Below are 72,089 nucleotides of genomic sequence, written 5' to 3' on the forward strand. Positions count from 1 at the left end.
ATGTAAAAAAAAAAAAAACCCAAAAAACAAACAAAAAAATAAAACAATGAACCTATGACTGATTGGAGTACCTGAAAGAGATGAGGAGAGCGGAACCAAGTTAGAAAACACACTTCAGGATATTACCTGGGAGAACTTCCCCAACCTAGCAAGACAGGCCAACATTCAAACTCAGAAACTAGAGAGAACCCCACTAAGATAATCCACGAGAAGATCAACCCGAAGACACATACTCAGCAGTTTCTCCAAGGCTGAAATGAAGGAAAAATTGTTAAGGACAGCCACAGAGAATGGCCAGATAACCTACAAAGGGAAGCCCATCAGACTAACAGCACATCTCTCAGCAGAAACCCTACAAGCCAGAAGAGAGTGGGAGCCAATATTCAACATTCTTAAAGAAAAGAATTTTTAACCCGGAATTTCATATCCGGCCAAAATAAGCTTCCTAACCTAAGGAGAAATAAAATCCTTTCCAGAAAAGCAAATGCTGAGGGAATTCATCACCACCAAGCCTGCCTTGAAAAAGCTCCTGAAGGAAGCACTGAATATGGAAAGACAAAACCGGGACCAGCCACTGCAAAACACACGAAAATGTGAACACCAATGACACTATGAAGAAACGGCATCAACTAGTGTGCAAAGTAACCAGCTAGCATCATTATGACAGGATCAAATTCACACATAACAATATTAACCTTAAATGTAAATGGGCTAAATTCCCCATTTAAAAGACACAGACTGGCAAAGTGAATAAAGAGTCAAGACACATCAGTGTGCTGTATTTAGGTGACCTATCTTCCGTGCAAAGACACATAGGTTCAAAATAAAGGGATGGAGGAAAATTTGCCAAGCAAATGGAAAGCAGAAGAAAGCAGGGGTTGCAATCCTAGTCTCTGATAAAACAGACTTTAAACTAACAAAGATCAAAAAAGACAAAGAAGGGTATTACATAATGGCAGGTAAAGGGATCAGTGCAACAAGAAGAGCAAACTACCCTAAATATATATGCACCTAATACAAGAGCACCCAGATTCACAAAACAAGTTCTTGGAGATCTACAAAGAGACTTAGTCTCCCATGCAATAAGAGTGTGAGACTTTAACACCCCACTGTCAGTATTAGACAGATGAATGAGAGAGAAAATTAACAAGCATATTCAGTACTTGAATTCAGCTCTGGATCAAGTGGACATAATAGATATCTACAAAACTCTCCACCATAAAACAACAGAATATACATTTTTCTCACTGCCACAAAACACTTACTCTAAAATCAACCACATAATTGGAAGTAAAGCATTCCTCAGCAAATGCAAAAGAACTGAAATCATAGCAGACAGTCTCTCAGACCACAGTGCAATCAAATTAGAACTCAGGATTAAAAAAACTTATTCAAAACAACACAACTATGTGGAAACTGAACAATCTGCTCCTGAATTACTCTTGGGTAAATAATGAAGTTAAGGTTTAAATCAAGAAGTTCTTTGAAACCAATAAGAACAAAGAGATAACATACCAGAATCCCTAGGATGCAGCTAATGCAGTGTTAAGAGGGAAATTTATAGCACTAAATGCCAACATCAGAAAGCTAGAAAGATCTCAAATTGATATGCTAACATCACAATTGAAAGAACTAGAGAAGCAAGAGCAAACAAATTCAAAAGGTAGCAGAAGACAAAAAATAACTAAGATAGAGTCATCAAAAACCCTTCAAACATCAATGAATCCAGGAGCTGTTTTGTGAAAAAATTAATAAAATCGGTAGACCACTACTCAACTAATAAAGAAAAAAGAAAGAAGAATCAAATAGACATAATTAAAAAATGATAAAGGGGATATCACCACAGACCTCTTCGAAATACAAACTACCATCAGAGAATACTGTAAACACCTCTACACAAATACACTAGAAAATCTAGAAGAAATGGATAAATTCCTTGACACATACACCCTCCCAAGACTAAACCAGGAAGAAGTTGAATCCCTGAATAGAATAATAACAAGTTCTGAAATTGAGGCAGGAATTAATAGCCTCCCAAGAAAAAAAACCCAGGACCTGATGGACTTACAGCCGAATTCTACTAGAGGTACAAAGAGGAGCTAGTACCATTCCTTGTGAAATTATTCTAAACAATAGAAAAGGAGAGACTCCTTCCTAACTCATTTTATGAGCCCAGCATCATCCTGATACCAAAACCTGGCAGAGACGCAACAAAAAAAGGAAACTTCAGACCAGTATCCCTAATGAACATCGATGCACAAATCCTCAATAAAATACTGGTAAATCAAATCCAGCAGCACATTGAAAAGCTTATCCAACATGATCGAGTTGGTTTCATCCCTGGGATGCAAGGCTGGTTCAACATATGCAAATCAATAAACGTAATCCATCACATAAACAGAACCAGTGACAAAAACCACATGATGATCTCAATAGATGCAGAAAAGGCCTTCACTAAAATTCAACATCCCTTCATGCTAAAAACTCTCAATAAACTGGGTACTGATGAAACATATCCTAAAAGGTATTTATGAGAAACCTACAGCCAATATTGTACTGAATGGGCAAAAGCTGGAAGCATTCCCTTTGAAAACCAGCACAAGACAAGGATGCATTCTCTCACCACACCTGTTCAACATAGTATTAAATGTTCTGGCTAGGACAATCAGGCATGAGAAAGAAATATAGTGTATGCAAATAGGAAGAGAGGAAGTCAAAGTGTCTCTGATTGCAGATGACATGATTCTTTATTTAGAAAATCCCATCATCTCGGCCCCCAAACTCCTTAAGCTGATAAGCAACTTCAGCAAAGTCTCAGGATACAAACCCATGTGCAAAAATCACAAGCATTCCTATACACAAACAATAGACAAGTAGAGAGCCAAATCGTGAATGAACTCCCATTCACAATTGCTACAAAGATAATAAAATACCTAGGAATACAGCTAACATGGGATGTGAAGGACCTCTTCAAGGAGAAATACAAACCACTGCTCAAGGAAATAAGAATACACAAATAAATGAAAAAAAATTTCATGGATAGGAAGAATCAGTGTTATTAAAATGGTCATACTGCAGAAATTAATTTATAGATTCAATGCTGTTCCATCAAACTACCATTGACATTCTTCACAGAATTAGAAAAAAAACTAAGTTAAAATTCATATGGAACCAAAAAAGAGCCCACATAGCCAAGAAAATCCTAAGCAAAAAGAGCAAAGCTGGAGGCATCAGACTACCTGACTTCTATTCTACAAGCCTACAATAACCAAAACAGCATGGTACTGGTACCAAAACAGACATATAGACCAATGGAACAAAACAGAGACCTCAGAAATAAGACCACACATCTACAAGGATCAGATCTTCAACAAACCTGACAAAAACAAGGACTAGGGAAATATCCCCTATTTAATAAATGGTGCTGTGAAAACTGGCTAGCCATAGGCAGAAAACTGAAACTGGACCCCTTCCTTACACCTCATACAAAATTAACTCAAGGTGGATTAAAAACTTAAATATAAAACCCAAAACCATAAAACCCTAGAAGAAAACCTAGGCAATACCACTCAAGACATAGGCATGTTCAAAGACTTCATGACAAAAAAATCCAAAAAACAGTTGCAACAAAAGCCAAATTTGATAAATGGGATCTAATTAAACTAAAGGGCTTCTGCACAGCAAAAGAAACTATTGTCAGAGTGAACAGGCAACCTACAGAATGGGAGAACATTTTTGCAATCTACCCATCTGACAAAGGTCTAATAGCCACAACTTACAAGGAACTAAAACAACTTTGCAAGAAAAAACAACCCCATCAAAAAGTGGGGAAAGTACATGAACATCCACTTCTCAAAAGAAGACGTTTATGTGGCCAATAAACACATGAAAAAAAGCTCAACATCACTGATCATCAGAGAAATGCAAATCAAAACCACAATGAGATACCATCTCACACCAATCAGAGTGGAGATTAAAACATCAAGAAACAAGAGATGCTGGAGAGGCTGTGGAGATATAGGAATGCTTTTACATTGTTGATGGGAATGTAAATTAGTTCAACCATTCCGGAAGACAGTGTGGCGATGCCTCAAAGTCCTAGAAGCAGAAATACCATTTGACCCAGCAATGGCATTACTGGGTATATACCAAAAGGAATATAAAACATTCACTTATAAAGATACATGTGCATGTATGTTTATTGCAGCACTATTTACAATAGCAAAGACATGGAACCTACCGAAATGCCCATCAATGATAGACTGGATAAAGAAAATGTGGTATATATACACCGTGGAATACTATGCAGCCACAAAAAGGAATGAGATTATGTTGTTTGCAGGGACATGGGTGAAGCTGGAAGCCATTAACCTCAGCAAACTAACACAGGAACAGAAAACCAAACACCATATGTTCTCTCTTATAAGAGAGAGTTAAACAATGAGAACACATGGACACAGGAAGGGGAACAACACACACCGGGGCCTGTCACATTGTGAGGTGAGGGGAGGGACTGCATCAAGACAAATAGCTAATACATGTGGGGCTTAAAACCTAGGTGATGGGTTGATAGGTGCAGCAAACCACCATGGCACATGTATACTTATGTAACAAACTTGCAGGTTCTGCACATGTATCCCAGAACTTACAGTAAAAAAATAAAAAATAAATTTAAAAAAGAATCAAAGACCTAAGTATAGGAATAAAATTATAAAACTCTCAAGAGAAATCATAGGGGTGAAATATTTTTGCCTTGGATTCATCAAAAGATTTTAAAATATGACACCAAACACGTAAGTGATAAAAGGAAAACAGATGAATTAGACTTTATCAAAAATAAAATCTTTTGTGCTTCAAAGGCGACCATCAAGAAAGTGAAAAGTCTTGTCAAGAATGTGGAGAAATTCTTGACAAGACTTTGAAAAAGCATAATACATTGCTAGTGGGAATGCAAAATTTTACACACAATTTGGAAAGCTCCTTATCTGTTGCTTGAATTATTGAACATAGAGTTGCCATGTGACCCAACAATTTCGCTCCTAAGTATGCACTGAAGATCATTGAAAACATTTGTCTACATAAAAACTTGTACTCAAATATTCATAGCAGCATTATTCATAAAAGTCAAGTGGTGGAAACTACTCAAATGTTCAATAACAGATAAATGGATAAACAAAAGTTGGTAAATTATTAAAGTAGAATATTATTCAGCCACAAAAAAATAATGAAGTACTGATAAACACTACAACATGAATAAACCTTGAACACATGATAATTGAAGAATGAAGAGTGATAAAGACCATGTTCTGTATAATTCCATTAGGGAAGTTCAAAATAAGGAAATCTATAGAGATAGAAAGATGATTAGTGGTTGCTTGGGGCTAGGAGGGACACAGAAAAAGGACAATAATAACTAAAAGACGTGAGGTTTCTTCCTGAAGTGATAAAAGGTTATAAAATTGAGTGTGGTGGCAGTTTCATATATCTGTAAATATACTAAAAAATCAAATTATACATATTAAATGGGAGAATGGTGTTCATTGTGTGAAATATATACTTTAATAAAGCTGTTTAATAAAACAAAACTTCTCACAAGAAAAACCCCAGGTATGTATGACTTCACTGATAAATTCTACCAAACATCTAAGGAAAAAATAATACCAATTCTAGACAAATACTTTTTGAAAAATTGATGATGAAGGAAACACCAAGCAACTCATTTCTGGAGGCCATGACATCTTTACTTGAAAACAAAACAAAACAAAAACCTAAAAGTCTATACAAGAAAAAAATTCTATACCAGTGTTTTCCATGAACATACATGCAAAAATATTTAACAACATTTTAGCAAATTTAATTCAACAATATGTAAATGCCACTGCACATACAACCAAATGGGGTTTGTCATGTGAATGCAAAGTTAGATTGACATTCAGAAATTAATCAATGCTAATGATTATTTTAATAGATGCATAAAAAGCATTTAATTTGGGTACTGGGTACCCTAAATGCCCTGACTTGAACACTGTGCAATCTGTGCATGTAACAAAGTTGCATGTGTACCTCATATATTTGCACAAATAAATAAAAATCTGTAAAATCAATTTGATATAACAAAATTATAATCATTCATAATTATAAAAAGGTATTAGCAAATTAGAAGTGGATGGGAACTCTGTCACTCTGAAACACTTAATCTTCACAAAACCTATAGGTAATATTTTACTGTAGGTGGTATTCAGTCTAATAAGGTGAGAAGAGTAAACCTCATACATTTTGGAAAGGAAGAAATAAAATGGTCTATATTTGTAAATGACATCATCATGTACGTAGAAAATAATAAGGAATCTACAAAATATCTAGAACCAATAAGCACATTTGGAAAAGTTGTAGGTTAAAAGACCAGTATATCAGCATTTTTATTACTTACCTATTACTGTTTAATAAATTATTTCAAAATATAACGGTTTAAACAATAAGCATTTTTTATCTAACCATACAGTGAATTAGGAATCTGGGTAGGGCTTCCTCACAGTCTCTTCACAAGGATGCAATCATTCTATTGACCTAGATTGTGGTCTCATCTGAAGGGGGTATTTGTTTTCAAACATTTACACGTCGTTGTTGAAATAATTCAAATCCTTTTGAGATGTTGTAATGAAGGCTTTTGTCTCTTGCTGGATGTTATTTGGAGGTTTCCTTTGTTTTTCTTATCAAGGGAATTTCTCCAAAGTGTAGCTCATAATGTGGCAACTGGTTTTCTGAGAGAGGATGAATAAAAGGGAAATCAAAGTCCTTTTGAAATATAATCGTGGAAGTGACATCTCACTAATTTTTCCACATTCTGTTTATTAAAATGTTTGACTATAACCAGGTGATACAATAGGTCATAAAAACTTGAAAGTCAAGATCACTTGGAGCCATTTTAGAGGCTGCCAATCACAAACAAAATAAATGTATTTTCTTTACTCAAACAGTAAACAACTGGAAATTGAAATTTTAAAAATACCATCAACAATAATATTAAAATTATAAAATACATAGGAAAAGTGTAATAAGTGATCTTTAAGATCTCTGCACTGAAATTTACTAAATATTGTGGAAAGAAATTAATTGAGACCCAAATAAACACAGAGATATACTATATTCATGGATTGAGAGACTTAATGTTGTTAAAAAGTGAATTTTTCATAAAGTGATATATAGATTAAAGACAATCTCAGGCAGAACTTCCACTGATTTTTTTTAGTAATTGGCAAGTTATCTTTAGTAACATGGAAATGCCAAAGAATTAGAATAAAAAAAACAGTTTTTTTAAAAAGTCGCAGAATTTATATTACCTAATTTCAAAACTGACTATAAAGCCACAAAAATCAAGGCAGTGTGGTATAAGTTTAAAGATAAAGTATAGATTAATGGTCTGGGAAAAGATCCTTACATTTATGGTCAATTTATTTTCAGTAACACTGCCTAGACAAGTCAATGAAGAAGGCACAATCTCTTCAACAAGTGTTGCTGAAATTATTAGATAGCCATATATAAAAAATTAATCTAAACTTTTACCTTATATTATATAAAAATAATAATTCAAAATGACTCAAACCAAAATGTTAGTGCCTTAACTATAAAACTTTTATAAAAAAATGTAGAAGAAAAAATTTTGATATTATATGAGGCCAGGATTTCTTAAATAGAACACAAAGATTATGAATATTAAAGGTGAAAAATCATAAATTGGACATTATCAAAATTAAAAGCTTTTGCTCTTCAAAGAACATTTGCTGATAAAATAATAAAAGCCACAGATTTGGAGAAAATATTTGCAAAACATATCAAGGAAATGACTTCACTTAGAGTATATACAACATTTAAAAAATAATAGAATAAGTCAAAACAAAAAAAATTGGACAATTCACTAAAGGAAATGTATAAAAGACAAGGGCATGAAAAACTGTTCAACAATTTTAACCATTAGGGAAATAAAAAGCAGAATCACAATAAGATACCATTACAAACCTACTAGAATGGTTAAAACTTAAAAAGAGTGAACTTACCGAGTATTGGCAAGGGTATGTTGGAACTGGATCGCTTACACGCCATTGGTGAAAATGTAAATGAATGCAGTTATTTTGTAATACATTTTGTCAGTTTCTTCAAAAGAAAATCATACACTTGTAATAAAACAGCTAATCCACTGGTAGATATTTATAAAATCATATATCTATATAAAAACATGTACAGAAACATTCATAACATCTTCAATAGCCATGAAATGAAAACAACTGAAATGTCAATAAACAAGATAACAGATAAACAAATTTTGGCATATCCATACAACTAAGTAATAGTTATCAAAAAAAGAACAAATTTTTGATCCATTTATCAACATAGGTGAATTTTAAAATAATTATATTGAGTGAAAGAAGGTAGGCAAAATACAGTATATACTGCTTTAAACACCACTGGATTATTGTATGTCAATTTCACCTCAACAAAGCTGTTTACAAAATGAGAGTACATATTGTATGATTCCATTTAATTAAAATTCTAAAATGTGTAAACAAATCTGTAGACACAGAAAGCAATTCAGTGATTTCCTCCAGATGGGAAGGAGTGGAATAAACGGATGAATAAGTGACAAAGGAATACTTGGAAACTTTTGAGGTTTTGAATCAGTTAATTATCTTGATTTTGGTAATGGTTTCACAGTTATATACATATGTCAAAAACTCAATAAACTGTAATCTTTCATATGTCTCTCATTTATTGTATGTCAATTATACTTCATTAAATGTATAAAAACAAACTATTCAAAATATTAAATTAAGTACTAGTAATTTTCTTCAGAGAGGTCCCCTGTATAACTCTTTTCACCATCCTACCCCCCGAGGTACCATAAGTATATAATAGAAATAATGTTTAATAGAAATAAAAATATGAGGTGTTGCTCTAGTTTAGACATCTCATGCCTTCATGAATATTTACTTACTGATTAAATTAATTTTATTTCAAAATAATTGAGGTAGCTGATGTTAAGAAACCTTAAAATATCATATTACCTAGGAGTATTAAAAAAGTTCTAAATTTAATAACACAACTAGGAAAATCCCAGAGACAAATTAAAGTATATATGATCGTAATTGAATAATTGTTTACATTTCATAATTTTGAGGGAACTGCCAATTTACATTTATATAAGGATGCAATGTTATCCAACAAGGAAAACACAGATCACCCAAATATAATTCTATTCTATCTTCACTCTACCCATCAATCTTTTTACTCTGATTTTCACTCTCCTTCCTTCCCTCCCTTCCTCCATCTCTGCCTCTCTCCCTCCCTCTCTCTTTCTCCCTCTCTGTCCCTCCCATTCTTCTTTCCTTCTTTTTTTCTCTCTTCTGATCTTCTGTATTTTTCAATCTCTTATCTACTTTAATGTAATATATAAATTACTTATTATATGGATTGTTTTCTATTCCTTCCAATGTGTGTTAGCTGTACGAGGACAAGCATTGTATATATTCTTTGCTTGCTTAGCTACCTTTGTGGGGACTAATACTTTCTTGACTTCCTCTAGCTGACTGCAACTGCAAATTCTACTCTGTAAGCAATATAAACTGTTTAAGGGAAAAAAAAGTGAGGGATGGGGTGGGATGGAGGTGTTATTGGAGAAGAAGTAGGTTCTTCCAGAACTGACACCTGTGACCAGATATGAATAACAGGCAGTAGCACAGTGAACTTGAGAGGGTAAGCTGTCAGAATTACAGTCAAGGCCACAGCTCAGCACTGCTACGATCTTATACTTCTTCATTCTGACTGTGATAAATCTGATCAGTTGAATCTTCCAACTTTGTGTCACTCAACCAAGATCCAGAATTCTGGGAGTGTGTGTCTGATCACCTATGCTTGTATTTCTTGCCCACCTCTGTTTTAATGTAGCCATAAGTAGGAGGCATCAAGGGGTGAGAAGACACTGGGATATAAGTTTCCCTTTCAACGAGACTACAAATAGTGAAGTACGGTAAATATAGGGTGACTGTATAATTTATTATTCAAACAAGTACACTTTTGAGTGTGAAAGGGACACTATTTATTGCAGGAACAACAGGATTAAACCTGAATGATCTCTGGGTAACAGGAATGTATGGTCAATCAACCAGAAAGGGGTATTAGAGTGCCAACCTGAAAAAAGGTGTGATTGGATGTCAGAGGGGCAAAAAAAAAAAAAAAAGCTCCTTGTATAATTACACGTTTTCTGAATCAGAAAGAGCACCTTGAGGGCCAAGCCACGTGGTTCATGCCTATAATCCCAGCACTTTGTGAGGCCGAGGCAGGCAGATCACTTGAGGTCAGGAGTTCAAGACCAGCCTGGCCAATATGGTGAAAACCTGTCTCTACTAAAATACAAAAATTAGCTGGACATGGTAGCACACGGCTATAGTCCTAGCTACTCGAGAGGCTGAGGCTGCGCCACTGCACTCCAGCCTGGGTGACAGAGCAAGACTCCATCTCCAAATAAAGAAAGAAAGAAAAGACAAAACACCTTGATGGGTTGATGGTCTGTCTCCAGGGTTCTTCCCATGGGAAGAATTGAGAGTCTTACACTATTTTCATCTGTTATGCCTCTTCTTATCCCCAAGATTCATCACAATTCACTCCCTGAGAATAGACAGAAGGAGAAGCCCTACAAGATCACACTGGAGTTTTCCCCAAGTTGAGTAAGTCTTTGATGGTTTCCTCCTTGAAGGCAGGAACTGGACTGTGCAATTTTTTGAGACTCTTACCAGCTCTCAATCCATGCCTCCATATAGTGAATCCCTCATGTTTTAGCTCATTAGCATCTCCAAACTCTTTATAGCACTGCATTTGGATCCCTCCAGTGAAAGTATTTCCTTATATGACCAAAGATAAAGGACTTTGGCTTTACTTTTTGGAATAGTTCATTGATCATTAGGTACCAATTTTTAGTGCTTCATTAAAAGTGAAAGTAATTTATTGTAATGGGATTATGTGGTTCCCAACACTGAGAGAACATTGAACTAATAAAGTGACACTAATCATAAAAATAAAATGCTCACTCTCATCTTCTTGACCAGTGGGAAATTGTCTAATATTTAAGAGCCGGAATGGATAATCTGTCCTCAGGTGGTCATTAGTCTCTTCATTGTAACTTAAAAAAAAAAAAAGAAGTCTTGTTAGAATCTCTCAGCTCTAATAGAGTTCATATGATAGCAATTTAAACTAATGGATAGCTTGACTTCTAAGCTTTATAATTAATTAATCTACTCATTTAAAATATGTGAACTATTGGTATGTAATTCGAGTCTCTGGTTTTAGAAGGTAAAACCAATATTTACCCCCTGTATGCCACCTGCCATAGGGCTACCAGAGACATTGGCTGCAGTCTCCCGGCTTTCAGCTTCGTGGTGAATGTTAGAATGTGAGGGTATATTTAATTTGAGTTAAATAATGCAGCCATGTGAAAATGGAAATGTATTCTTAATATTTTTATGTTTGTCTCTGTCTCTCCACTTCTGTGTGTGTGTGTCTCTCTCTCTTTAATGGGAGTGGGGTAGGTGGAATAATCTTTTTTGGTAAACCTTGTTTTAAGTTTTTATGTCATAAAATTTTACAATTTATTGACTACTATCTTTCAAGCCTCTATTAAATGTTTTACATGTATTATCTCTTTAAATTCTCACAAAAACCTTTTGTGTATCATATTTTTATTATTTCTATTTTAAAAATAAAAAGAATGAGGCTTAGAGAAGTTGAATAATCTGCCCAAATTTATGCTTCTAATAGAGAAGCTGTAGTTGAAGCAGCAATGTCTGTCCCTAGAGCCCTCACTTTAAAGTATGAAAGAAGCCAAAGGAGAGCTTGGCTTGCACATTCAAAAGATCATACGTAGCTTTCCTTAAACACATACTTCAAAACAATATTTGGCATTTATTATGTGTGTGTGTTGTCATCTGTGGACAAATATTTAATTTTCTCATAGTGCATTAGCCTAAGAGTATAAATGACTTCACAGTAAAGGTGATAGGTCATATGCCTATATCTGTATAAATTGACTTTAGTTACATGCCAGCTGCTGCTCAATTATTTTAGAAGTCCTTGATGAATGTCTCAGACGTACTCACCAACATGCCTGGGTGGTTTGGTTGTTCCATTTTTCCTCCTCTAGGCATTTCACTCCCTTCCTCTATACCACAAACATCTCCTTTCTGGCTCTTTCAACAGTTTTCCTATGCACCACCCTGGGCCCTTCCAATAACAAAGCCATAAGCTAATCTGCCATGATGTTGGGGAAGAAGAGAGGTTGTTAAGAGAATCGCTGTCCTGGCTTATGCTGTGGTTGGTAGAGAGTCTAAAAGCAATCTTTGTGTATCAACTTTTAGTGATACTCTTAGGCATGTTCCCTTAAATGTGTTGTGTCTGGAAGCCCACATGAACTTTAAAGCCTAACAGCCCCAATATGTTTTTAGGAAGATCCTGAAGATACGAACTTCAAAATGACTAAAATTTCATTGTACAAAAATTCTTTCTGGAAGCATAACAAATAATACCTAGATTTCACAAATTGTAGTATAAAACAAGTAATTTTTCTCAAGAGCTTATCAAATAAAGAATTTGTGATTGGTCCCTGATGCAAATGCTCCTGGAAGTTGACTTTTTAAAGAATACACTGTAGATAATAAGACAAACTATTTTAATGGTAGCCTGGACGATTATTCCACCCATGTATTATCTTATTTCACAGGCCAGATTTGCAATTATTTTTGGCTTTACTTGCATTTTTTTCTATGAGTACCTAATGAGGGTTTCAGTATGTTCCTGGGCTATGTCTGCTGACAGGGCCTTGGTATATCTTGTTTGTTGATGGTAAGGCTCATTTTTAGGGAACAATGAAGCAGACAGCCCAATATTCTAAGCCAAACAAGCCCAAATAACAAAGATGCAAAATATCATAATTATTCTCAATTAGACTCAAATAATGGAGGGTTTGCCTTTTTCATACAAAGGTATCTAACTGTCCTTTAATATAAAGCTTAGTAGACAAAGATTAATTTTACTAAGAAAAAATTTATTTGATATACCAAGTTGCTTTCCTCACTTTGTAAACTATTTCTCTCTGCCATTCTCTTTCTCACTCATGTGTAAAACCTCAGAATCAATTTTGACTTGCCTTCACGTTTCTTATCTATTATCACCTTTCTTTAAAAAGCCTCCATTCTTTTCCATCTCTAGCCTAAATGAAAAAGCTCCTCATTTAACCATAAATCCTTGAAGCAACCTCTTAATCTGTTACTGCTCTCTTTTTTACTCACTTTAGCAGATTTTTTTTTCTAAATCACCAGTCTTGTCAAGTCACTCCTTCAATCAAGAATTACCTATACTTTCCCACTGCATACAAGTTAATGCGTTGCCTAGGCCTGACATTTAAGAACCTACTTAATTTTCCCTTCTCTTTCCTTTATGTATAAATTTCCTCTGAATCCTTGTGTGAAGCCTTCATTCTGCACATGGAATATTTCTCCCCAAACAAATCATGCTCATTGATGAAACAGGGCTCCTTTTTTGTTTTTGTATATCAACCTGTGCTTACTTTATTGTTATACCTATCATATGAGAGTTTAACTGTGTATTGTGATGAAAAGTGCCCCCCCAAAAGATATCCATGTTCTAATTCCTAGAATGTGTATATACGTTAACCTTATATGACAAAAGGGACTTTGCAGATGCACCTTGCAGAAGTGCTTTGAGATGGGGAGAATAGCTGCATAATCCAGGTGAACTCAGTCTAATCATATGGGTTCCTAAAAGAGAAAAACCTTTTCCATCTGAATTCAGAGTCAGAAGGAGATGTGACAACAAAATTGTCAGGGAGATGCAACTTTGCTGGCTTCAAAGATTGAGGAAGGGGCCATGAGGCAAGGAATGCAGGCAGCTTCCAGAAGCCTAAAAAGAAATGAAACAGATTCTCCCTTAGAGCCTTCAGGAAAAACACAGGTCTGTGGACATCTTTATTTTAGCTCCATGAGACCCATTTCAGAATTCCAACTTGCAGAACTATTAGATAATAAATTTGTCTTAAGACACAAAGTTTGTGATAATTTGTTACAGCAGCAGTAGAAAACTAACATATCTATTAATCTATTTCTTTCCCAAATGGACTTTTGAGTTTCTTGAGGTCAAGACTGAAAAGCAGAGTTCTAACATCCATTCTTCCCTTTCTTCTTAGTAACAGAATCCTGGTGTATATATTTCAGGAATGCAGTGCACCCAGCTTTTCTTTGTAGTTATATATGGTGATGTGACTAAATTATAAAAGGGAAGTGCTATGGCAAAAGTATGCAAGAAGATGGACTTAGTTCAGAAAGCGACTCCTCTATCTCCTGCTCCTTTCTGCTTCTGGATTACAGGAACTCCCTGCCATTCTGGATTGTTCCACCTGTGAAGATGATACCAAGAGATAGGTTCATAGAGGGAGCTGCAGAGCCCCTATTCCTTTCCTGAACAGCCTACTCGGAGAACATTTTTACTTAAAGAGAGAAAAAAGTAAACTTCTATCTTATTTAAGCCTGGGTATATTTGTCGTTTTTCATTTTTATGAAGCCATGCCTAATACATACTGATGCAGCCTGAGTGTTGAACTTTCCTTGGCTCCTGGCACAGGGCCTGGCACCAAGTATTTGCTCAGTAAGTGTTTGTTGGTTGGATATCCAGACAATCCTCTATCTATATGTTTCAAGATCCATATCTTCATAACCAGGTTATAATATTTGTCCTAATGAGGCTATTTCTAACTTGTAGTGGGTTGAGTAGTGTCTCTACAAGATTGATGTTCAATTGGAACCTCAGAATATTCCCTTATTTGGAAATAGGGTTGTTGCAGATGTAATTAGTTAGGATGAGGTCATACTAGAATAGGGTGGGCCCTAAGTGCCATGACTGAGGAAAGGACACACAGACACGTGGGAAAAGGATGCCTGATGCATAATATCTAACGCAGAGATGGGAGTGGTGCAGCTGCAAGCCAGGGAATGCCAAGGGTTGCAGGAGTCACCAGAAGCTGAGAAGAGTCAAGAAACAATTCTTTCCTAGAGCTTTCAGGAGCATGGACTTACTGGCTCCTTGACTGTCAAATGTCTGCCCCCAGAACTGTGAAGAAAAAAAAATGCATTTTTGTTGCTTTAAGCCATCCAGTTTGTGGTAATTTGTTATGGCAACCCTAGGAAGCTAACACACCTTTCTTTCCCATGATCCATGCAAAATGCTTCGCATGTTATAAATGTTCAAATGTTAAACTTCGTTATGTATTACTATCATTATCATTATCGTTAATACTTTCTATACTATTTTATGACACTGAACACTGACTACACAAAACCTTCTACTTTAGTTGAAATTGTTTTCAGGTATAAATATTTTAAGACTTCAATTAGACAATAATGTCCTGAGGGCAAAGATGATTGTTTACCCTCTTTTATCTCCCATTCCCATTGCTCAACATATAACATGGTGCTGTGCATGAGGAGGGCAGCAGCCTTTAGAAAAGAAAAATGTCCTAGGGGTAGTGTTCTCAGTATAACTCCAATCTGCAATATAGTACAACCTCAGGGAATTTGGTTGATGGTTACCAGGGTCAAAGAACCCTCTTGATTGACAGAAAACTAGATAAGAACAAAGCTTGGGTTTCTCTAGACACCAACCAAGTGAGGAGGCTTAGACCATGGCAGAGAACAGCAACCCAATGGTTTTTAAACAGTGTCTTTTTTGGGTGAACTATTGAAGAGTAATTTCTATATGTCTCTTTAAATAAGGGCTTTATCTGTTTAGACATCTGCTATAATTAAAGTATAAAGAAATCCGCCAGGCGCGGTGGCTCACGCCTGTAATCCCAGCACTTTGGGAGGCCAAGGTGGGCGGATCACGAGGTCAGGAGATCGAGACCATCCTGGCTAACATGGTGAAACCCTGTCTCTACTAAAAATATAAAAAATCAGCTGGACGTGGTGGCAGGTGCCTTTATTCCCAGCTACTCGGGAGGCTGAGGCAGGAGAATGGCGTGAGCCCGAAAGCTGGAGGTTGCAGTGAGCCGAGCTCGGGCCACTGCACTCCAGCCTGGGAGAGAGCAAGACTCCATCTCAAAAAAAAAATAGAAACCCATTAGGATATCCATCTACAGCTAGTATAAGCAAGAACACAGCCTAGGGTAGCAAGTGATTTTCTTCAATGAAGCAGGCATATTTCCAATTTTCAGTCTTCTTTGTGGCAATCCCCACCTATGCCACTGTGGTGCAAACTTTTCAAACTTCCTTGTTTTTCTTGCTAGGACACTTTCTGCCTCTAACTTGCTTTCAGGCAATTCTTTCTCTAGAAGTGAAAAACGAAACAAAACAAAAATGTTTTTGAGGTCTTGGTGAACATTATAAGAGTCCCAGCTAAGGAATTCCAGACTTCTCCAGAAAGAGACATGGAAAAGAACAAGAATGAATTTGAGTTATCGACATTTTTGACAATAGAAGCTATGTAACAGGTCAGGACTATCCCAGCAGGAGGTCTGTATGACTTCCTAAGGCCAGAGATTCAAAAATAACTAACATTTATCCTCTGCTAAATAAGTTCCAAGTAACTTTCTCGTTGCTTTACATATTTTAACCCATTTAATCTTTTTAATAGCCAGTGAGGAGGTTCTGTTTATTATTCTGATTTTACAGATCAGATAACTGAGGCACAGAAGTGATGCATAAAATTACTCCAGGATCTACTTTACACTTTCCTCTTCAAATCAGGCCATTAACACTTGATCAGTATGTTTCAGTACTTTATTTTCCTGCCTTCACTGTCCTTATTTGTAAAATGCTAGGCATGTCAGCAAACAGGAAAAAGAGAGTGCCAGTTTCTGCCCTGAAGGAGCTTAATGTTTCCATATGATTGAGTAAGGAAAACTGAGCTGAATATGGAGATTAATGAACACACAGTTAATATGGATTAAGACCTATAATAGAAGCAAGAGCCCTGCTCCAACATTTCCAGGACCTGGGCAAAAGTACCAAATGGAGGCTCACATACCATATATCTAGACTTTTTATGCTTAAAATTTATAAATCAAGCAATTTAAATATGGTGTAGCCTCATATCCTGACAGACATTTCTCTAACAACCTGGAGGACCAGATTCAAAGTCAGAATGCTCAGACTTCTTTGACTTTGATTCAGAACGTGGGTACTCAGGAAGACCCTGTGCTCGGTCCCTGACGTCTCCACTCTTGAGTCCTAGCTCCAAGCCTGGCCGACTCTTCTTTCCACTCCTATATTGCTCCTATAATACAAGGGGCCTTCAGTGCCCGTGGTAGACAAAACTGTCATTGTTGTTATCCCTTGCAAATAAGATTACCAGATTTAACAAATAAAAAGACAGGATCCCCAGTAAAATATGATTTTCAGACACAAAACAAATTTTTTATTATAAGTATGTTCCTTGCAATATTTTGTTGTTTAACCAAAATTCAAATTTAGCTAGGCATCCTGTATTTAACATGTCAACCTTGCCTACAAACATTCACCCATTGGCCAAATTTGGAACCCACTGGCATACACTCTGATGGCTATTTATACCCCTCCACTGAGATAGATTCATATTAAAGGGCCACACAAATCCTAGAATAACCTTGGGGCTGTTTGGGCTGAGAATTCTGTGGTCTAGAGTAGGCAGAGTATGATTTAGAAGATGGGGGATGTGTGTACCTTGAGGGGAGTCACCCTTGTTTCCTAGGCCATAAATAGAATAATAATGGACAGGAAGAATAGAATGTCCAAAATTGCCTAGTGGGATCTGGGATGAAATAATGGAGGAAGTGTCATTTGATATGAGTCTTAAATGTTGGAAAGAATTTAGGCAGCCTGAGTTAAGAAAAGGGCATACTAGATAGAAAATTTTCACTTATATTTTGTTATGCTTCAATTTTAAACACATCAAGCACCTTCTTCTTTTATGTTTTTAATTTCTTTGCCTTTAATGTATACAAATATTAGGTATTGTTTACCTTCTTAATCGTCATGAAGGTATCATACATAATAAGGAGAGTCCTCCATTTTCTCCGTCCTCCCTTTGAGGATTTGCTGATTTTCTGCATGAGACGTAGAGGCTGAACACACTGTAGGGCCCTAGAAATTGCAGGTGTTTCACTGAGCTAGGGAGATTAAAAATTAGTGCAGGTTTACCAAATAGCCAGGTTTTTAAAAAGACAAGATCCTTCGGGAGGCTGAGGCAGGAGAAGCGCTTGAAACCGGAAGGCGGACATCGCAGTGAGCCCAGATCGCGCCACTGCACTCCAGCCTGGACAACAAGAACGACACTCCATCTCAAAAAAAAAAAAAAAAAAAAAAAAAAAAAAAAAAAAAAAAAAAAAAAAAAAAGACAAGATCCTACAGAAAAGAGGACAAGTAAAAAGTCAGCCAAAGTTCTGCATGCAATTTCTTCTCGAGGCTGTACTCCTTGGTTACACATGCTTAGGACAAGACACAGAGAAGACAAGCAGGGAACAACTGCTAAGAGGCTAAACATGTAAGCAGAGAATTTACCAGTTTCATGGTGCTGGGGAAACAAAAGTTGGAGCAGAGAGCCTGCTGAGGGAGATAGCTCTGGTAAACACCCCAGGCATTCAATTAAAATCCCAGAAGAGCTATCCTCTAGGAGAAAAAGGCAAAACAGAAATACACCAGCTTTCTAAAAATCAAAGTGATTTGCTTATTTTTTATCTTCTGTTTAGAAGAAAATTAAACCTTCCCTTGAGGAAGATAACAGCTGTCTAGTGTCACAAATATATAAAAATATATTATACTTAGTGTACAGCATTCAATAAAGAATGATTAGCTATACAAGAAAGCAGGATCAAATGATGTAGGAAAAAAGACGACAAAGCACATACAACAGAAATAACCTACAGATAATCCAGATATTTTGGATTATACAATAAATATGTGGAAATTGGAGAAAATATTTTCAATACATTTATTCAAAAAAGGGTCATATCCAAATTATTTGAATAATTTCTACAAATAAATATGGGGGAAATACAATCACCCAATGAACAATTTGAGCAAAAAACTTGAATAGGCATGTCAAAAAAGAAGATATCCAGTGAGGAAAAAACACATAAAATGGTGCTCAACATAATCATCAGAAAAATTCAAATTAAATAATAGTGAGAAACATGCACAACAGAATAAATAAATTAAAAATTAACTGACAACATTAATTGTAACACTTACCACTCCGTAGGATTTTGACAGTAGGAGAGGCTGCTCATATGTGGTCGTAGTGGGTAGAGAAGATATCTCTACACCTTCCACTCAATTTTTCTGTGAACCTAAAACTTCTCAAAAAAATTAAATTTACTTAAAAAAAATCAAGTGACAATCTTAAGAGTTAGCATATAGAGATACTATAACTCTCATTTACTGCTGATAGGAGTGTAAGTCTGTACCACTGCTTTGGAAAATGGTTTTGCAGCATCTACTAAATCTCAACATATGAATACTCTCTAATAAGGATTTCAATTCCAAGGAATATACTCATTGGAATGAGGACCATATATTTATCAAAAGACATATACTAGAATAACCATAGCAGTTCTATTCATAATAGTCAAAAATTGGCAACAAACAAAATTCCCATCAAGAGTACAATGGATAAATTGTAGCATAATCATAGGGTGGAATTCTATGTAGCAGTGAGAATGATTGGATCACAACCTGACTAAATGTCACAAAGAAAATGTTGAGTGAAGGAAGCCAGACACAAAATAACATATACTGTATGATTCCATGTATATGAAATAAAAAATAGCCAAAATTAAACTCTGGTGTTATCAGAAGAATGGTTACTGTTGGAGGAACAGTTAGGAAGTAGGCATGAAAGAGGATACTATGGTGTTTGTGATATTTTATATCCTTATCTGGTAGTGAAGTACATGGCAAGGTCACCTGTGGCAATGCAGCAAGCTGTACAAATTAAGATTTGTGCACTTTTTTATATGTATGTTAGACTTCTATTTTTAAAGTGTTTACAAAAAAATAGAAAAAGTTTTTATCCAGTACCCAGGGTTTTTTTAACATGCTACAATTAGTTTTTTATCCAGTACTCATCAATTGAGATCAATTTACAAAGTAGCCGGACTTGGAGTATCATTCCATACTGTCTCTTTAGTTTGTATCATTACATTCTTATTCATCATCTACCCTGTGACAATAACGGTGCTGAAGTCTAGAGTATAAAAATAACTAAGACATTTTCACTATCAAAATAGCATGAGAACTAGTTTGGGGAGGCACTCATAAACAGATAATTTTAAATTAATAAAGTAAACATCGTGTAGAAATAGAAAAAAGATACAATGGAGCATAGAAGAGGAACCTAAGGAATTGGCCTGCTCCATTAAGTGTGTCAATGTATGTGTGTGAGCTTCAAAGAAGAGTTTCTACAGCAGATTCTTCCTGGGTTTGATCCTTGAAATAGAGAAGAACATATGCATGTAAAGAAAAGGAGTGAAGGAATTGCTAAGGGAGGGAGACGCATGAGTGAAGACATGGGACTGTTAAATTGTCTCATTAAAAACTGAAGTTACAGCAGCTTAGTAATACTAGAGCATAAATTTCAAGACAGTGGGTGATGGGAAAAATGGATAGAATGATAATTAGAGCCCAGGTTATGGAGAACCTTGGGGCCACTCTGTATGGCTATTCAGGTTGTTGATTATGTAAATGTGTCATATCTAAGAAACTGCATTCACACAGCAGATAGATACTAACCTGGAGCCGTTGAGGCTAGTCATGCATAAGCTCAGAGAAACATGCATGAAAACATACACTGGCACACATATGTGCATAATGCTGGGTTTTTTCCCTGACATGCACTAAGGTTTCTTTTTCCCACTGCCACTCTTGGAGGGCCTGTTATCTCTACCCCCAAACTTGACATGGTTATCTCGTCTGTAGAGCAAGGTATAGTGGTGGGTATGGAATGTTAGGGTTGCTGAGGGATATGCTTCTTGGCTTCCAAGGAGTGTGGAAACAGGAGTGTGTATGGATACCTTTGTATGTGTGTTCCCGGCTCCTGCCTCTCAGGACCCTGGAACGCTCCCCTGGACAGGTCCTGGCCCAGCCAAGATGATGTTTTACACAGCAGTGTCTCCACTTAATTCCTAAGAGTGGTTGCATATTCTTGATTATGTTGTGCAATATAAACATCCTTATTTTTTAATTTAAGGGGGGCCAGCTTTTTCTAATTTATAGAAAAGCACTTTCTGAACTGTGACAGCTCACCTTGTAGGATATGCCTAGAATTTTGAACTGCAGCTTATACATGTTGTAGGAAATTCAATCCCTCTTTGAAGAACAGTTTTATTGTAGCGAAAAAAGTGGAAACCAAATTGTAGTGGATAAAAAATTGAGAAAAAGGAGGAATAAGGGAAGACTGTCTTCTAAAGTTGTTTTGCTGGTCATAGAGAATGACTAAAGTCCATTAGATTAGTTTTTTTTTTTTCTGTGTTTGCTTTGTTTGGGTTTAGATAGAAAGTAACCAAAGAGCAAGATATGATGGGAAAATAGTTGACTTAGAGAAAAGTGATAAGAAAACAGTTTTGTAAGTGTTGGAGGGAATCAGATGATGCCGACAATAATGGTGATGCTTGTGACTATTATAATGGTGTTATCTCTCATTTATGGAATTCTATCTATAGGCAGTTTTAGAGGGAAGATACTATTCTCAACTTTCAGATGAGAAAGTGATGCTTAGAAAGGTTAACGGGTCCAAGTTCACACAGCTGTGGGATATCAAAGTTTGTATTTAAACCTAGATTATCATGATGCTGATGTTCATACCTCAATCACTAATATACACCACCTACCACAAATCAAGCATACAGTTGGATGGGGCAGGTGGAAGATCACTTCATCCTTAAGAAAGGAAGATAAGAGCATGCTTACATACTTAAGCTTCCTTCTTCTATTTTAGGAAGTAACAATATGTCCAAAAGAATCACATTAAACTCTTGATGATGCTCTGTTTTTGGCATTTGAGATACCTTAGTTTCCCTGTTCAATATTTGGTTATTTCCTTTTAATTGGCAAGGTGGTCCACATATCATTTTCAACTGACTTATTCATGTACTTTATCTTGCAAACCAGAACAATTTTGAGAGCAAAATAGAGTATCATTACCACAGATTAAATAAAACGGACACCCGCCAGGATTGTCTCAAGCATACCTTGCTTTAATTGTAACATGAATAGCTATTATATATACACAGTACAATAAGGATTGAACTGGTAGGTTTGATGTTACTTAGAGTTTCAAAGCATATTTTGTCTATGAGAAATAGAACTTTTCATAAAATCTATAACAAAAGCATTTATCTTTTACATAACTAATATTTCTTATTAGTCCATAAAGACATGCTCAGAATCATGTTGTGTTGTGAATTAAATGGAATCTCCCATAGAAACTATCTTGGCCAATCTCCACTTGATCCATTTAATTTCATTTTGAGGGATCCACTTTACCTAATACTTCAAGTTACCTATATAAAACAATTCTGTTCTCTTGAAATAGCTTTAAAGGAGACCAACACATTATAGGTCCTCAAGGACCTATTTTGACTTATAGAATGTGCAGTTAGAACATTAAAAAAACCTCTCTACTTAAGTATTGGGATCTCTTCATGAATTTAATTCAGATGTTTTCACCATTTTTAATATTTTATGTCAAATTGAATCAAGTCAGCAAAACAAGTTAATAAAATTTCTATTTTGTGCTGTATCCCAGTATTTAGGTAATTCGTTTAATGCAAAGGCATATATCGCAAAATCGGGATGTATTTTAAAAGTGTCTCCTATAAAAAAAAAAAGGAAAGGAACAAGAAAAACACAACGTGAGCTCCTAAAATCTGTTTTGACTATTTCATAGCATGCTAATAAATCTTTGTGTTTATCATATTGAACGTTCATGTGTATTATAAAATTTATTAAAGTTCTTTTCCCTTCCTTTTGGTTCCCAAATTTTGGTTTGCAATCTATCTGCCACAGAGACTGCAACATGCACCACTATTTACTAGATTTTCATCGTTGGTATTTTTAAGTCCCTTTAAGTTCTATACTTGTAGTGAGTATTAAAATGGCATTACAATATTATGTTTCCACACATGCAGGTACAGGTTGAAGAAAATGCATAGGTTTTTGAATATGAAAGACTTGGATTAGAATTCTCCATCCATCCCTTAGTAAACTATGCTTTGGGGCAAACTTTAAATATGCATCTTTATGTGTAATATGGGAATAATAACGTCTGTTTTTGAGGTCCTGGCAGTAGACATTGAGCATCTAGATGAAGCGGCTTTATTTACTGGAATTTAGTTTTAGTGCAGTGTGACTCCTTTCAGTGTGATCCCATACACTGAAGAAATATAATGTTCAAATGCTTTTGTCAAGGGTGCCCTTACCCTTGTTTGTCACACTTTTATCCTCATCACTGTCACTACAAGAACAAGCTTTTGCTAGATACTATGATGAGATGAGACTGTTCCTTCTCGTTAGAATATTAGGACTAATCCCATCATTCCTCATACTGCAATTCACCTGAATTATCACCCAGGCATCATTCGGAGTATACCATGTAAAAAATAAGGTATTCAACTTATTTACATAAGTATCCTGTACAGACAAATGCAAACAGATGCTAGACACTGCAGTGGAGAGCATTCTGAAAGCCCCTTGTTGTGCTTCATGATACCTGTTTATAGTTTCTAGATCACAGAAAGGCCAAGAGTCTTGGGAAAAGGGGCTACAGTACCATGATTATGAGAAGGGCACTGTGAGAGCTCAGGGTAATGACTATTCATCAAATATTAACATATTTTAATATTTTAAAAATAAAAATAGTGGCCATTCTGGGTCATGCCAAAAGTTCACGTGTCTCAGGCTATTTATTATAATCAAATTTTTTATCATCGTATGAGTTTGTACATTCCCTAATTTGATGCCATTTCTCAGTCCTCGCTGACTCCCAAACCTTTTTATAGTGCCCCTTGAAACTCACAAGCATCATCAGAAAACTCCCCTGCTAACTTTCAAAATATGCTCTTTATGCTGGCTCTCCCTTAAAGACACAGGTTCTCCTACAGCCCATTCAAATAGAAAAGGTTTTTGTTTATTTATTCCAAAGATGTACATCATCTACCATCGGGCTAGTAGCATAGGATTGCCCCTGCCTCCCTATGCCTTTTTCTGATGATTTTTCTTCCTCATACCTCAAATTCCCATCTTTTTTGAAGGGTCTAAGATTGGACTCTGCTATACACTAGTCCTTCTTGTTGCTGTCATATGCTGTCCAATTGCAATAATGAGCAAATATTTAATCTCTTCCTTTCTGCCACTATTCCTATTATCATTCTTGGTAATTTAGCACTGATCATCCATCCAGCATCTAAGCTACTCTGTTCCTTGCCCTCCTCATCAGGTTCTCTATCTTTGTTTTTTATTTCAATTTACATTACCACATTTAGCCAATTACTCAGGTCAAACCTTAGGAGTCATTCTTGGTTTCCTAACACTTTTAATACTACCGCACCTATCCAACTCAGTAACAGGTTAGCTATACCTACCAAATATAATCTTTCAAATATCTTGAATTCTGTCATCTTCATCACTCCTCCATCATCTTTTCTTTGGTTCTGCAATAGCTTCATCATCTTCTTGTTTCCTCCCTTTTCCCCATATATCCTGCTTTCCACTCTATAGCAGGAATGGACTTTGAAAAATATGAATTATATTTTATCAAATGCCATATAATTATCTATAAGGTTCTTCATGATCTGGCTCCTACCTGCTTCTCCCATGTTATTGTATTAGTTACTCTCTTCTTTGTTATCCCTCAAACACAGAGAGCTCATGTCCTCTTCAGGGGTCATTACATTGGCTAGCTCAGCCTGGCATATGCTTCACTAATGTTTACATTCTAATAGCCCCTTCTCAGATTTGGGTGTCTTCAAATATCAGCTCATCTAGAGAGTCTTTCCTGGCTACATTATTTGAAAAAAGAAGCTCTTAGTGACTATCACCCAACCTTGCTTTGTGTTCTTAATGGTACTTAGCAATAACAAATTTTTTAAAAATATGCATACTTTCTTGAAATATATCTGGTCCATGTGAATGTAAACATCATGATGGCAAGGACATCATATATCTTGTACATATAATCCAAGTGTCTGGGACAGTGGCACGATTAGAGGAAAATTTAGCAATATATGCTCAATAATGAGATCTTGTATGTGAGGAGGCCTAGAAAAAAGCTTGTCATACAATGAATCCTCTTGTTATTATTTTTCTGCTAAAAAGGAAGATGTAACTGTTAATTTTGATTATTAGTTTTCTTACCACACTATACCACAATACTGGAAGTAAACATTATCATTTCAAAGTTAGGATGTTTTATTGGATCAACCTTTTTAAAAATCTATAGTTTTCAGAGATCAGATATTTTGGTGCAGGGTATAGATCGAATCACTGATCTTGAGGGTTGACTCTGGGGACTCTGAGATGACACATGAAAATGAAAACCACCCAGAGGTTTTCTTGTGTACCAATTTTTTGGATATATATCATTAAATGAGTCTGGGGTAGGCATTTGAAAAGACATGGAATCTGCTACCCAAAATATCAGTCTAATAAGAGAGATGGGCACATGAACCAAACATTGAAGTGTGGTGTGATAAAAACCTCAATGAAAGGAATAACTAAATGCTCAGGATCCCAGGAGAAAGTTAATGTAAAAGATGGAGACTGATGTGTGCATTAGAGTAAAGAGATGCTAACCATTCAAAGGAAAGCTGAGAGGAAGGCAGATATTAATAGATAAACTAGTACATAAAACTCATGGAGACAGAGTAGCATGGCGTGTTCAGTGAACCACAACCCGTATAATATGGCTGGAGTATAACATGGAAAAGGAATGATGGAAGAAGTGTCTGAAGATACAAGTAGCATCCTGACTCCACTACTGGCATACAGCTGCTGATCCATCATTCTTCTTACACTTTCCCTTTCTTTTCCCATTCAAGATAACCAATCAGAAAGGTTTACTTTCACTGAAGCACTTGTCAAATTAAGTTTTTGAGTGAAGAAATTCATCTCTTGAATGTAGGATTTCCTTTCATCTTATTATTCCATTGCTTTAAACACTTAAGGCATCATTGCCTGTTATTATATGCTGAAAATTCATTCTTCTAGAAATGATTATCTCAAGTGTTTTTACAGAACATTTATATAAATGCAACTGTTTTCAACATATGTTGATTGACCTTCATTGTGTGTCAATAGCTTAATTTGTCTATTGTTCATACTTAATACAAACATGCCTTATATTACAAATGATATATTGTTTCTGAAATCTTCACTGATATTTAATTATATGTTCCCAATTCAATGTTTATTACAAAACCCTATCAGAGAAATTAACATTTTGTATTTCATGTTTTTAAATATTAACCTTTAGTCTTTTAAATTTACCACTGAAATCATTCTTTGTTTCCACTGTAGGTACTTTAATTGCCTTTAGTTTGTGCTTCTGGTTCCTCTTTTAGACAAATTTTTGTCTTTTTTTCAGTTTTTTTAATGTCAGTGATTTATGCTTTCTCACTAGTTTTTGAATATAAATTATACAAATCTTAGAAAAGCTGAGAGTTAAAAATTCAAAGCCAATTATCTATGTGATGCGATGCTTATCATATTTGTAAAGAACCATGATCAAGAACAGAATTAATGAATTTCTTATTTCAAATATATCATGTAGTTTGATCATTGGATTGTAGTACATAGTCAGTATAACAGGATGATGAGTAAGTCAGCATGTCCCAAGGACTGATTAGGTTATCAAATGAATAGATGAATAGTGAATATACAATTATATGACTCCCTAGAATCAGTCAAAATTTCCATCAATGAGCTGTGGGAGTAAAAGGGAGAGAGGAGAGCAAGCATCATTTCATTGCAAAGCATAAAAGATTCCTCTCGAGAAATTTGACAGCCCAGCTGTGTATGTGTTTTTATCTCTATAATGGTTGTGAAAGCTGAATTTCAGAACTTCTGTGCCACTTTAACTTTGATTAAAAAATGAGAGACTAGTCAAAGGAAACAGCGTCAACAGTAAGAGATGGAAACCCGAAGTGGTATGTGCATGTGTTAGTGTGTTTGAGTGTATGTGTGTGACTGTGATGAGAAACAAACTCTGCAGTTGCAGTCTGTCTAGAAACTCAGGGTTTTCAGCCTGTCCAAACAACTTTAGCCATTCTTGTCTAAAATTAATGCTCCAAAAAGAAATATTAAGTAATTTTTACAAGGTTTTGGTGATTTAAGGGCTGGAATCTCTGTTGATTTACACCTAATTATCAGAATTCTGAGGTTTATTTATTTCCTCATTTTGCTCATAGAAGGAGTTATATCATTTATGATTGACCTCTGAACTATCTCACATAGTGTCTTTCCTTCCTAACACAATCATCTATCATGTCACAAGTTATTTCCTGCATCTCTTCTAAACCATGCCACTTCAGAAGGTTTTTCTCCTAAGCATACCAACTTTGGAAAGAGTTATATGCAGTACATTTTTCCTCTAGCTATTTCACTTCTGACCTCCAGTTTCCATTATTCTTGCTAATCTGTCTTTTCAAATAATTCTTTGTTGAATGCTATCAGTGGTGGAGATGACATTAGAAGAATTCAGAAAACTACTCCCTAAAGGACTAATGAGAACACCCTAGTACTTTTGAACTCTTTTTTACAGTCTTTTTTAATGCAAAATAAAAATGCACCATTCATTCTCACTAGTGACTTATACTTTAGAGTAATGAATGATACAGAAAATTGGGGTTCATTAAAAATTCTCAGAATTGTAGTCCCTGAAAGTCTACTATCGAGTTTTGTTTTGTTGTTTTTCATAGATTAAAAAGATGAATGAGATTCTATGTTTGATCTTGGTGAGCTCACAGTTTTTGTGGGTGACAGATAGGAAAAATAATTATAAGTACCCATACAAACTACTATAATAAAGACATATGGTAGATGACCAGAGTTGTGACAGCTTTTTCTCAGAGAGTTAGGAAAGGTTTCATATAAAACGTTGCTGGCAGTGGAGGGGAAAAAATAGCCGCAACTTTACAGGAAGAGTCAGGAGTTTGGGAAGAGTATTCTAGACCCATGAATTAGGCTGTGCAAACCCATGGAGTTGTCAAACTCTTAGTCCTGTTCAAGAACCAGTGAGAATTTAATTGCACAGCTGTTATCTCTAATACAGTGGGGAAAAATGACCTAAAGTATTTTCCTGTGATATAAAGGAGTAAAGGCAGTGCTCAATAAGTCCAGTAAATTATATACCAGAAGACTTGTGTCTTTATTACCTGGGAAACTTAGAATGGCCTAGTAAAATGCTGCCAATTGGAACATTTATTTACACATGAAAATTTGTAATTTTCAAGTAGACAACACATATGTACTTGTATACTAATAAGTAAGGTGAGATAAGTTAATGAGAAAATAACAAGCTGAAATAGACCACCTTCACATAATAATGGATTCAAAATATAAAAACACTTTAACGTTGGAGAACTAATTGCCAGATAAAAAAATAAAGGCAAATAACAAGATTTTTTATGCCTTTAATATCTTTAAAAATCATTTTGATTATTTTGAAAATACCAATTATTTTAAAATTATTGTTTCCCCAGACAATAAGACCATAATAAATTCAGAACTGCGTATACTTAATGATATTTCTATCTCTATATGTGCCAGGGTTATTTCAAATCCAAATTAGTGGAATTCTAATGATTTTACCATATTTTATTGTTAAGTTATTTAAGTTTGTGAGCACAAAGACAAATGTGCTCTGAAAAGCCTTGTAATTTCAAGATATTAAGCCCAAGACAGAACTTGGAACAGAAGATTGTGAGGAGAGGGGATGTGTAGACATAATTCTCTTTTCCCTTTAAACCATAGATAATCCATCATGTACTTTTTCAGGTTTGGGACCCCTGAAAAAGAGGGTATAGAATAAGGAGAAGATTTGGTATACTGTTCTTTCCTCCTCACCACAACTTTCTCCAAGCTGTTTGTATTCTCTCAGTCTCCTGTACCAAATGGAGGTACTTACATTTTCTCAATGGCCATTTGTAAACTGAAGAGAGAAGGAGTATAGCTGTGAAGTTCAAGGTGGCAGCAGACAGCTGGGCAGAATGTGCTATGAGGCCTTCTCATTTTTTGTCAGTCAAACATATGAGCAATTATCACGCTAGTACTTGAAGTTCAGATCAGTTGAAGAGTACAGTGATTTGGAATATTCCTCTCACTGGGATCCAAAAATGATTACTTTTGAAGTTCAGGCATGCACAATAAATGAATGAAGCAGATCAATAATGAGACTGTCAACTGGATAAACACATAGCTCCTTACACATTTACTTTACAGGTATTTTTGAAATAGTCATTTCCATATTAAATTGTGCCATTGGCTTTCAATTTGTGTCTCTAACTCAAGGGAATCAGAATTATACCCTAAAAGTCATTTATTGAGAGATGTCCCTTCAAGGAAGGTAGACACATTGTGGGCTTCATCATGGTAAACTTTCAGAAATACATCTTCTTAAGCTCCCCTCAGTCCTCCTATATACTCCCAGGAAACCTTCCTGGGAGTTGTCACCACCTTATTTTGTATTAATTTATTCACTTCTATATTTAACTGTGAGTATATTTATTTATTAGCATGTTTTTTTACACCCACATTGATTATGGAACTGGAATCAAGTCTCAACCTTATGATAGAGAGCTTGAATGTGATAGAAGTTAAAACTTGGAGTATATGTGTTTATGATGTTTTATGGAGGATAGATTACTTTCACTACTTCATCACATTTGACTTATAGCAGTCTTAGGGGGTTGGTCAGGTAGGTGCTATCCTCTCTACGTTTTGCAAGAGGAAACCAATATTAAATTATATTTCTAAAGTTTCCTAAAAGCTATGAAGCAGAGAGCCTGTCGTTTAATTTAGTCTAAATTCTACTCATCCAAATGCTAGTTGTTTTTTTTTTAACCCTGTTATACCAAGTTTCTTATTTTTCTTCTCTCTCCTCCTCTTCCTTATTCAGTTGTTTTTTCTCATGCTGCACTTCTATTTGCTCTTCCTCTTTTCCCCCTCCACTTTAACTCCCTACCATTTTCCCACCTAGGTCTGTCATAGTCTATACTTGTTGCCCATAAAAGTGAGTACACTAAATTTGGAAAATGTAGCACGTCCTTGGCAGCTGGTCATAGAAGTCATAAGCCAAGAGAAATGAAGTCCTCAGCAGAACTTAATACAATTCAAGGCCTTGGAGGAGACTTGAGTGGACATTGGGAAGGCAGATAGATTGCAGGGAGCTGAATGCAAATTAAATAACCCAAGCCTTAATTAGCTTACTGTTTAAAATATTGTATTAATCCAAGTACTGTCATTTTTCTGCAGCTAGAAAATTGCTATTTTCTCCCCACAAGAGCCTCATTTTATTTATATTGTCCTGTGGGGGTACTCCATGTTTCAGATTGACCTTGCTCATATTAAGATAGGGCTAAACTCTTGATCATCCACGTGCAGGGAAAGCATGATGGAGTCTTAGTTTTCTGCACTAGTTCATCTGTTAATGAAGAATTGAATGTTCTTGTTTGATCCATTGCAAATCAAGCAAAAGTATTTTCACTTTGCAGAGGGCAATACACAGCAAGTGGCATCTCTTCAATAAAAAGAGGTGTGAGGTAACGTGTGAGACAGCTTCCCAAGATGTACAAACAAACTAATTATCCTGACTTGTATAATTTTCCTTCAACCTCTTATCCAGCTGGGGGTCCAAGTTCTCAGGTGGAGACTAATCTAATTTCACTTTCACCAGACAAGACTGAAATCAATCTTCCTGCATCTGGCTAACTGTTCAACACACCTCACTTGACTCAAATGAAATATTCTAGAAAATCACTAATTTCTTCTTTTCTGAGAAGGTGTACCGCCATGGTTGAGTTTAGCCCAGGTGAGCCAGATTTACCCAATTCAGGTGGGATTTTCAACACTAAAGGGGAAATTATGAAATTCTCAAACCAAAAGTTAAGTGGTTTAATGATTTGTTTTTATTGTAGGTGATTGCGGTTGGTTTTTCAGACAAACTTCAAATGGGATGGCCAAAGGTATCTGATTAGCAGCAGCATCCTAATGATGAGGATGCGAACCAGTTGTGTAATATGCAAAGGGAAGACAACACAGAGGAGCTGTAGCATGTGGATTTCATTCAGTCTCTTACATCCTTTGCTATAATCAATCACTTTCAGGACTAACGTCTTATTTATGCCTTGTGCTTTTCTTGTCTAAATAAAAAAGACGTATTCAACATACACCTTATCAATTTCAGGCTTTCACAGGCAATTCTGAAAAATATGTTATTGAGGCTACATATAATCAAACTTTGTATACTCTAAAATGATGATATTTTCCCAAGTTCTGCACCAATTCCTCTTTCTCCTAAGGTATTCCTTTAAAATTATTTCTCTTCCCATTTTTCCTCTCTCTTATGAGAAGTTAGGATGTGAAATTTTGCTTTGCTCTTTACTGTGCTATTTTAAATGCCAAGATAACTAGTTTCTCTGTTGTGACTGTGGACATTCACATGATCAGTGGACTGAAAATTGAAATGCTAGATGGGGTTGGCTGTTCAAACAGTGTTCATTCAGAGGAATCTCCTTTCTTCTGAAGGGCAAGCCATGGAAAGACAGTCTTTTTAGAGGTAGAGAGACATTACTCTGTGCAACTCAGCTCACATTTATCCTTAGCTTAAAGATTGGTTGATGCTTAGAGTTAGCTCCCTGACAGTGAGTGACAGCTAATGTCAGAAGTTCAGAAGGAGGTACAGAAAGATGACATAAAGGAAAAAATTGAATTATAGTTTAACTTTTACAAAGCAAAAAGTGTCATATTATGTGCAGGATATGTCCAGAAAAGAGAGATGGGTTTATTAAATGTTTTATGTTAAGTCCAACATTTTTATTCTAATAAAGTAAAAATATATTTACTCAATTACTATTCATTTTTTGAGTAGTTCTTCTTTCCCCACACTGGGCCAGCTACTTTAAGGGTGCAAAAGAGAGAAGACATATTATCTGACCTCATGTGGAAGGGAAAAATAATTAGTACACTTAAACGATATTAACAATATAATGGACAGAAATGAATCACTGAAATCTGAAGTAGTATGGAATATTTCATTAATGAATTAATTCAAAACATATTAATGAACACATTGGTTGTGCCCGTTAATGTGGTTTAATTTTGAACAATATAGTTTTATTTGGCCTTCATGAACATTATATGTTTATTTAAACTTTCATATGGAAGATTAACTTTATTTGGGTCTATGTGGATAAGACTTGGATCAGGTAGAGTGGTGAAACAGTGTTGCATTAACAATTATGGAGAACATCAAATGCGTTCAGTATACTAACAATCACTTTCCACAGATAACATCATTTAATCACAACAATCATCCAAGATAGGCTTTTTAATTAATGAGGAAAATAAAGTTAGCACCAAAAGTATAAGATTATATTGTGATTTGTCATTTTGACTTAATATTTCTACGTCTAAACTCGATTTTCCAATTAAAATGTTATAGGATTTTCCACATGGGAGAGCAACATAAGCAAAGACATACAAACTCATTGATGAGTGGTGTTGGGTGGTGATGGGGTGTTCATGGAGAAAGAAAGGCCACGTTGTTCAGCTTATAGAAAGATAAGCAGTGTTTAGCTTTTGTTCTTGATTGACTTAATTTCAAGGAACACAGATTGACTCAGTCTGTTTTAAGATGAAGATAATATGTTAAAAAGATTTATATAGTCTGGAGATAGAGAGTCAGCCATGAAAAAGACCATGATAGGCACCTTACCAACTAAATTGTCTAGTTTTCTAAGAACCATTTTTCCTCTGTCTAATGATGAGTTTATTTTGGTTGGCCAAACTGCAGAGTCTTCATAAATTTAGCTTGAAGAGTTACTGTGGCTATTCTACACTTTTCTACATCATTAACTTTCAATTCAATCCATTGCTAAGGGGTTAAAAAGTTAGTATCTCCTATTCAGATTACTGGGTGATTTTCATTAACTCCAGTTATGATTTTATAACAGAACGTATCACAAGCATATTAGTTAGATTCAAAATAGGAGATAAAACTCACACAGTAATTAGAAATAAAATCTTTAAAATAAAAAATTATTAACTATGGATTGATGTCAGTGAAAATAGTGGAGAAAGAACTGTTGAAAGTTTAACCCTACATAGATTAAAAAAAAAACCTTAAGGAGTTGTTGGAAATTTTTTTCAGAATTCTGGAAAATCATAAAAGGGTTGCACCAGGCGGTGTTTATTTTTAAAAGTTCTGTCATATTCTTGAGAATCTAGGTACATGAGTGAATGTGTAGGCCGTTGGATATGTGCATGAAAGACCTGAGAAGACCCTTAGGCTCTCACTTCAGAATGACCTGCCTGCTCTGCCCAAGCAGTAAGTGAAAGCTAAGGCAGAGTTGTAAACCATCAGGCTGAGTGTTCAAGGCATGCTCCATATTGATTGCAAGAATTAAGGAAATTTCTGTCTACTTATTATTTAGATGATTCCTAAATAACCATTTAGAGACTTCAATGACCACATATGCCAAAGAATAAATAATTTATAGAATTAGTAGTTTAGAGAAATCAGTAAACAAACAACTACTACAACAAGGAGCAACAACAGTAAACTCTTAAGAGGAGCAGACTTGATTTCCAGAGTTGCCACATTTTAGAATATTTAAAATGTTTTTGTGTGTGTAACAAAATTCCAAATCTAATTTCAATAAAAAATACAGGACATGCAAAGAAATTTTTTTTAAAAATGTCCAACGCTCAGAAAAAAAAAAAATAGAAACTGTCCCTGATAAGGCTGAGATACAGGACTTATTGTGTTTTAAATCAGCTACATAAAATATATTTAAAAGTTAAATGAAATCATATTCTCAAAACCATGTTCTGAAGCAAAGTAAGAGAACAATGTCTCATCAAATGAATAGTCTGAATAAAGACATAATTTATAAAAATGAATCAAATATAAATTCTGAAGATAAAACTACAATAAATGAAATAAAAATTCACTGGAGGGGAACAAGAGCAGAATTTAAGAGAAAAAAGAATCAGTGACTTTGAAGATTGGTTTATCGAGATGATCTAGTCTGAGAATCTAAAGAAAAAATAAATGAAGAAAAATAAACAGAGCTTCAGGAGCTGTGGGATACCATCAAATGTACCACCTTATGCATAATGGGAGTTCTAGAAAAAAAGAGAGAAAAAGGAACAAAAATAATATTTGAAATATAATAGCCAATGTAGATTAGTATCTTTCTTAAAAATCAAATTTTGAAAGTTTTAAGCTCATTTATAGGACAAATTCAAGGGATCTATACCTAGCCTCGCTACAGTGAAACTACCAAAAAGAGACAGACAATGTTGAAAGCAGCAAGAGAGAAAGAAAAATCTCATTCAAAGTATGATCAGTAAGATTAACAGCTGATTTCTCACCAGAACAACACAGGCAGAAAATGGCAGTGGGATACAATATTTACAGTGCTAATAAACCAAAAATTTGTCAACTAAAAATTTCAAATAAAAAAACCTATTCTTCAAAAATGAAGAAGAAATTAAGATATTCCCAGATTTAAAAATCAACAAACAAAAAACTTGAGTTAGTCTATTGCTTGCAGACCTGCTCTGAAAGAAAGCCAAAAGGAGTACATCAAGCTGAAATGAAAGGACACTAGAAAGTAATTTAAATTCACACAAAGAATTAAATGGCACCAGCAAAAATAGCTTCTTAAGTAAATATAAAACAATATAAATATATTTTTGGTTTTTAAATTTTTTTAATCTGATTTAAAAGACACCTACATAAATCAATTATTAATCTGTGTTAATGGGCACGTCATAGAATATAATTTGTGATAACACTCTAAAGGAGAGAGAAAATGGAGCTATAGAGGAGATACGTTTTTATGTTATTGCAATTAAGTTCGTATTAACCTGAATTAGATTATTGTAAATTAAGTTGTTAATTATAATCCCTAAGACAACAACTAAAAAACTAAAAAAAAGTAAATTAAATAAGAATATTAAAGTGTTACAATAGAAAATATCTATCTAACATAAAATAGGACAATAATGGAGGAAGAGAAGACAACAAAAATCCATAATACCTGCAGAAAACAAATAGCAATATGGTAGATGTAGAGCCTACCTTACAACTAATTACATTATATATATGGCTTAAATTTCAAGTTAAAAGGCAGATATTAGTAGAAGGAATAAAAAGCATGATTCAAATATATGCTCTCTAGATCATGGTACAGTGAGGCCCTCTACATTCCGCTTCCAGGCAGATTTCTAGGCAGTCAAAGCTCCTACTCACCTGGATGGCCTGAGCCACCCATCCTTCCTGTGCAGAGGTGTGGTGAAGCAGGGTTCTCTCCACTCTATGCTGAGGAAGATCTCCAGGCATCTGGAGCACCTGTTCACCTGGATAACCAGCTGAATCACCCCACCCTTGCTCTGAAGAGATTGTAGTGTAGTAGGGCCCTCTACACTCCATACTTACGCAGATTTCCAGGCATCTGGAGCACACACTTTTCTGGAGTAGGAGGTTAGCATCCCCACCAACATGCAGAGAGCTTGGGGCCAAGGTGTTCTTCAGCTCCATGCCTAAACACACCTCTGGGGCACTTGGTTGCTACCTACTGTGTCCCCCTCCATTCTGGTGCTTGTACTTGCCATTGGGGGATGTGTAAGCATGACTGCCTGGTCCAGACCTGCCCATCTTGCCCCACCCTGGGATGAGCAGAAACCTCAAACCACTGTGTACTCCATGGATAAGCCCATTACTTGTTGCAACAGAGAGCTTCGTCCAGTAAGCAAGGATCAAGTATATGACCATCCATATTGGCTATAGCTGTCTCTTACCTATAAGTACCATCTACAGGCCTGTAGATCAAACCACACAGCCCAATATAGAACCTGCCAACAGAATTACACAGGGATATAGAAATAAAGTCAAAAAAACCCTACTCAACAATCTCTACAGTAACATCCCCTAGGGAGTGAGGAAAGTGAAAGAAAAAACAATTCTATCTTCATTAATATATGTACAAAATTAGGAATGCCACCATCTCCAGATGAGAATAAATCAGCACGAGAATCTGGCACCATGAAAAATCTGAATGTTGTGATGCCATCTAAGGATTATATTAGCCCTCCAGCAATGACTCCTAGGAATCAGCAGTGACTCCAATGACTCCTACTTGAGCATGGTATATAATTCCTTCATATGTTGATGAATTCAGTTCACTTGTCTTTTGCTGTGATTTTTGCAACTATATTCTCAAGTATTGAGTTCCAAAATTGAATAAGTAATATAAATCCAAACAACAGAAAAGGCCCTGGACCAAATGGATTAACAGCTTAATTCTACCAGACATACAAAGAAGAGCTATTATCAGTTCTATTAAAACTTTTCTGAAAAAAAATCGAGGAGGACAAACTCCTTTCTAACTTATTCTATGAAGCCAGCATCACCTTAACACCAAAATTTGGCAAAGACAAACAAAGAAAACTACAGGCCAATATCCTTGATGAACATAGACACGAAAATTCTCAACAAAATATTAGCGAACCAAATCCTGCAACACATCAAAAAGTTCATTCACAACAATCAACTAGGCTTTATTTCTGGGATGCGAAGTTGGTTCAACATATGCAAATCAATAAATGTGATTCACCACACAAACAGAATTAAAAACAGAAACCATATGATCATCTCAATAGACACAGAAAAGGCTTTCAGTGAAATCCATCATCTCTTCATGATAAAAACCCTCAACAAATTAGGCTTCAAAGGAACATACTTCAAAATAATAAGAGCAATCTAGGACAAACCCACAGAAAACATCATACTGAATGGGCAAAAGCTAGAAGCATTCCCCTCAAGGACAGGAACAGGACAAGTATGCCCACTCCCACCAGTCCCGTTCAACACAGTACTGGATATCCTAGCAAGGGAAATCAGTCCAGAGAAAGAAATAAAAGTCATCCAAATAGGACAAAAGGAAGTCAAATTATCTCTCTTCACTAACAATTTGACACTTTACTCAGAAAACCCTAGAAACTCCACCAAAAAGATCCTAGAATTGATAAAAATTTTCCGTAAGATTTTAGGGTACAAAAACCAATGTACAAAAATCCATAGCATTTCTGTATACCAAAAGGATTCAAGCTGAGAGCCAAAACAAGAATGGAATCACATTTTTAATAGCCATGGAAACAAAAACTAAAATATCTAGGAATACAGTTAACCAAGGAGGTGAAAGATCCTACAAGGAGTACTATAACAATGCTAAAACAAATCAGATGACACAAACAAATGCAAAACCATTTAATGCTCATTGATTGGAAGAATCAATAACATTAAAATGGACATACTTTCCAAAGTAATCGACAGATTTAATGCTATTCCTATCAAACTACCAATCTCATTTTTCACAGACTTAGAAAAAACCTTTTTTGAGACTCTGTCTCAAAAAACAAAAGACACAAATAAGTTCAAAATAAATAGAAAAAGACAGACCATACAAATAGCATAAAAAGAGTGCTTGAGATAGCTTCGGTAATATCCGATAAAATAGACTTTAAGACAAAATATGTTACTAAATACAAAGATGGACATTTTATTACAATGAAAAGATCAACTTAAGAAGATATAAAATTTGTAAACATGTTTTTACCTAACAAAGAGTTCTTAAATATATGACAAAAAACATAAAATTGAAGGGACAATAGACAATTCAGTAACTATAATTGGAAAATTATATATGCTACTTTCAATAATGGCTCAAACAACTAACTACTGAGAATATCAGCAAGAAATCAGAAGACATAAAAAGCACTATAAACAAACTATATGTAAAACATATCTACAAATGATATTCTCAAAATGGCCGAATATAGAATTTTCTTGAGTTGCATGTGAAACATTCTCTAGAATAGGCCATCAAAAAAGGTTCAATATATTTATAGTAATTGAAACCATACAAAGTAATTATCTGATCGCGATGGATTAAAACTGAAAATAAGAGGAAATTTTAAAAAGCCACAAATATGTTAAATGTAAACAACATACTCCTAAATAACCAGTGAGTCAAATAATAAATCACAGAGGAAAGTGGAAAATATTTTGAGATTTATAGAAGTAAAAGCAACCTATGGAAAACTATAGGATGCAACCAAAGCAGTACTCAAGGGAAATTTATAGCTCTAGACACCCAAAGAGAAGATTTCAAATTAATAACTAACTTTCATTTTAAGAAATTTGAAATACCAAATTAAATTAAGCCCAAAGCGAACCTAAGGAAAGAAGTAACAAAGGTTAGCACATAAATGAATTGAAGAGAAGAGCAAAAGACAATAGAGAAAAATCAATGAAATCAGAAGTTGTTTGCAAACAACCAAATCAAATTTTTAGCAAGATTGACCTAGAAAAATTAGACAACTCGCATTACTAAAATCGGGAATAAAAAAGGGACATTACTATTAGCTCTATAAAAATGAAAAGGATTCTAAAACTGCAAACCACTGTATGCTAACAAATTAGGTAATGTCGATGAAATGGGCAAATTCTTGGAAAGACACAGACTATCAAAACCGAATGAAGAAGAGAGAGAAAAACTCAACAGGTTTATCAAGAGATTGAATTAGTAATAAGAAACTGCCAACAACATCGAAAACCCAGGACTGGATGATTTCACCAGTGAATCCTACCAAACATTTAAAGATCCAACAGAAAATAAAACTACAGATCAATATAACTTGAGAATATATTTGCAAAAATCACAGCAAAAGACAAATGAACTGAATTCATCAGCATATGAAGGAATTATACACCATGATCAAGTGGGATTTTTCCTACGAATCCCTGATTTTTTCAACATATACAAATTAATTAATTTGACACATCATATTAAGAGAGAGGAGGGGAAGGGCACATGACCTGGCTAATTGAAAAAATGCATTTGACAAAATACAACACCTCTATTTTTTTTTTAGTTAAGAAAACACTTAACAAACTAGAAATTATAGAAACTTCCTCAACCTTGTCAAAAATGTAGAGAAATTGTAATCCTCATACATGGCGTTATGTATAAATGTAAAATGGCACAGCCATGTGGAAATCAGTTTGGTCTTTCCTTTAAATGTTAAACATTGAGTTACCATATAAGGCAGCAATTATACTTCTAGGTATATAACCAAGAGAATTAAAAATACATGTTCACACAAAAACTTGTACCTGAATCTTTGTAGTCTTATTTGTAACAGTCAAATAGCAGACACAACTCAAAAGTTCATCAACTGATGATAAAACACTATGTGGTATATTCACAGAATAGAATATTACTCAGCCACACACAAAAAGAAAGTACTACCACATGCTAAAACATGGATGTACCTTGAAAACTATGCTATGTGAAAGGAGGCACAAAAGGCTACCTATTGTATGAGTTGACTTATATGAAACCTTCAGAATAGGCATAGAGAAAGAAATCCACAGATAAAAAGTAGATTAATGGTTGCAAGGTGTTGGTAGGTGAAACAATGGGGTGTGGCTGCTTAACATGTGTAGGATTTCTTTTTGGACTTTGAAAGTGTTTTGGAATTAGATGTTTGTCATTGTCGCAAAATCTTGTGAATATACTAAAGAACTATTGAATTGTACCCTTTAAGTTGGTCTTGATGAATGTATGTGATTTATATCTGAATACATATTTTTAAAGTATTATTAATTATGACACGTGATTGGATTTGGTAGTAAGAAAAAAAGAGGGAGAATTCTAAAGAGTAAAGAAGTGGCACATATAGAGTAGGCTTTAGCTCTGGGGTTAGATCTGGTGACCAAGGAAGGAACAGAATGTTAAAGCTCTCCCCCATCCCGGGCTCAGATCCAGACCTGTCTGGAGAGGGAACAACTATGGATAAAGGATGGTGGATAAGTTACTGAGATGTTGTAGCAGGACTTTTGTAAATTCTGCTCTTTGGGACATCAAGGAAAATTGCCTACTGGGAGTTTCGGTTTTTATAACTTGCTGTAAGGCTTCCCAACAGTCTCTCAGAGAAGGGTTCATAGGAATGTGCCTCATCTCCAAGGGTGTCTGGGAAAGAGCTACTGACTACTGAGCTCTGAAACAGCCACCTGAACTGCAGGAACTTAGCAAGAGGAACAGCTCAGATCCAAGAAGAGAAACCCTTTCTTTTTGTACTGTTTATCTACTGCCCTCTAATGATAGCACTTAACAACGTGACAGATGACCAAGGATATTTACAGGGTCCATCTCTGTTATTGCAGATCTGGCAATGAAGAATGGACTTGGAAGTGGTAGACAATACAATTGATAACTGGAACAACAGATAACAGAACAGCATACAGGTTGACTTTCCTTGGAATATGTGAATCCTTGAGCAAGAACTTCCTTAAAAGGGGGTTTGGGCAGACAGACATTGATGTGACTTACTTTATACAGATTTCATGCAGTCAAAAATGAGAACTCTTTTTAAGGCTTTGAGGAAGCACGTTCAGTTTGCTTGTACTTTATTGTGCCATTGTATAAAGTGTCCCGTATTCTCAGGAGTTTGTGGGCTAAATATGCTTTATATTCAGTAGCTAGGTAATTTGGAACATTGGCTTCATTCAAGTAGCTTAAGTCATCAGTTGCCCAGCTATTGTTTTCTTAATATAGTTATTATAAACCAATTCATATGTAATTCATAGAATCAAATGTTTTTGATTCTGCTTCCCTTTATTTCACTTACACCTGTTTAATTAAACAGTCTCATTGTGGTTATCTCCTGGGCCCTGCTTCAGGGAGGATCTTCTACATATGCAGTTTTTTACAGAAACATGGTTGGCATTGTACATTAATTATCTTATGCCTAATAATGAAATTAATGACAGTAAATACCATCTAACATTCCTATGGTGTTCAACGTTTGCCAACCATTTTCATGTACATTACTCCATTAGTAAGACCACAATGAAAATATAATTTTAATTGTATTAAAAACTTATTTTGAGTTCCTTTTTTGCCACATATTCATTTTTTAAAGTTGTTCAAATAGTTTATTCAATAATTCTCATTTTTATCAGGTGTGGAATAGTTATAATAATACCTGCCTACATATAATACAAGGATAAATAGGATTCTAAAGTGTTTTACAAATATGGGTTACTATGGTTGTCATTATTCCAATAGAGAATATTTTACAAAGTGAAAATGGAAGTATTTCTATGTAAGTCTGATACGGTTAGACTTGGTGTCCCCACCCAAATTTCATCTTGAATTGTCCCCATAATCCCCACGTGTCAAGGGAGAGACCAGGTGGAGCTAAACTGATATGTCCTCCTCCCAGCAATGAATGAGAGATATCTATCCCCACAGCATCAATAATACTTAATATTATCAAAATTTCCAATTGGTCACAATCTGACGGGTGAAAAAATCTATCTTACCTCTTATTTGTTTTCCCTGATTACTAATAAGTCTGCCTACATTTTTTTTTTTTTTTTTTGAGACGGAGTCTTGCTCTGTCTCCTAGGCTGGAGTGCAATGGCGCGATCTCAGCTCACTGCAAGCTCCGCCTCCCGGGTTCACGTCATTCTCCTGCCTCAGCCTCCCAAGTACCTGGGACTACAGGCGCCTGCCACCACACCCGGCTAATTTTTTGTATTTTCAGTAGAGACAGGGTTTCACCGCGTTGGCCAGGACGGTCTCGATCTCCTGACCTCATAATCCGCCCGCCTCAGACTCCCAAAGTGCTGGGATTACAGGCGTGAGCCACCGCGCCCGGCCAAGTCTGCCTACTTTTCATGTGCTTCTTCTTCTGTAAATTTCCTGTTGATAATGTTTGTTAATTTTCTATGGGAAAAATTTACTTTTTCCTAAAAACTGCAAGGATTCTTATGTCCTATATTACTAAACAAGAAAACTCTGATCATAGTAAGCATTGTAATAAGGAAAATTGTATGAGCAGAAGAAGCTGTAGCCATAGAGTTCCAGTCCAATTATTTTGCTTTTAAATTTGAGGAAATTAAGGCTAAAAGAAGGAAGATGGGTTCCTACATGACACAAGATGAGTTGAGGGTCAGTGTCTGGTATAGAAGCTGGATTTCTGAATGCTTGTCCAGTAAATTGTGCAGAAAATTTTGATTCAGAATTAGGTATAAACTTATTTCTAGATTACATTTAGTAGCCTAATATCAAAGCAATGAAAGGATTGCCACACAAAAATTTTAAATTTGCAAAATTACCTGATTTGGAAGGCAGGGCATGTAAAATATTTCCTGAAATTAAAATAAACTACAAAAGAGATAAAGATCAAATGACTTTACAGAGTCTGTTTCTAGTGGTTCGAAGTACTTAATCAAGTTCCAACCTGATGTCTTATCCATTTAAATGGCCATTTTTTTTCTATTATTTTAAAAGCAGAGAAAGATAATTTAAAAGAGACTGTAGGGCTATCTAAATTTTCTCATACTTCATAGAGGTTAAAATAACCCTTAACCTAGAAGGATAAAGCACTGAATTAAAAGTAGTTTATACAAAGGACAAATATTCTCTACAGACCCCGATTTCTTTTGAAAGTTGCCAACTTACACTAAAATTTCTTCCTAGCAGCATTGTTTATCTATACTTTAAAATAACTTTCAGGAGAGAATAGAAAGTTGCTTAATATCCATATCATTAGCTTGTGCCATAAGTTGCACATTGTTTTTGTCTCTTTTATTAAATTTAAAAGGTAGCTTTAAGTTAAGGTAGTTGTAAAACTAAGAGGCAATCAAGTAAATTAATGCATCCAATGATGCATTCATTCTAATGAATCAAGTTCTAATTCTCAAGTTACTATATAGTTTCCATGCAAAATAAATTAGAGAACATATAGCCATCCTCTTAAATCACTTCAAGGACTCACATAGTGTCTTTATCAGAGATATTTTGACATTTCAGGACCATTATCAATATTGCATAATGATGATAATGAAAAGAATAGTGCTTGTTTTTGAGGGTTATCAATGTGCGTAACACTTGTGCATGGCACTGAAAACTTACAACAATCAGTAAACTTCATACTGTCTTTAGTACTGTCCTATAGCTGAGAAAGCCAAAACTTAGAATAGAAAATCAACTTGCTCACGGTTGCACAGCAAATAAAGCTAAAAAATAGAAAAGGATTCTCAGTCACTCCTTTGAATTCTATAACTTATCTGATTCAATATTTTTAATATCAAATATCAAAATATTTATTTGGTGTTCCCTACTTCACAGATTTCCTCACTCCTCTCCTTTTCCCCAATCTTCCATGACAAAGACACAGTTAGTGAGAATGCATATTAAACAAGTTAAACCCTTTATATTTAACAAACTAATCTCTTCCATAAAGATATACTATAGAAAATAAATGCCTTACCTGATAGTAAATTGATATGAAATTTTCAAGTATTGATAAAGAGTCATTAGACTGTCATAAAGATATAGTGTACCCTGATGGGATGTTGGTATAAATTGGTAAGATTATATTGAAAAAAAAAACTACTGAATGATAATTTCCTTGGTAAAGATTGTTTTTAGCTCTAAATAATGGAAAACACTATGGCTTAAACATATAGGAATTTTTTCTCATATAAAAAGTTGAGTTGTGAGTTGTTATTGGAGTTGATTCACACCTCTCTGCAATGGTCTTGGCCTTTTCTTCGTGGTTACAAGTGAATAGGGACGCTCCCATGTTTCTATCCATATTTAAGCAGGAAAAAGGAGAATCAGTTGTTTGTTTGCTTTCCTTCAGAAGGGAAGAAAAGCTTTCTCAAAATCTCTCAGATAAACTTGTTACTTGGACAGCAAGGGAATGTCAAAATTGAGAAGCCCATTTTTCTAACATTGCCAAATGCAAAGGACTTCACCAAGACCAACCAGAGTTTTATTAATCAGGAAGAAGTGAGAGGATTAATGTCTATTAGAAAGTTCTCTTTTTCAGAATGGTGTGACCATATGACAGCAAGAAAGTGTTATGATTTGTAATACTTAAAGTCAGAAGCAAGATGCATGTTCTAATGTTATAAATACTGCATTGTTGTAGCATGGTATAACTGTTGGAGTCAGACACTCTTGAACTGTATCACCTTTGTCAATCTAATCAATCTCTCAGAACCATAGTTTTTATAGAAATAAAAGTATTTGGCTCACAAAATATAGTATGAATCAGATAGGCAACTATCTATAACATTCCTGCATCTGTAACATGCTTGTGTTAGTTACTGACAGTCTTCAAAATGGAATAAAGTCTCAGAACAATAAATGACTTTTGGTGCCTACTTAAAAGTTACATATGAATATTCCCAGTATTTGGTGACTGTCCTCCCAGAAGGACCCACAGGAACTCATCCTCCTTTATTATTTAGCTTTACTTTCTAGTAGGGCCTTATACTTGTCTTCATCCAGCTGGTAAGAGGAAAAAGATATAAAAAATGTTTCCCTAAAAGTGATACAAGTTTTTTCTTTAACAGTAGGTTAGATAGATGGATGCATCTAGATGCAAGAAGACTGGGAAATGTAGTCCCTGCTAGATAGCTACCTCAGTAACAAATCTATATTCAGGAAGAGGGAGTATACATTGTGGTTGCAGATGATAATCTCTTCTACAATGCTCCTTAATCACTAATAATTTTCAACATATCTCCTTTCTAAGAGAACTAGATTCTAATTAAAGCAAGCACTGTGAAGTCAGTAAGGAGTACAGCTTGAGTCATATGGGTAGCTGATGAATGTTTACAGGAAGGAAGCATAATATAGTAGCTTCATGGACTCTGAAGCAAGATTGCCTGCATTCAAATTCTTACTTCACCAATTCCTAGTTGTGTGATTTTGGGCAAGTTACTTAACCTTGGTTTCTTTCTCTATAAAAATGGGAATAGTAGAATGAATTACGTATGCTATACAGGTTATTTTGATGATTAATTATTAATAGAATTAAAGCTTTTAGGATAATATTTATACTGAATACAGTATAAATTCATACAGTATTTATATCGTATAGTATTTACATTGAATTTGGTTTGATTTCTGGAATATATATATTTAGATATATACATATCATGAAATATTTAATGAACATCAACAAATGCAAGAGATAAACAGAGGCATGTCAAATAGTATTTGCCTAAATGTGCTTACAAAGACAATGGGGACACTGAAAATCTTCAGATAGGTGGAACTATACTCAGTATATTATGGAATTGTGCCTGCTAGCCTGAAGAGGTCAGGAAAGTCTATGTGGAGCAGGTGATTTGTAATATAATAGTATGCAACAGACAGGCATGGAGAGGTGCTTAGGGGTGAGATCTGGTGCCAATGATGTCTTGAACAGGAAAGGAGACTGTAGACACAGTTTGAAGATGTCAGTATCTCACTTCAATGCCTCTCTTAAGGAGAAAATATTGTTGGTTAGGATTTGGGTCATATATGGTGGAAGTGATAGATGACAAAGAAGCTTTCCCTAGAGACACTTCCTTTTTCACTACACTCATCCATCAAAGGAAAATAATGATGATGGTGGTGGTGGTGTAAGGTTGATAAATTTGTTCTTAGAACAGAAAGAATTCAAGACAACCTGTAATTGAGAACTTGAGACAGGCATAAAGAAGAACTGAGAATCTAGATTTTGAAATCTGAAGTGAGTGCTAAATGAAAATCTTTAAAATATCTTATAATTAATTATTCAAATTTTAGTAACTTCATCATCCACAATGAATATTGAGCAATATAAGTATGTGACATGTAGTAATCACATGAACAGACAAATCTAGCTTTTTTTCTTATTTTCTAACGTTTCACAGAATTCTACTTTTATGTTGGTAAGGAAATTAAGTTCAATATGTTGCCTTCTTCTAAATAATTAGCTATTACACACTAACATGGGACAAGAAGTAACTATAATATTAAAATGGCCCCAGAGTCTGGAGTCAGAAAAATCTGGTTTTGTATCTTGAGTTGACTAAATTACATGTGCTATGGATTTGCAGATGCTATTTAGGAATGCTCTATCCTAAAACTATCAGAAGCACTTTCTAAAAATGTGTTTAATTAAAATGAAAATGTATTAATTAACATAACATGTTCAAATAGAGGATGAAAAGGTAATCCAGAAGCAAAATGTTCCAGATTCTCTTGATTTAATATTTTGCCATCTTCCCAGAGTTTTTATTTTTTTTTTGTCTTCAGATTGTCTCTCCCTCACCATCATAAAATGCATGCACCATCTCAAGGCTTTCATTCTCACACAGCAATGCGAAAAGCTGGAAAAAAGGCTGCCTTTTCCTTGGTTCCCTTTTAAGAACAAATACAAGTTTCCAAAAATAAAACTAACCCCAGAACACTTTACACAATGTCTCATGGCTAAATTACATTCCTTGTGCATAGTCACTAGCAAAGGAAATGATACCACGATCGTTGAAGACAGGCTTAGTGTCCCCTGAAACACACAGTTACTGGATAGGTGAACAATTTGGGGGTGCTGTTAACATAGTGAAGGAAGGAGGTGGCTTTCGGGAGACAACATTTGGAGATTGCCAGAAACTTTTTGACCTATAATACTCTCAGCTACAAAAATGTAACTATTATAGGTACTTTAGATGAGACTATGGTGATAAAAATATCTGGAACTTTTTATAATTTTCACTTCTGATAATCCAAGGGAAAAGGAGAAAAAAAAGTATACCTCTCACCCAACCTAGACCTGTAAGTACTTTATTCAAAATGCTTTCAAAGGAAAGCCAGTCTCCACATTTTGCTTTACCTCCTAGGGAAAACATGTGCCTGTATTCATCTAAATGTGAGGAACAGGAAAAGGAGAAACGTACAACAGGCTTCCTGTCTAAGTTCAAATTTAGTGTGTAAGTGTTTTAGGTTCGGAGAACAACTTGAGTAATACCTGCAAAGTAAGTTCTCTAGGTAAAATACAGCTCCTAGCCAGGAAGCAAGCCATGTGGAAGAAGGCAGCGGAAGCCACTCCTACCACTTCTGTGAGCAATATCACTGGGCTTGAGCAATCTTTCTTTTGAAAAATTTAGATAATGATACTCTTAATTCTAGTGTTTTAAAGTATGCATCTGGAGAGGTGTTTTTCTTTTTTTGCCCTCATTTAACAAACTCTTAATTGTCCTCTCCAGTGGCAGCAGCAGTATATACCAGCTTTTTCTGGTGAAAATAGAAACTGTTTAGAAATTCTTCTGGGTAATATTGAGGAATTTATACACATTTTGGATCCTGGCACCTGTTCTGTTCTTATAGTGGTGGGTTTTGTAATTTGGAATGAATTCTAAGTGTTAGACCTGCCTTAATGGTCTGAAGGGACAGAAAAGATTGACCTATAAACTGGAAAGTGTTTCACATTAGTTGATACCTCTGTTTATCCCTGTTTCTGTTTTTAGGCCTGGTAAAATCCATGCCTAGGGCTAGGTAGCAATATGTTACTTGAAGAGCACTACAAAGACCTGCATGTGTTTAGATCAATAGTTTATTTTCTAAATCCTGCTGATTTGGATGTTTTGTGGTTTGAGGGAAACTCTGAATATTTGTCAGGTTATCATTTCGACAAATTCTTATTGTTTTGGAAACTTGGAAAATGTCCATAAATTCCATTTACCATCATGACAAGAAAAAGAAAAAAAATCCGAACCTGAAAGGATGTAGAGCATAAATAAAAACAAGTAAAATGCAAGCCATCATTTGAATGCATTCTATGTACGAAGTGTTTTGCTTTCATGTGGATTAAATACACCCCTGCTTGCTCATCCCCATGGAGCTATCTTTGACTTGGAGCCCTACCTCTTCACACATCATTCTGATTCCTTCTCTGAAATGTATCTTTTGTATACCTTGTCCCTCAAAGTTAGGATCTCTTAGAAATATAAAGTGACATATTACGTTAGTTCATTAAAGCTATAAAATAAATGTGTATTAATATATTACTGTCACTTGCTGAAGCAGATAGAACCACCCACCCAAAATGTGGTTTCAATGTTAGGACAGAAGCTACCATAAACATACAAAGAGGGTATAAAAAGGACTATTGCTTTCATCATTAAAGTCTCTGGGGAAAGCAGGCTTCTCAAGCAGGCTCGAAATGGTGCAAGAGAGCAAGGAAAGGAGACAGGCTTGAGTTTTCACTGTGGTTTATGAGTAGGAGCTTACATGGTTGGAATCTCCCACTAGTGCCAAAGAAGATGGCATGTGGGTTTTCTTATCAGCTTGTCACATGTGAGGCACAAAAAGGAGAAGGAGGAGTAGGACTTAAAAGCTGTTAGCAGTTAAATATCAAAAACTGTAGTCAGATTTCTCATTACATAATATAAACATGGAAAGAGACTGGTTCTCTTTCTTAGTAACACTAAATGGTGAATGAATAAATGAATAAATGCAGTCAATTACCATTATTCATGATAGTTATGTTCTATAAAGTCACCACAAACACTGAGTTAGTGAATATTGAACCATTGCTCCTAGGGGAAATATAGGGTTAGGTTCCTTTGAGCTTCTGGCCACAACATATACAACAGCTAAGAAACACACAAACTTACTTTATTTGTGTTTCTGTTTAATGACACCTTATTTAACACATAGTGTTGATTCATTCACTTTGAACTCATGACTAGCACTCTAACTCATGCCTGAATGAGGCTTACCTAACTCACATCCTTTCTCTATAAGGCACATTGCAGCCTTCTTGCATGTAGAAACAGTAGACAGCCCTTCAGCATTACGCTTGGGGGCCATTTTAAACAGCAATATCACTAATATAAAGCACAAAATTGTGAAACGTCACATTAAATAGAACAGAAAAGGATACTCGTATACTGTAGTATACTGTATAATAGTGGAAGCAAGAAGGCAGAGTATTGCTTTATTTGACCTCAGCTGGGAATGTGCAAGTTTGGCAACAAATTTTCATTGCTCTGAGCATGTCTACAAATGACCACAAAAGTGCCCCAAGTATTGATTTTAGGATTACAAATAAATTTTAGCAAGTAGGCAAATTTGAAGTTATGAAATCTGTAAATAATGAAGATTGATTTTTAAATGAGTTAATGCTTTTTAGTCAAACCATTTTGGAGAAAGTGCCTCCATTCCTTCTTCTTTCCATTTGTTGCTGCTGTTATTTTTACTTCACTCAAGAACTTTTAATAATTCTAAGCAAGATGTTTAGTAGCATCACTTTAAACTGGTGGAAAAAGGGGTTTTTAGTAGTTTCTATGTGAAACCACTGAAATCATCCTGTAGGTGACTGGCAATTTAACCAATAATGAGATATAGTGCAGATCTTGGGTAACAATAGAATATAACAGTAGAAACACAAGCTCCAGAATCAGAAATATTAGATTTATATCACAGACCCACTACTTATATGCTGTGTAATTTTAGTCAAGTTCTTTAACATCTCTTATCTTCAGTTTTCTCTTTGTAAAATGGATATAATAATAGTACTGACAATGTACTGTTGTTATGAGGATTAACTGAGATAAATTAACACACTATATAAACGTGGCCTATCACAGAAAGGATTTTTTTTTTTTGAGACAGAGTCTTGCTCTGTCACGCAGACTGAAATGCAGTGGCATGATCTCGGCTTACTGGAGGCTCTACCTCCCAGGTTCAAGCGATTCTCCTGCCTCGGCCTCCCAAGTAGCTGGGATTACAGGCGCCTGCCACCACGCCTGGAAAATTTTTGTAGTTTTAGTAGAAACAGGGTTTCGCTATGTTGGCCAGGCTGGTCTTGAACTCCTGACCTCAGGTATCGGCCCACCTCGGCCTCCCAAAGTGCTGGTGTGAGCCACTGCGCCCGGCCAATGTTCAATATTTTAAAACTACACTTATTTAAGATACCTATTCCATTTGCGTTTTCTTGGTGCAATTATTATTGGTATTACTTTTCACACTGTCCTGTTTGAAATGACTAATTTTAGGATCGCTTTGCTACAGAAAAATCTGGAAAGCGTTATTTGTGCTCTATGGGAATAGTGCCATAGTTAATTGTTAAGTAAGTCTTGACCGTGGCATAGAGAACAGAAAGCATATTTGCAGCATTTTGACATACTGAGACTAAATAACTTGCGGTAAATCAAGATTTTTCATCCTTTATCCCAATTTAAGTTATTTTTCTCTTGTCACGCTAATGAATTCTAAGCCCCATGGAAACTAGGATTTTCCTGTGCAAGCTGGGATGAATAGCCACTTGAAAGAAAATACCGTTGCTGTGACTAGATTTTTAATTTACTGTGTCAGATTTCTAGGACTTGATTACAGTTGAAAACTGCTTGTGATCTTTCGATCAAACACAACCATTTTGTAATTAGTTCTTCTGGAAAGAGAAGCAGTATTGGGTATCAGAAGAGATCTTGCAGTTGACAAAAGTAAGATTTTGTTCACTGAGTGTGTTTTAAGTGTCATTATGGCCCCCTATTAGAGTAAGGAAAAATGGGAGAAAAATAATGAATGGATTCTTGGCAAATGTATCTATTCTCTGAATGTATAATGTATAATGGAAATAGACATGTTTAGTAGTTGACATAGCCTCACATAGGATCTCTGGGCTGTGGAGCAAAAGTTACTATAGGAGCAAAGTCCACATGGAAGCCTCTTACTCCTGTCCTTTTCTCCCAAGCCAAGAAAGTACAATAAAAACACTAAGTTATCCAAGGAAAATGTCAGAAATTAATGCCACTCATATAGATCTAAAGGATGTGGGTGTGGTGATGTTCATCATACCTGCATTCAATTTACCAGTCTGACTCTTGCAAAAACTACATGGATCCTGGAGAAGGATAGTAGATTACTACAAATTCAATCAAGTAATGGCCTTAATTATAGTCCCCATGCAAAATGTGCTATCTTTATTTTTTCTTCATCTTTTAAGTTCAGGGTTACATGTGCGGGATGTGCAGGTTTGTTACATAGGTAAACATGTGCCATGGTGGTTTGCTTGCACAGATCAACCCATCAATTAGGTATTAAACCCAGTATCCATTAGCTATTCTTTCTGATGCTCTCCCTTCCCTGGCCCCCATCCCTGACAGGTCCCAGTGTGTGTTGTTCTGTCCCATGTGTCCATGTGGTCTCATCAATCAGCTCCCACTTATAAGTGAGAACTTGCGGTATTTGATTTTCTGTTCCTGTGTTACTTTGCTGAGGATAATGGCTTCCAGCTCCATCCCTGTCCCTGCAAAGGACATGATCTCATTCCTTTTTATGGCTGCATAGTGTTCCATGGTGTATACATATGTACCACATTTTCTTTACCCAGCCTAGGCAATTGGGTTGATTCCATGTCTTTGCTACTATGAATGGTGTTGCAATGAACATACACATGCATGTATCTTTTTAATTGAATGATTTAGATTCCTTTGGATATATACCCAGTAATGGGATTGCTGGGTCAAATGGTATTTCTTGTTCTAGATCTTCAAGGAATCACCACACTGTCTTACACAATGGTTGAACAAGTTTACACTCCCTTAGTGCATAAGTGTTCCCGTTTCTCTGCAACCTCATCAGCATCTGTAGTTTCTTTACTTTTTTATAATAGCCATTCTTACTGGCATGAGATTGCATCTCATTGTGGTTTTGATTTACATTTCTCTAATGATCAGTGATGTTGAGCTTTTTTTCATGTTTGCTGGCTGCATGAATGTCTTCTTTTGAGAAGTGTCTGTTCATGTACTTTGCCCACTTTTTTAAGGTTTTTTTTTCTTATAAATTTGTTTAAGTTCCTTGTAGACTCTGTATACCTTTGTCAGATGGATAAATTGCAAACATTTTCTTGCATTCTATAGGTTGTGTGTTCACTCTGATCATGGTTTCTTTGGCTGTGCAGAAGTTCTTTAGTTTAATTAGATCCCATTTGTCAATTGTGGTATTTGTTGCCATTGCTTTTGGTGTTTTAATCATGAAATATTTGTCCATGGCTATGTCCTGAATGATATTGCCTAGATTTTCTTCTAGTGTTTTTATAGTTTTGGGTTTTATATTTAAGTTTTTAATCCATCTTGAGTTAATTTTTGTATAAGGTGTAAAGAAGGGGTCCGTTTTCAATTTTCTGCACATGGCTAGCCAGTTCTCCCAGATTTTTTTTCTAGGGTTTTTATAGTGTTGGGTTTTACATTTAAGTCTTTAATCCATATTGAGTTAATTTTTGTATAAGGTATAAGGAAGGGGTCCAGTTTCAGTTTTCTGCATATGGCTGGCCGGTTCTGCCAGATTTTCTTTTAAGGTTTTTATAGTTTTGGGTTTTACATTTAAGTCTTTAAACCATATTGAGTTAATTTTTTGTATAAGGTGTATGGAAGAGGTCCAGTTTCAATTCTCTGCATATGGCTAGCCACTTCTCCCAGTACCATTTATTAAATAGAAAATCTTTTTCCTGTTACTTGTTTTAGTCAGGTTTGCTGAAAATCCAGATGGTTGTAGGTGTGCAGTCTTATTTGTGAGTTCTTTATTCTGTTCCATTAGGTTATGTGTCTGTTTTTTATCAGTACCATGCTGTTTTGTTTACTGTAGCCCTGTAGTGTAGTTTGAAGTTGGGTAACATGATGTCTCCAGCTTTGTTCTTTTTGGTTAGGATTATCTTGGCTATCCAGGCTCTTTTTTGGTTCCATATGAATTTTACAATAGTTGTTTCTAATTCTGTGAAGTATATCGGTGGTAGTTTAATGGAAATAGCACTAAATCTATAAGTCACTTTGGGCAGTATGGCCATTTTCATAATATTGGTTCTTCCTATCCATGAGCATGGAATGTTTTTTCATTTGTTTGTGTCCTCTCTTATTTCCTTGGCAGTGGTTTGTAGTTCACCTAGAACAGTTCCTTCACTTCTCTTGTTAGCTGTATTCCTAGGTATTTTATGCTTTTTGCAGGAATTGTGAATGAGAGTTCATTCATGATGTGGCTCTCTGCTTGTCTATTGTTGCTGTATAGGAATGCTAGTGATTTTTGCACATTGATTTTCTATCCTGAGACTTTGCTGAAGTTGCTTATCAGTTTAAGAAGCATTTGGGCTGAGACCATGGGGTTTTCTAGATATAGGATCATGTCATCTGCAACAAATACGCTATCTTGGATTGAGCCTAGTAACAGCCTTAGGCATATGGTATGCTATTTTTGACTTCATGAATGTATTTTTTCCTTCTCTGTCAGAAAAAAAAGAAATGGAAGTAATTTGTATTCACATGGAATTGACAATAGTATACATTCACAGTTTTGCCCTAGAGCTATAACTCTGTTACCCTCTTTCATAATACAGTCTAAAGAGGCTTAGTCTCTCTAGGTATCCTGTAGAACAAAACATGCATTCACTATATTGATTAATCAGATGGAATTTGCAGGAGGTGCTTACTATTTTGAAGGTCTTTATAAGACCCATAGCCCATCAGAGGATGGGAGACAAACCTTATGAGTTTTATTGGCCTAAAAATAGTAATGTTGTTAGCAGTCTCTGCTCAAGAGCTTGCTGGAGAATTTAAAGTGAAGGACAAATTATTGCATCTTTTACCTGCCAGAAAGTATAGTGTCTGGTAGGTTTCTTCTGTTATGCAGGCAGCATATTCTGCACCTAGGAATATTGTTTCAACTATTATCTTTGACTGAAGCCAAGAAAGTGAAAGCGTTCCTCAAGAGGACCAGTTCTTGATGCAGTAGCTTGGCTATCTAAGCCAGAAGATACAGCAGATACTATAATATTAGCAATATCATTGGTGGAAAGGAGCTTAGAACAGGTTTACGAAAAGAAGAATCATAACACAGACTGTTTGCTGTCTGCAGAGGAGAACTATATTCCTGGTAGAGGTGAAATACCTGACCCTAATGCATCAAGAGACCATGAAGTTATAACTGTCCATCATATACTGGGTTTTGTCAGAACCAGTAATTCATAAGCCAATTGGGTCCCGGAATAATCTATTCTAATATAAAAGTGATGCATTCAGGACTAAACATGAGTGGGACAAAGGAACAAATAAGCTACATAAGTATGCATGTAGTCCAGATTCCCATGTATTAACTTCTGTTGTAGCAGAATCTCTCCCTCAGGTTACAAAGGATGTGTAGCAATATAGATTTAGATAATCTAGTTCCCAAAAGAGGAGCACTCCCATCACAGGACATAACAAGAGTCTCACAGACAGGTAGAAAACCAATTCATAAAATCAGTATTCATATGTCAAACAAAAACTTATATTCAAAATATATTAAAAACTCTCATAATTCAATAATTAAAATGAAAACAACCCAGTTTAATAAAAATGTTCAAAAGCCCTGAGTAGGCACCTCCAAAAGAAAATATGTAAGTAGCCAAAAAGCACATGAAACCATGTTCAATTTCACTAATCTTTAGGAAAATTCAAAACAAAACCATGATAATACAACACACTAATTAAATTCATTAAAATTTGAAAAAGATGGATCGTATCAAGTGTTGTTAAGGATATAGAGTGACTGGCATCCCATACAATGCTGATGGGAACATAAAATAGGCTGGGCGTGGTGGGTCACGCCTGTCATCCCAGCCCTTTTGGAGGCCGAGGCGGGCAGATCACGAGGTCAGGAGATCAAGACCATCCTGGCTAACACGATGAAACCCCATCTCTACTAAAAATAAAAAAAAATTAGCCAGGCGTGGTGGTGGGCGCCTGTAGTCCCAGCTACTCAGGAGGCTGAGGCGGGAGAATGGCATGAACCCGGGAGGCAGAGTTTGCAGTGAGCCAAGATCGTGCCACTGCACTCCAGCCTGGGTGACAAAGCGAGAATGAATCTCAATATATATATATATATATATATACAAATACTCTGAGCAAGTTTTAAAAAGTCAAACATACACCTTCCATATTGTTCAGCCATCCTACTCCTAAATATTTACCTGATAGAAATGAAAACATTTGCCTGCACAAAGAATTATTTTAAAGAAATATTCATAATAGCTTTATTTTTAATAGCCCCAAACTGTAATAACCCAAATGTTCATTAACAAGTAAATGGATTAACAGTAAAACAAAGTGTGGCCCATCTATATAATAGAGTACTACTCAGCAACAATAAAGAACCAACTCTTGATTCAGGTAATAACATACATGCTCAATATGATTACACTAGGTCAAAGAATCTATGCAAAAAAGTATATCCTGCATGATTGCAGTTTCATAAAATTCTAGAAAATGTAAACTAATCTGTAATAGAAAGTAAATTAGTAATTGCCTAGAGATGGGAAAAAAAAACGAATTTAAATTACCATGAAGAAAATGTGGGACATCATAGAAATATTTGTTATCTTGATTGTGGTGATTATTGTGTAGGTATATACTATTTCAAAACTGTTAACATTTTATATTATACTGTATTTGGGTAGTGTATTAGGCTCAGTTATTAAGTTTAAAAAATCATCAGAATATTTTCATTTCTTAACTGCCTGACACATTTTACTTTTTTTCCTGCATTTGTTGGCTGACACTCTTTTATCTCCTTTCCATATGACTATAATTTTATATGTTACTCTTTAGAGAGAATAGAAAGATAACTTTGTGTTTTCTCTGGGATGGTTAATCAAACAACTCTACTGATACTATGAAGAATTTCTTTTAACCTCACAACTCATGACTAAGAATCCTCAAATTTTAGATTAATTGGCAAATTTGGGGGAAAATGTCAGTTTTTTTTCATATATTACCTCATGTGGATCTGTTTACTCTTTTACCCTGCTGCTATGTTTGTGACCTACTGAAGCAGGAATTCTGACAAATTCTATTTTGCATAGCTACATTACAAGTAAATTTCTGACAGAAGAGAATTTCAATTTTGATTGGAAATTGATGAGGCATACTAGGTGGGCAATCCCTTTATAGTTTTATACATGTGATAATAGGAAAAATTCTCCATGGAAGACAAGCTCCCTAGTTCATAAATTTAAAATATCTTTCTGCTCTAATAACAGCATGCTTTTGTTGCCAGACACTCTCATGGCCTTCATAGCATAGAATGACTTCTGGCCTTGTACCTCCTCGTCACAATGCCAAATGAGTTGGCTCTGTGTGCTACAAGAATTCTGGAGAACTATCTATGGAAACTACAATGTAATGACTAGCAATAACTACTGTACGTATAAGGAAATGACTGCAAACCACACAGATTCATCCTGTTAAATTCAAAGATCATTTATTCAACTTTCCCATAACCAAATCACAAAAACACCTGTGGCTACTCTCAAGTCAACTGATGCAAAGAGAATTGTAATGGAAGAGGGGCCAAGTGAAGAGAGAGAACAGTGGAATCATTTGTGGCTAAAATGCCTTACTTTTGGAAATCAACATACATTTTATATATGTTTATATGTGTATATGAAAAGTATATATGTAAAGATTCAAAAATATATATGTGTACAATGAATTATCTTAATGCTATCAATTCTCATGTACCCTGGAAAGATTTTTGTATACATTGAGAAATACATGTACAGCTGATTTTAAGAGTCCTATTGGACATAAATTCAGTCAGATCTGAACTACAAAAGGGAATAAAAAGTCTTGGGCTTGTTTATTTAAATTAAGACTTTTATTATTAAACACAAATATCTTTATTTTTTATTTGCCCATAATTTGTTTTTTATTGTTTAATTTTTTATCTTTTAGAATTTTTATTAATACTTTTGATTTACACATCATAATTGTATACATTTATGAGGTACAATGTGATGTTTTCATATATGTATAAAATGTGGACTGTTTAAATGAAGCTCATTACAACATACATCACCTCCCTTATCTATCATTTTTTATGGTGAGAAGTTTGAAATTTAGTTATTTTGAAATATACAACACATTATAATTGTCTGTAGTCACCCTGCTCTGCATTGGATCTCAAGAGTTATTCCTCCTGTCTATCTGAAATTTTATACCCTTAGATCAACAACACCTCATTCCATCTCTCCCCACTTCTCAAGCCTCTGGTAACCATCATCCTATGTCCTATTTCTGTGAATTCAAATTTATTAGATTCCACATATAAGTTATATCACGCAGTACTTGCCCAGTAATCTCCCTTCTGGTATGTATCCAAAGGTACTACAATCAATATGCTGAAGAGATACCTGCACTCTCATGTTCATTGCAGCATTATTCGCAACAACCAAGATCTGGAATCAACCTAAGTGTCCAGCAGTGGATAAAGAAATTGTGGTATGCATACACAATGGAATACCGTGCATTCTTAAAAATGAAGAAAATCCTGTGTCTTGTGACATGGACGAATTTGGATTTGTTTTATGTGAACCTTAAAGACTAAATTCAGGAACCTTATAATGCCCTTTTTCTCTCCAACTCCAACTCCCCCCAACCCCCCAACCCCACACTACTGTAGAGATATATTGGCTCACTTAAGACTAAGCTTTAATGAGTAAAAATTCTTATTTTTAAGCAATAAAAACTTACTTTCGTTGATTTAGGGAAAGAAATTTATAGAAAGAATTGCCAGACAGGTGGCTGAACCTGACTTACAGAACTGGTGGAAATAATAGGGATATGCAGCAGCCAGAACTAAAGGCAAAATCATGCCACAAAACCAGTGTGCACACTGCTGCTGATTAACCCTGTAGGGAGCTTGCAAAGTGGCCATATGTTGATGCTTGATACCATAAGCTGCCAGTGCTGCCCCTGGAAACTCCTTGTTGTTGCTGCTGCTGCTCCCGTCACCTGCATCAAAATGTATTCTCCATGGTACGTCCTCCTGCTTGTTTACTACCTCCCAGTATCAAGTTCAGAGGTAATACATTCTAGGTTACATGCTCATGCCTTTGATGCAAGGGAAATGAATAAATGAGCATCTGGCACTTTAACATCTGTGATTAAAGACAAGCACTACCTTTTGCTATGACTCACATGATGAGGGATTGATTCTCCAAACATAAGAATGGTGTTCAGATTCTGGGCCACAAAAAAAAGATGATAAATGTTCCACATAAAGACATATAACCACGAAGAACACACAGGTGTTGCACTTCTGCTCAATGGGCATCTAAACATTTAGCCGATTCTTTTATTAAACAAAAAGGATAAATGCAACATAAATGTGATTCTTATGTGTAAGCATAGTTAAGGCCTGCTGCTGTTTTCTACTGTCTGCCTACACCCTCACCCATAGAAGTTTTTTCATTCTTGACTTGACACAAAGTTACTCTGAGGATTAAGGCTTAAAAGGAATGTCTTGATATTTTGGTTAGTTCGATGGTATCCATTATGCACTGAATCATGTCTTCACTAAAAGTGTATGTTGAAATTCTGTGATAGGGTTTGGATTTGGGTCCCCACCCGGATCTCATGTCAAATTGTAATACCCAATGTTGGAGGAGGTGGGAGGTGATTGGATCATGCGGTGGACATCCCTCCCCACTTATAATAGTGTTCTTATAATAGTGAGTGAGTTCTTCTAATAGTGAATGAGTTCTCACAAGATCTGGTTTAACCTCTCTTCACTCTTTCTCCTCCTCCTGCCATGTTAGATATGCCTTCTTCCCTTTCACTTTCTGCCATGATTGGAAGTTTTCTGAAACCTCCTCAGCTGTGCTACCTGTATAGCCTGTAGAACCATGAGCCAGTTAAACCTCTTTCCTTTATAAACTACTCAGTTTCAGGTATTTCTTACAGCAGCATGAGAATAGTCTAATATACCCTGAAATATATCCTCGAAATATGACTGTTAAGGGAGAGCCTTTAAAAAGGTGATTAAATTAAATGAGACCCTTAGGGTGAACCCTAATCTAATAATCTGTTTGATGTTCTCGTATGAAAAGATAATTTGGACACAGAATGATACTAGGAATATGCATACACAGAGAAAAGACCATGTGAGGACACAATGAGGCCTCACATGTTTAACATATCAGTTAAACTGTATCAGTTTAACTGAATACTTCTGAAGTGTCTCTGTGTCATTTCTGGTGGGCTATATGTTGACTCAGAAAACATCACACACTTCTCATTCACAATATCACATAGTTATGTCCAATGCCATTGGGGCAGGTCTCTCTAAAGAATAAGACACAACCGCACTATGGAAGTTCAATATTCAGGTATATGGCCAGAGAGCGAGAAGTACATTTTGGGTGGGCATCATGTAAAAGACACGTTTTTCTTGAAGGCTTATACCAGTGGTCAGAATATAAGAGTGACAAACTTTGATTGATTGATACAATTAAGTGGGAGAATACATGTAAAGGGGCAAAAGAGCATACAGTGAAGTAGCTGATACACTTAATAGATGATGGTTTTCTAGTTCACAGGGCCAGATATCAACAATTCATAAAGTGAGTCGATAAGAATGCCTCTAAGTTTCCAGAGCTAAATAACAAAAGTAAAGGAATCAACTCAGGGAAGCCTCAGAAACAATCGTGCCTGGGATGTGAAGCTATTTAGCACTGATTAGTAACATGGTGATTCTTTTTTCATAGCCTCTAGAAGATTTGATTCATTTTGCTATTAATCAACTTTGAAGAGTCATGATATAAGTACAGCTTTTAGTAGAATATTATATTAAAAGGGAAACCGAGAAGCTGCAAATTGAAAGGGAAAAATAACTGGACAATTGGGACCTCTTAAAGGATATCTGTAATACATTTGGGTTCCAAAGAGTCAGTCACATCTCTATTGTAGTTAAATCATCTGACAGTAATCAGGAAGCTTTATTAAAATGAAAACTGATGAAAGTGTAGCTCAGACGATTCACTGCCCCTTGTAGTAGAATAATTTGCTGAATCAATAATGAGAGCATACATGGGCCCCCTAGGACTCTTTCTAAGCAAACTCTATCCTCACTGACAGATAACACAGGAGTTTTGTTCACTGGTAATGCTGGTAGTACTTGTTGTACTACTCACTATCAAACATTGTAATGTAAAGTTAGGAGATGAGAAACATATCATAATTTATTATTAATTTCTTAAGTAAAAGTATGAAAAATTCACATTTTTAACCACAGATAATTATTTAAGAAAAGAAAGTAATTATTCTACTTTTAGTAACAGCAGAATATCCTGCATCAAATTTATCTTCCCACATATAAAATAGTAAACTCTGGGAAAAATATTTAGAAACAATTATTTTGAAGGTACTAGAGAAAAACTAAAAACAGACAAATACTGAAAAGGAAATTACCCTTGATAGAGAAAACCTGTACTGGAGGAAAAATTGGATTCGTAAGACCTTAATTTTGTTCTAAGGCATGTGGCAATTTAAAGCAATCATAATAGTAATAATAAAGAGTGTTTTGTGAACTAGTATTCCTTGTAAGGAATACTAGCAATAGCTCAAAACACATGAATAAAAGCAACTGTAATTTTCAAAATTTTAATATCTTACATGAAGTAGTAAGATATAATAATGCATAACGCAATTTCTATAGTGACAATGAAAAGAAAAGTAATGAAGGTGTTATAAAGTCAAAAGAAAAATAAAATGGAAAACTAAAAATATTTGATGCACTCCCCAAAAAAGCAAAATGAAGGATCAACTGTAAAATAAGAAAAGAAGGGAAAAATGGAAAACACATGGCAAGATGATAGACTTAAGCCCAACCGTATACACTACATACAAATAATAGACTACACACCCCAAATTAAAGGAAAACTAGGCTGGTTTAAAAAGCCCAAGACATTACTTTATATTACTTAGAGGATACACTTTACATATAAAGGCACACATTGATTGAAAGTAAATGGATGAAACATTCCATGCAAAAATTAGTTATAAGAAAGCTAATTGACAGTATTCACATCAATTAAATAATCTTCAACATAAGGAGTATTACCACAAAGAGAAACATTTTGTAATGCTGAAAGAAACAACTATCACGAAGACAAAAAAAAGATTAAACATGTGCATACACCTGATAACAGAGCCTCAAAATGCATGACACAAAAGCAGAGAAATGGATACATTTGCAAGTACAGGTTAATATTTTCACACTTTTATCACACAGTTGATAGAACAGTTAGACAAAAACTCATTATGATATAGAAGATATGAAGATTATTACTCACCCTGACCTAATTGACATCCATTTATAATGATATTAAAAGCTGCAGAACGAGTATGCATGATTTTTAAATGAATACCGAAAATCACCGAACTAGCTCATATGCGGACCGTAAAGCAAGTCTCAATAAATTTCAGACTATTGGAGTATTACATAGTGCATCCTCTGATTATGAAATAATAGTACAATTTCTAGAAAAGTCCCCCATATTTGGAAAACAAACAACACTTTTTGGAAAGAGATATAAAAATGATCTTAGAAAATATTTTTAAACGGATAATAATAACTACCTAATATATCAAAATTTGTGAGATGCATGTATAGCAGCAATTATAGGGATATTTGCCATTTTAAATTATTATATTAGAAAAGAAAAAGGTTTTAAAATCAGTGATCTAAATGTCTACCTTAAGAATCTAAAATATACCCAGTAAATTGAATCCAAAATAAGTAGAAAAACAAAATTAGAAAAAGCAGCAACCAATGAAATAAAAAAAACAGACACTAGAGAACAATTTTAAAACCAAAATACCTACTGGGTACAATATCTAATATGTGGGTGATGGGTACACTAGAAGCTCAACTCTCACCATTATGCGTGTAATGTCCTTATAACAAACAAGCTCAAGTATCCTGAAGTCTAAAATTAAAAAAATAAAGGCCGGTCACGGTGGCTCACGCCTGTAAACCCAGCACTTTGGGAGGCTGAGGCGGGCAGGTCACGTGGTCCGGAGATCGAGACAATCCTAGCTAACATGGTGAAACCCTGTCTCTACTAAAAACACAAAAAGTTAGCCGGGCGTAGTGGCGGGCGCCTGTAGTCCCAGCTGCTGGGGAGGCTGAGGCAGGAGAATGGCGTGAACCTGGGAGGCGGAGCTTGCAGTGAGCTGAGATCGCGCCACTGCACTCCAGCCTGGGCAACAGAGCAAGGCTCCATCTCAAATAAATAAATACATAAATAAAATATAAAACCCCAAATTTCCATCTTTGCAAAAATTAATAAAATTAACAAAGCCCTAGAAAGACTCATGCAGACGAAAAGAGAATAAACACAAATTATTTAACGTATCAGACAGAGGAGAGAATATCATTAAAGAAATTATAAAGCTTAAAATGATAATATATTATAAAAAACTTGTTACGAATGTATTAAACAATTTATATTAAATGGAGAAATTCTTTGAGAAATATAACTTGCCAAATTGAAATTGGATGGAATAGAAAAAAATGAATAGCCCTACATCCCATAGAGGAATTAATTCATTATCAAAAACAATTCACAAAGTCAATTTCAAAATGTTCACTGGTGAATTATATCAAGATTTAAAGATAAAATAGTACCAGTTTTACCCAACCTCATTTGGCAAAGTTATGCAGAGAACACTCCTTGCCTACTTTATGAGGCCTGAATGAACTTGATGCAAAAATCTGACCAAAACATTGCAGTAAAAGAAAAACCTCAGTCTAATATCTCTAATTAGCAGAGATACAGTAAGCATCAACAAATTACCAAATTGAATTTATCAATATACAAAAATGATAATACAGATTTGATTAAATGATCTTTTTATCCTAGGAATGAAAAGTCGGTTTTACATTTAAAAATCAGTCACTATAACTCATATTAACAAAATAAAGTATGAATAACATATAGCTATACCAAGAGCTGCAGAGAAGGCATTTTATAAAATTTATCACTCATCAATAATAAAGTTTTTCAGCAAAATTGTAATAGAAGAGAACGTCCTAAATTTTGTAAATGACATCTGGAAACTGTAGCTACCATCATCCTTTACTCTTTAATCATTACTTACTTAATCCTAGAGATCAGAAATAAGAATGTCCACCACAAAATGTTATTGTGTTGTTCTGGTAACCTTACCCATCACTGAACTGATGGGAGTGAAGAACAGATTGGAAAGAAGGAAATAAAACAGAAAATATTTATAAATAACATAATTATACTCCCCTCACAGAAAAAAACATACTTGGATACATCGATTTAGCAAAATTGAAGGTCAATATACAAAAAGCAATATCATTTTCATATGATTACAGGAAACAATTGGAAAATAAAAAAAATTTTAAAGCCCATCTACTATAATATCAACACCACAAAGTACTTAGTAATAAATGTAACAAAAATTAAGCAATACTTCTATGCTGAAAGTGAGAAAATATAGGTGAAGGGAATGAAAAGAAGCCTAAACAAGGGAAGAAGTATTTAACGATTATGGATGAAAGACAATACTCAGTATAAGGTATATACATTCTCCTTAAAATGATTTATAGACTAAATGCAATTTCAGATATAATCAAAGTAGTATTTTAAAATAAAATTAAGAAGCTAATTCTTACATTTACCTGGAAATGTACAAACAGCTAAACCATCAAACTTGACAAAGAATAATGTCATATTTACATTACTTGATTTTAAGATTACTATAAAGTGACAGTAATCAAGATGACAATATGTTGTTGATATAATGATGGCAAATAGATCAGTGGAACAAAACAGGATCAACAGAAGTTGATCCACATGTACACAGTTGAACTGAAAATTGACAAAGGTAAAAAGTTATTCAGTGGAGAATGAAATAATTTTCAACAAATGTTGGTAAAACAATGGGGTATTTATATGGAAAAAGAGAAACACGTACCTCTGCTTCATCCCATATAGAAAAATTCATTTGATATGTATCGTAGACCTAATCTTAAAAGCTAAACTCTAAAGGTCATTGAACAACAACAACAACAAATATATATATATATATAAATATATATTTATATATTTTATTTATATTTATATATGACTTGGGAGTAGGCAAAGATTTTTAAGCAGTACTCAGAAGTAACTACAGAAGAAAAATTGGAAATTAGACTTCATCAAAGTTAAAAACATATGTCCATCAAAGGATATCATTAAAAATTGAAAAGGCAAGACACATGCTAGAAAAATATATATGCAAAACATATATTTTTCAAAAGCTCTTGTATCCAGACTATAAAAAGAACTGAAACTCAACAATAAAAAATCAAATAACCCAGCAAAAAAACAGGTAAAGACTGGAAGAAATATTGCACAAAAGAACATATTCAAATGGCCAACTCACACATAAGAAGGCACTCATCCATATTTTTCATCAAGAAAGTAAGATTTAGTAAAATGAACATTAAAACCACATTAAGTAATAGTGTATACCCACTAGACTAGCCAAAATTAGAAAATGAGGCAGCCTAACAATTTCACTTTTATGGATTTACTAGAGAGAAATAAAAGTGTTTATTTACAAATTCACTTACAAATCCCCAAACGGATGTGTTGGTTTCTTTTGTGTCAACTTGACTGGGCCATGGCGTGCCCAGGTATTTGGTTAAACAATATCCTGGGTGTGTCTATGATGGTGTTTTTAGATGAGACTTGCATTTGAATCTGTAGACTAAATAAAGTAGATTGCCCTCTCTGATGTAGGAAGGCCATCATATAATCCATTGATGGTCTGAGTAGAACAAAAGTATCAGAAAGGGAATACTCACTCTCTGCCTGCCTTTATATTCAAGTTGGGAGATCAGTCTTCTACCACTGGACTTGTACTCAAACTGGAGCTTACATAATCAGCTCTCCTGATTCTCAGGCCTTTGGACTTAAGACTGGAACTATGCCAGTCTTGAGTCACTGTCACTGTCTTAGTCAGTTTGGGCTGCTATAACAAAATACCATAAACTGGGTAGCTGATAAACAAGACAAATTTATGGCTCACAGTTCTAGAAGGTAGAAGTCCAAGATCAGAGTAGCAGTAGACTTAGTGTCTGGTGGGCGCTCATTCTGTGGTTCCAAGATGGCACCTTCTACTTGTGTCCTTACTTGGTAAAGTGAGCAAGGAGCAGGACCTCTTTTTTGAGGTCACTTGTATGGTAAAATGGGCACATCCTCTTTTATAAGTCGTCTCTGGAGCCTCTTTTTTTTTTTTGAAACGGAGTCTTGCTCTATCGCCAGGCTGGAGTGCAATAGCGTGATCTCGGCTGGCAACATCCGCTTCCCAGGTTCAAGTGATTCTCCTGCCTCAGCTTCCTGAGTAGCTGGGGCTACAGGCGTGCACCACCACGCCCAGCTAATTTTTGTATTTTTAGAAGAGATGGAGTTTCACCACGTTGGCCAGGATGGTCTCAATCTCCTGACCTCGTGATCCACCCGCCTCGGGACTCCCAAAGTGTTAAGATTTGTGAGCCACTGCGCCCTGCCTCTGAGGCCTGTTTCGCAAGGTCACCAATTATGTTCATAAGGGCTCCACCTTTATGACCTAATCACCTCCCAAAAGGCCCCACCTCCTGACACCATCATCTTGAGAATTAGAATTTGAATATATGAATTTTGGGGGGTTACAAACATTCAGACCATAGCGGTTATTCTCCTGGGTCTCCAGCTTGCTGACTGAAGATCGTGGAACTTCTCAGCTTCCATAACTGCATGAGATAATTGCTTATAATAAATCTATTTGTATTCTGTTGGTTCTATTTCTCTGGAGAACTTAAACTAATACACAGAGAATATCCAAAAACATACCCATACAAGAATGGACAACTAAATAATGACATATTTATACAATGAACTATTACTGAGTAATAAAATGGAATAAAGTGCTGATATTGGCAACAATATGGATTCATTGCATATTATTGTAGTGAAAGAAATGGAATGTAAATGATTACATATTGTATGATTCCATTTATATGAGGTTCTAGAAGAGATTAAACTATTGTGAAGAAAACGAGTCAGATAAAAATTGTTGCTTCTCTGGGGTTGGTGGAATTGACTGGGAAGTAGTATGAGTGAGTAAGATGCTCTATATTCTGGTAGGCATCTGAGTTACACTCACAGATGTATGTGTTTGTCAGATCTCATTTAATATTTATGCATTTACTACATATATATGTTTATTTATATCATCTCCTAAACAACTGTGAAAAATTAATCAATTGCAAGACCAAAGAAAAGACAGAAACACTGAAACCAGAGAAAGAAAAGCATTCTCTCAAATAATGATATGAAATAGCATTTATGAAACATTGGCTTATTTAATAAGAATGCTTATTTGACCCTTACAACAACTATTTATGGTTCTCTTTTTATGAATCAAATTTTAGCATCCTCTAGTACTAGGATATGTGGGTTGTAATTTAGAATTTGTACTTATTATTAACCACCATAATCTTACTGAATTCATTTTACCTTTCTTATGCTTTTGTTTGTTTTTGTTTGAAATTAAAAATCAGCATTTCTCCAAGTGAATTCTTTGCAATAAGAATTTCAAGAAAACGTATGAGTTACATCAGGAAAAGAGAATGGAGTGTTCTGAGATCAGATACACTTGAAGATGTTGGTCAAGGGATAAAAAATTTCAGTTAGTTAGGAAGAATAAGTTCAAGAGATCCATTGGACATAATGGTGGCTACAGTTAATAAAAATATGTTGTACTCTTAAAAATTGCTAAGAGAGTAGACTTAAGTGTCCTCACCGTAAAAAATAAGTAATGTATTTGTTAATTAGCTTAATATTTCAAAACATGTCATACACATTAAATATATGCAATTTTATTTAATGATTTAAAAATAATTTTTAAAACGCCTTGAAGAGTTGAATAAAAGAAAACTATATTTTATTTAATTTCAATTCTTCTCAGAACCTTTAATTCAGTAATGAAAGTGGGTCTACTTTATATCAGTAATGATTATGATACTGTGTTTATGTCAGTTTACTTAGTCTTTATTTTATAAGGCTTAAAATCATTTTGAGTAAGGCGCTTTTGTCATTTTATTTTTAAAATGTTAAAAATGAGTAAGATGAGGCAGAATGAGGTCAAATAATTGTGAATCCTTACCGGGCTAGTAAGGAGTAGAGTTGGGGTTTGAACCATTGGACTTTGGAGTCTGTGCTTCTTGCATCATGTTTCACAGATGTGCCATGAGTCAGGAAGAATGATTCCCAAGTGGGGATAAAGGAGGAAACCTTGCCAACCACTAGGAAAGAAAATTAGCATTCAACTAAAAGGTCAAAGGGGAGACATTTTTGAAAAGTTCTAGATAAATACCTGTTAAGGGCTGATAATGAACATTAAATTCAGAAAAAAATCATGAAAATATACTAAAAGCTACTGATCCAACAGTCTGAGTTGTAGAGATACAATAGAGCATTTGGGGCTGAGATGGGGTAGTATTAGGGACTGGTTGTGATTAGGGGCATAAGAATCGGGATAGAATGAGAGTTTGGAGAATAATGGAAGACTGAGAAGGTTGGCCCTTGGGTGGTGACTGCTGAAAACAGTTTGCCAAGGCATGGGGGTAATGGTTAGAGGAGCTCTGAGAGAAGTGGACAGTCCCATCTGCAGTGTGGATTCAGAATCCTGTGTAGAGAGAGATGATGGCAGCCAGTTTCCTTCAGCCAAGTGCAGTGGCAGAGGTCGGCTGCTCCCTCAGGCTCTGTCTGGATGATGGAGAGTACACAGGTAATAACATATGAGAAATATAATATTGAATGGACAGAATAAACAGAATACAAATATTTTGACTGGTGAAGCAGAGGTGGTTCAGAGGAAAAACAATAAAAATAGCTGCCTTCACTAGGGTAGTCCATTGACATTCCAATGCCTTAAGAAACAGTAGCTTGAAAGGAAATATTGTTGTGATTAACTCTGAGAGAAAGCAAGGCCACATGGATTTCTTAATTATTCAGAAAGAATGGGAGACAGCTTGATAAGTGAGAATGGAGAAAATTCCCAATAGAGCTAGAATTGTTGTTGGAATTCTATGGTACCAGACGATAGAAACATAACTATTGATTATTCAAGCTTAAAGTAGTTTTCATGGGAATTCTGAACTTCCCAGTACTTTGAAATGAGTTCCACATGAAAAGAACAGGAAACTAGAAGAGCTGGAGGCTTGGGCAAAGTTGTCCTGACTGTCCCACTCTTTCCAGAATCAGTTTGGGTCCACAGAGAGTGTTTCTCTCAGTCAGCTTTAGGTTATGTTCAAAATTCTTGGGGACCTGAATCAGTGTGGATATTTTCTGAGGAGCCTTTCTCGGCCTAGCTTCATCTAGAAATTTCTGAAACTCGTCTTATTTCTCCTGAGTCCTCCAGACTGGAGATTTTTATGAGGCCAATTTGAATCTTTTGAAACTCCATGTCTGTCTTAGTGCATTTGAACTGCTATAACAAAATTCCAAAGACTGAGTAGTTTATAAACAACAGAACTTTATTTCACATGGTTCTGGATCCTGGAAAATCCAAGATCAAGTCCCTGGCAGATCTGGTGTCTGGTGAGAACTTACTATCTGCTTCATAGATGGCACCTTATTACTATGTTCTCACGTGGCAAAGGGGTAAATATGCTTCCTCAGGTCTCTTTTCTAAGGGACTAATTCCATTGATGAAGGTGGAGCCTCCATGACCTAATCAACTCCCAAAAGTCCCACCGCTTAATATTTTTGCATTGGGGTTTCAACATAATGAATTTTGGAGTGACACAAACATTCAGACTATAGCAGTGCATTACATTTAGATGCTCTTTGTCCTGTTCCTAGCCATCAGAAACACAGGATTGGGATCTTGGATATTTTCTTATTCATTTCCTGCTTTTATATCAATATTCTAAAAACACAAAAACCCAAGAATTGTAGGAAATAGATTGATACTGACTTTCCGAAAATTAATGCCCTAAATGTGTTTCACTGGATTTCATACCTTGTAGGAAATCTATTTTCAAAAGTGAAATATCTTCAAAATCACTTTAAACCCCTAAGCACATTTCTTCAACTAGAAGAGATGCAAATTTTCTTAAATTGGGTTCAATCTGAATGTTAGCTGAAGAGCATAGGAAACTAAAATGATCTGATTGAAATTGATGAATAACTTTTATTTTTAATCTAAGAAGGTTGATAGGAAAAGAGATGGTTTGAAAGTGAATAGAAGAAACAAGTTAAAAGGACAGGGACTGGAAAAGAAAAATATTTCATTCAGACAGGATTCTTACTAAGGAAAAGATATTGCAAGTGCATTTGAAACATACATGAAAGCAAAGTGGCCCTAGTAAAATTGAAGGGTAGAGAATTAAAGAGAAGTTATAAGGAAATGGAGGATTTTATATCATTTTTTCCCTTTTGCATTTAATGTGAAGTAAGAAAAAGGAATTGCCTAGGGCATAGAGCATATTTCTTAGTGTAGATGTGGAAGAGACCATTGTTTAAAAAAAAATTGGAACATCCTAAGGTAAAGTAAGAATAAGTACTAAGTCCAAATAACAGTGATTCATGACTCTGAAAGGACAAGAGAATAGGAAGAACAAAGTCATGCTTTGAATTAATTGCTTTTGTGGGATCTCAGCAGCTGGATGAGTGTGCTACCTGGCTCTTTTAAAGTGGAAAATGACAACCACAAGAAAATTATCCTTAATTTGCTTATGAGAAGACATGAAATTGCAGATTGAAAATGGTGCTTTTGAATTTGGTGAGGTTACAAGGAACCTCAGGATGATGCTAAAGACAGAGAAAATAGAGAAAGGGGCAGGAAGAAACCAATTGTCGTCTAGCTAAAATCACATAATTTTGTAACTGAAAAATGCTTTAGAACATATCAACTTCAATGCCTTTATTTTGCAAATGACAGAGCTGAGTTCAAGACTCTAATCTGATTCCCCAGACTCCCAGTTCACTGGCCTATAGTCACTCTATCATTTTCCTTTCTTTCTTGTTCTGGGGTTTTTGCAGGTGCCTTGTGCAAGACGCTTAGAAATCATTGCTGGAGGATGGGTTTTCCAAAACCTGACTCTCAATCTTTCATGCTTCCATTCTTTGGAGCAAAATTAAATTTAACTTAAATTAATTAAAATGGAACAAACCCCAAAATTCTGTTTCTTAGTCACAATAGCCATTATTTCATGCAACTAGACACATGTGCCTAATAGTTACCATATGGGGCAGCGTAGCTAAAGAGCATTCCCACAGTTGAAGAAAATCCTACTGAAATTGAACAGTGTTGTGCTAGAGACTATGGTTCCATATGTGTGGCTTTTAGTTATGACTCATACCTAAAATTTAGGTATTTTTTTTATTTTCCAAAGCAATAAGTTCCCACAGGGAGTTAGGAAATATGAATAGTAGTTTCTTTTTCTCAACCACAAACACTGACTGGAGATGTTACCTTATATTAATCTCCTATACTCATTGTGTTTTACCTTCTTCATTGGAAATGTGAAAATAGATGATTGCTAATCTCACAGAGATATTGACAGGGACAACTAGAAAGCTTCAAATACATAATAATGATGAGATTTATTATTACTATTATGGTTAATAAAGATACCATGTTTTTAAATCCATTTTAAGACACATCGGCTTGGCTTTGCTTTTTTCCCATTTTCAGACATACATGCTGTTTCTTGGAGTCCTAGTTATTTTTCTGCAGTCCTTAACCATGTTTACAGCATCTAAGTAATGGTATGGGCCTTGTACATTTATTGTTTACATAAGTATTTACAAACTAATATTTAGATTAAGGGTAAGGGCCAAAGAGTGTTTAAAGTTAAGATATGATAGAAATCTTCGAGTGGACACACCAGGTTAAATTAAACTTCAAGAGGCTCTGGTCTCACGGTACCTTATTAATGATTTGTATTCATTTCTCAAACCACTAGTTTTAATTTTTTTTTAAAAAAAAAGCACAGACAGGAATGCTCACTTTTATCCATGTAGGTAATTGCCAATCCAGCTAGCCAGTTACTTACAAAATATTGGAATAGTGAGCCCTTGATCCAAAACATTTGGAAGCTGCTAGACTCTGAAAAATTGGCCTAAAGGCAGCTCTTTGGTAAAACCATAATCAGGTACTTTGAAAGGCTGGCTCTTTTTCTTCTTTTCCACTCATTCCTCTTACATACACCATCTGTCAGATCATGCTGGGTTGCTTCTGTCAACCTTCCGCACATCTTGAAAGAGAGAGCTTTTGAAGGTTTTTATTTCTCATGAATTTCCTGATGAAAATGCAGAGGTTTTCTTATTGGATCACCATTACTATTTATAGAAGACTAGGAGTTAGTGTCTATCCATAGAAGTAGTAGCTCGCTTAGGCTGCCAGTACACGTGATTAATCATGGAACTATCTTACACAACAATTATTGACCTGCTTAAGTGGTCTCTCCTGGTACTTACAAAACTTAATATGCATAGGAATCACCGAGGGATCTTGTCAAAGTGCAGAATTCTGATTCAGTAGATCTGGGGTGGGATCCCAGATTCTGCATGTCTAACAATCTCCCAGGTTACATTTATGTTGCTGATTTGTGGACCATGCTTTTAGTAGGAGAAATAAAAGATATTAGAATAAATGTAATTATTTGAAGTGACTCCATAGAGTGATTATAACACAAGCAAAAGCAATAATAATCACATATTTTCTCAGTTATTTGCAATATTAGTATGCATTATCTTGTTTAGAACACACTATACTGTGAATTCAGACAGATGTTGTGGCTATGTATTTCTGTGTAGCGTACTGATCCAAAATTTAGTGGCCTGAAGTAAATGACAACATTTATTTTGTTCACAGTCTGAAATTTGAACAGGGCTAAGTGTGCAGAGTTTGTCTCAGCCCCACAAGACATAATTTGGGGCAGCTCAGATGCTAAAAAATGGAATAATCTAAAGGCATACTCATTCATTTGTCTGATGGTTTATGCTAGAAGGTAGCTGGCATTGCCTTAGTTGAGGCTATAGCCAGACCACGTACAAATTGTTTTT

This window comes from Pan troglodytes, chromosome 12 (assembly GCF_028858775.2).
Source record: "Pan troglodytes isolate AG18354 chromosome 12, NHGRI_mPanTro3-v2.0_pri, whole genome shotgun sequence".
In the NCBI taxonomy this organism is placed as follows: Eukaryota; Metazoa; Chordata; class Mammalia; order Primates; family Hominidae; genus Pan; species Pan troglodytes.